Here is a 68,496-nt window from a genome sequence, read left to right as displayed (position 1 = left end):
TTAAGTTTGAAACAATATACAACTTTTAAATTATAAGCAGAAATGCTGTTGCGGTGAATCTGTAGGTAATTAAATGCTTGATAAGTCAGGGGATATGGGGAGAAGGCAGGAACGGGGTACTGATTTTGGATGATCAGCCATGATCACATTGAATGGCGGTGCTGGCTCGAAGGGCTGAATAGCCTATTCTTGCACCTATTGTCTTTGACTATATTTCAGCCAAGAATTCTCAGCCACATAAGGCAGCGGAGGCCAATTCACTGGACGTTTTCAAGAGAGAGTTAGATTGACCTCTTAGGGCTAAAGGAATAAAGGGAATAAAGCAGAAATGGGGTACTGATTTTAGATGATCAGCCATGATCATGCAACTGTAGAGACCATATTATTGTACGCGTGTGAGGCATGGAATCTCACTCGAGCACTGTCCAAGTGTTCTCATGTGATTGCTGCCTGCCTTTCTCAGTGGTAGAAAGAAGTCTTGGGTTTCCCATGTATTGTCGATGAAAGGTCGGTGGGGGCGCTGGGAGTCGGCTGCCCTGTCAGCAGCGTGTCCATTATTTCACCTTTCTTTGTTTTATTTAGTGTGTCCAAATGTCTGTTTTAGTGTCTCTTGGTATGTCTTGTGTGGGGGGTGGTGGGGAGGGGAAAGGGGGGAACCGCTTTCGGTCACCTCCTCGAAGGAGAGGCGACTTTTCCATGTCGCCTCCCTCGCGGCCTAACACCATTGATTGGAATGGCCTTTCCCGGAGTCGGGGCGGAGCTTCAGCAGCAAGTGGGCAAACCCTTGCCGGGAGACGCCAGAGAGCAGTGCTCTGATCGCTGGCCCGTGGACTGTTACATCCTGCAGCCTCAGTCTGCGGAGCTTCTAGCCGCAGGCGTGCCGTGGATGTTCCATCCGGAGCCTGGGAACGCCATAGTAGAGCTTCGACCGCCGGCCTATGGCCTATAACAACCTGAAGCCACGGTCTCCAGTAAGAAAGCGCCTATTCGGGACCTCCAAGCCGCAAGTGTGTTTGACCATCCCGACGTCGGAGTTTGAACCATTCCGACAAGAGGGCCTGTGCATTGGGCCATCCGTAGCAGCGACTACGGAGGGTTTATGGCCCCGACCACGGGTGAAACTTTTAAATTTCTTCCCTGTACGGGGGACCCGACCTTTATTCTGTCAGGTCTCTGTTGTCGTTGGGGCCTAGCACCGTGGAGTGGCCTCCAACCAGAACGACCTGGGGGCTCCAGTCGCGGAGCCTGCAGACTCACCATCGTGGAGCTGGCCGGCTTCGGAGCGTGGAGAGCTGTGGTGGCGTGCGGCTGCGACCCGACTCCGGAGCTTCGGAAACTCCAGCCGCAGGCCCGGTGGATGGTGACATCGGGAGCTCGCGGGTCCCTGGAGGGAGACCGTTTTTCAGAGCTCCCGCAACGGCAACTTCTCCCGCCCGAGTTGCGGGGTTGAAAACGACACGGAGCGGGACCTTACATCACCTGGCGCGGCTTTAACGGCCGCAGGACTTGCCAGCACCTGCCGGGGGCTCCAACATCAAGACCCGGAGCGGGCCCTTACATCGACCTGCGTGGCCTTCATGGTACTTGCCATCGCCCGCCGGGGGCTTTAACATTGGGAGAAGAATGGAAAACAGGGGAGAGGCAATGACTTTGCCTTCCATCACAGTGAGGAGGGGATTCACTGTGATGAATGTTTGTGTAAATTGTGTGTCTTGGGTTTTTCTATGGAGCAAAGGAAATAGGTAACTTTTCGGGCCAAAACCCTTCTTCAGCCTGATAGGGGGTGGCGGGGAGAAGGAAGGAAAAGGGAGGAGGAGGAGCCCGAGGGCTAGGAGATGGGAGGAGACAGCCCGAGGGCTGAGGAAGGGGAAGAGACAGCAAGTGCTAACAAAATTGGGAGAATTCAATGTTCGTGCCCGCAGGATGCAGACGCCCCAAGTGGAATATGAGGTGCTGTTCCTCCAATTTCCGGTGTTGCTCACTTTGGCAATGGAGGAGACCCAGGACAGAGAGGTCGGATTGGGAATGGGAGGGGGAGTTGAAGTGCTGAGCCACCGGGAGGTCAGGTAGGTTCTTGCGGACCGAGCGGAGGTGTTCGGCGAAATGATCGCCCAACCTCCGCTTAGTCTCACCAGCTGACATCTAGAGCAGCGGATGCAGTAGATGAGTTTGGAGGAGATACAGGTGAACCTCTGTTGCACCTGGAACGACTCCTTGGGTCCTTGAATGGAGTTGAGGGGGGGAGGTAAAGGGACAGGTGTTGCATTTCTTGCAGTTGCAACGGAAAGTGCCCGGGGAGGGGGTGGTACGGGAGGGAAGGGAAGAATTGACAAGGGAGTTGCGGTGGGAGCAGTCTTTGCAGAAGGCAGACATGGGGGGAGATGGGAAGATGTGGCGAGTGGTGGGGTCACGTTACAGGTGGCGAAACTGACGGAGGATTACTTGTTGTATGTGACGGCTGGTGGGGTGAAAGGTGAGGACTAGGGGGACTCTGCCAGGTGCGACAGAGGTTCACCTGTATCTCCTCCAACCTCATCTACTGCATCTGCTGCTCTAGATGTCAGCTGATCTATATCGGTGAGACCAAGCGGAGGTTGGGCGATCGTTTCGCCGAACACCTCCGCTCGGTCCGCAATAACCTACCTGACCTCCCGGTGGCTCAGCACTTCAACTCCCCCTCCCATTCCCAATCCGACCTCTCTGTCCTGGGTCTCCTCCATTGCCAAAGTGAGCAACACCGGAAATTGGAGGAACAGCACCTCATATTCAGCTTGGGGAGTCTGCATCCTGGGGGCATGAACATTGAATTCTCCCAATTTTGTTAGTCCTTGTTGTCTCCTCCCCTTCCTCAGCCCTCTGGCTCCTCCTCCTCCTTTTACCTTCCTTCTCCCCGCCACCCCATATCAGTCTGAAGAAGGGTTTCGGCCCGAAACGTAGATGCTGCTACATCCGCTGAGTTTCTCCAGCATTTTTGTCTACCTTGGATTTTCCAGCATCTGCAGTTCATTCTGTTTTGTATGTCTAGACTCCATATGTGGTCTTACCCACTTGTCTTCAATATATATATAAAATGTCTTGGGATTTTCCCTAATCCTACTCGCTAAGTGGCCTTTTAGGATTATAAAGGCAGCAGGAAACTCAAACAGGAAATCAGAAGGGTCAAAATAGCGGTGAAATATCACTGGCAAATTGGATTAAAGAAAATGTCGTGGCTTTTTATATGCAAATTAAAAACGAGGGTAGCTAGGGTGTGTACGTTGGACCACTCAATAATAAAGGAGGGATTTTATGCATGGAGCCAGCGGATGTAGATGAGGTACTAAACGAATAGTTTACATTTCTATCCAACAAGTAGAATAACTTGGAGGACAGTGACATCAGTGTGGGTGGGGTATACCAATATGCTAGATCAGTTTGACATTATGGAGGAGGTGGTATTAGTCTCTTGAAAAGCATTAAAGACTTTCATATGAAGAAAGACTGGACAGACTCGGCTTGTACTCGCTAGAATTTAGAAGATTGAGGGGGGATCTTATAGAAACTTACAACATTCTTTGGACAGGACAGGCTAGATGCAGGAAGATTGTTCCCGATGTTGAGGAAGTCCAGGACAAGGGGTCACAGCTTAAGGATAAGGGGGAAATCCTTTAAAACCGAGATGAGAAGAATTTTTTTCACACAGAGAGTGGTGAATCTGTGAAACTCTCTGCCACAGAAGGTAGTTGAGGCCAGTTGATTGGCTATATTTAAGAGGGAGTTAGATGTGGCCCTTGTGGGTAAAGGGATCAGGGGGTATGGAGAGAAGACAGGTACAGAATACTGAGTTGGATGATCAGCCATGATCATATTGAATGGCGGTGCAGGCTCGAAGGGCCGAATGGCCTACTCCTGCACCTATTTTCTATGTTTCTATGTTTCTCTAAATCCCCAGAGCTTGATGTGATCCATCTCAGGTTACTATGAGAGGCAAGAGTGAAGATTGACAAAGATTTTTGTATCCTTTCGAGCCACAGGCAAATTCGTTGATGATTGGCCAGTCGCCAATAATGTTCCTTTGTTTATGAAGCGAAGTAGAGATAATCCAAGGAATGAGCCTCACATCACCGCTAACGTTTGCAATATATATATAAATGTCTTGGGTTGCAAATGTGTAAATGTAAATGGGTTGGGTGGTAAGTTTGCAGACACTACCAACATTGGTTGAGTTATGTACAGTGAGGAAGCCTGTCAAAGATCCTGTGTGGTCAGATCAGTTACAGATATTGACAGAGGAATGGCCGATAGAGTTTCATCCGAGTAAGTGTGAGGTGTTGCACTTTGGGAGGTCGAATGAGGAAAATACTGTCATATTGTACATCATTCTATCAGGACACACACTGAAAGCAAAATCTGTCTATTATTGTCTGCATCGCTTAATCGAGCAGTTACCATCATAAACTAAAACACAAACAGAAGAACTTGGGTCAGATGTATCTAGTTTTTGCAGAGACACTGTGGAAGAAATTAATTTAGAGGGAAATTAAAGGAAAAGGAAAAGTGGAGACGTTGAGGTTTGCGTCTCCACTGAGATATTATGCAATAAAGTCAAGAGACTTGATTGCATAATATCATGGAGAGATGGCCGCAGTTAACTGCTCACCAGTTCTCTGACTGCAGCAGATTTAGCCGACAGTTATACTGTGCAGTAAACATTTTTTTTGGTGTTAGATCCAATTATCCTGTTATTACTATCTACTACATGATACCAATTATTTCATTAGTCATAACATACTTTTTATTTGTTAATCTTATTCAACAATGGATGGTTAATACAATTCAAATATAATACAAGGGCATCTTGACATTATTCTATCTCATCTTTCAAGCAGACCGTGCCACTGCCCCCTCTCAGAGCCAATCATAAGCCCCCCATTTACTGCAACATTTCTACGCTACTCGTGGTAGGGGGCGGGAGTGGCCTACCCAGCTTGACATTCCATCCACTATTGTAATCCAGCATCCTGTAACATTCCACTGAGAAACAGGCTTCCCTATCTCTGTCGCATTCCCAGACAAGAGGTAATGCATCTGATTCTTATTTTGCCGCTCACGATCCTCTTCTGCACCTGGTCGGCGGGAGATGCCAATTGCTACATTCGCACACCCTTTTGTTACTATGTTTCTTGTTTAATTCCGATCAAAATTAAGTAAGAAAGGATAAGAAAGGATTTTTTTCTTCTACAGTAACAAAGATAGTTGGGAAATAAAGCTCCTAACCTTCAATTCCGTTCTTAATGATGCAGTATGAATATATGCAACGATCGGCAAAAAAAATGGTTAGACATTAGCTTTTCTCCAAATTATGATTCAAATGTTATTCCAAATTTATCATTCACATGAATCATATGAATGGGAAGAGATTCAATTTAACATTAAACAGTAACAAACGAGTTCTCAAAATGTTTGAGAAAAGACAGTAAGTTGACATATATTTTCAGATAATCACAGTGAAAAGCTAAATCAAATGGCACACTGACAGTTTTAAAGCATGAAACTCTTGTATAAGTTGGCAAGAATGTTTTGCTGCTTTTTTTGCACTGATTAGTATATGACAGAGTTAATAATATAACTCAGCCATTTTGATGATGTTGAGAGCCTTCTTGACATAAACTTTCAAACACCTGAAGGAAACATTCTGTATGAAATGTATGAAATGTTTAAAGGAGTGCACTTGAAATGTAAATCTGGAGCTGCAGTTCAGTTGTTACATAAACCCATTCCTGGCCTGGGTGACACGAGATATGACTGGAATCCTGCCAATGGTGCATTTTGAGAATGCGTTGGCCATTTCCAATGCCTGTACAATAAAAGTTAAAACATATCTCCATGAGTGAATATGTTTATGCTAGTGCTGAGATATAGAACCAAAAAAGGCAGAACATATCACTTTTTACCCTTTAGGTATGAAGCCTTTATTTAGATTAAAGATACTGATATTTATTTTCTTAGTTTTGTGGAAAGCTTTTTCCAGGTTATGTAAGAAAGAAAGATACATATGAATGTTGTCTCTAGTGGCGTAATAGCTATCCTTTAGTATTAGTTTAGTTTAGAGATCCAGCGTGGAAACAGGCCCTTCGGCCCATCGAGTCTGCACTGACCAGCGACCCCCACACATTAACACTATCCTACACACACGAGGGACAATTTTACATTTACCAAGCCAATGAACCTGCAAACCTGTGCGTCTTTGGAGTGTGGGAGGAAACCAGAGATCCCAGAGAAAACCCACGCAGGTCATGGGGAGACTATACAAACGCCATACAGACAGCATCCGTAGTCGGGATCGAACCCGGGTCTCCTGTGCCGCAAGCGCTGTAAGGCAGCAACTCTACCGCTGCGCCACCGTGACCGCCCACTGGTTTATTAATTAATTTATTGTTCATTTATGGATATTAAACTTACGTTCTCCCCGTGACCGTGTGGGTTTTCTTCGAAATCTTCGGGTTTCCTTCCACTAACGAAGCATGTTGTAATTAGACTACTAGATTAGAGTTCTCCACCCTTCCCCTGTGCCCCACCTGGTCTAACACCTATTTATCCCCTCCTCCACCCATTCCACCTACATCCCTTTCTCTAGCTTCACAATTTGTCAACTCTTCAATCCTTTGGGCTCACATCCTCTGTCTTTTCATCTCTGGCCATTGTCCAACTATATGCCTATCAAAAAACTCTTCTCACCTGTACCAACCTATTACCTGCCAGACCCCCCCTCTCTTCTAGTTTTCCTGCCCCCTCCTTTCTTCCAGCTTTCATCCTCCCCATCCCTTTATCAATCTGAAGAGCCCCGACACAAAACATCACCTATTCATGTTCTCCAGAGATACTGCCTTATCCGGCAAGTTACTCCAGCACTTAGAGTCTTCTTTTTTAAACCAGCATCACGTTCCTTGTTTCTGCTAGATATATAATTAGATTCACTAATCCTGTAGATTTTGTCTGAAGTCTTGAGTCATATTTGGCAAAAAGTGCATAATTTTCATTAATAAGTGTGTTTCTTTAAACAGCCACTTGTGTGGAGTTTGTATTATGTGTTGGGAGAAGTTAAGCCAGCAATCAGAATGATAGATACAACATCAGGACAAGGCACACACTTCATTCCTCCCTTTTGGTAGAAGATGAAAAAAAAAATCTACCTATGGTAATCAAAGAACAGTGTGAGATGTAGTTTATTACTAAAAATCAAGAAGCTAGAGATTATATTATCTGGAATTCTAAACGCTTCAAAGTAGGCAATAGCCAGCCAGATGTGGCAGAAAGGTTTGTCTGTCTGAGAGCCAGAACAAGCAGAAATGGAGAATGTGCAGAAGCAATCAGAAGAACAGCAATGACAGGTCTCATCAAGATAATGAATGATAAAATGTTACTGTGATATCTAAAATAACAATGGTATGAAGGCTGGGTTTCCCAGTAGTGTTGTACTGATGCTAAAGCTGTTCTTTATGAAAGAGTGAGAGGAAGGGGATTTGAAAAGTAGCGCTGGAAAAGGCTGCCCAAAGTGCCATCTGCAGGAAGAGTCTAGGCCAGATGAGACCTATTTGTTCTCTTGAGGTTATTATGCTCAAACAGTAACTGATATATGTTGGACATGATATATGTTGGACATGACAACTCATGTCTCACTATACTGGGTAGCAGGGGACCAGGTGACCAGGGGTCAAATGAGATGGAGGAACTGAGTGAAATCCAGGTTAGCCGGGAAGTGGTGTTGGGTAAATTGAATGGATTAAAGGCCGATAAATCCCCAGGGCCAGATAGGCTGCATCCCAGGGTACTTAAGGAAGTAGCCCCAGAAATAGTGGATTCATTAGTGATAATTTTTCAAAACTCTTTAGATTCTGGAGTAGTTCCTGAGGATTGGAGGGTAGCTAATGTAACCCCACTTTTTTAAAAAGGGAGGGAGAGAGAAAACGGGGAATTACAGACCAGTTAGTCTAACGTCGGTAGTGGGGAAACTGCTAGAATCAGTTATTAAAGATGGGATAGCAGCACATTTGGAAAGTGGTGAAATCATTGGACAAATTCAGCATGTGTTTATGAAAGGTGAATCATGTCTGACGAATATAATAGAATTTTTCGAGGATGTAACTAGGAGAGTGGATAAGGGAGAACCAATGGATGTGTTATATCTGGACTTTCAGAAGGCTTTCGACAAGGTCCCACATAAGAGATTCGAATACAAACTTAAAGCACACAGTATTGGGGGTTCAGTATTGATGTGGATAGAGAACTGCCTGGCAGACAGGAAGCAAAGAGTAGGAGTAAACGGGTCTTTTTCACAATGGCAGGCAGTGACTAGTGGGGTACCGCAAGGCTCAATGCTGGGACCCCAGCTATTTACAGTATATATTCATGATTTGGACGAGGAAATTGAATGCAACATCTCCAAATTTGCGGATGACACGAAGCTGGGGGGCAGTGTTAGCTGTGAGGAGGATGCTAGGAGGCTGCAAGGTGACTTGGAAAGGCTGGGTGAGTGGGCAAATGCATGGCAGATGCAGTATAATGTGGATAAATGTGAGGTTATCCACTTTGGTGGCAAAAACAGGAAAGTAGACTATTATCTGAATGGTGGCCGATTAGGAAAGGGGGAGATGCAACGAGACCTGGGTATCATGGTACACCAGTCATTGAAAGTAGGCATGCAGGTGCAGCAGGCAGTGAAGAAGGCGAATGGTATGTTAGCATTCATAGCAAAAGGATTTGAGTATAGGAGCAGGAACGTCTACTGCAGTTGTACAGGGTCTTGGTGAGACCACAGAGAGAAAACGGGGAATTAGTTGAGGCCAGTTCATTGGCTATATTTAAGAGGGAGTTATATATGGCCCTTGTGGCTAAAGGTATCAGGGGGTATGGAGAGAAGGCAGGTACGGGATACTGAGTTGGATGATCAGCCATGATCATATTGAATGGCGGTGCAGGCTCGAAGGGCCGAATGGCCTACTCCTGCACCTATGTTTCTATGTTTTTCTATGTTTTCTATGTATACAATAAGACCAGTGAGAGAACTGGGAAGGGGCGGGGATGGAGAGAGAAAGCAAGTCAATGTTCATACCGCTGAGGTGTAAACTATCCAAGCGAAATATGAGGTGCTGTTCCTCCAATTTACGCTGGGCCTCACTCTGACAGTGAAGGCAGCCGAGGATAGAAAGGTCAGATTGGGAATAGGAGGGGGAGCTGCTGAGCCACCAGGAGATGAGGTAAGTTAAGACGGACTGAGTGGAGGTGTTCAGGGAAATGATCGCCGAGCCTGCGCTTAATTTTGCCAATGTAGAGAAGTTGCCACCTGGAACAGCGGATAGAGTGGATAAGGTTGGAGGAGGTACAGGTGAACCTCTACCTCACCTGAAAAGACTGTTTGGTTCCTTGGATGGAGTAAAGGGACATAGAAACATAGAAATTAGGTGCAGGAGTAGGCCATTAGGCCCTTCGAGCCTGCAACGCCATTCAATATGATCATGGCTGATCATCCAACTCAGTATCCCGTACCTGCCTTCTCTCCATACCCCCTGATCCCCTTAGCCACAAGGGCCACATCTAACTCCCTCTTAAATATAGTCAATGAACTGGCCTCAACTACCCTCTGGGACAGGTGTTGGATCTCCTGCAGTTGCAGGGAAAGTACCTGGGGAAGGGGTGGTTTGGGTGGGAAGGGACGAGTTGACCAGGGAGTTCCGGAGGGAACGATCTCTGCGGCAAGTAAAAAGGGGTGGAAATGGGAAGATGTGGCCAGTAGTGGGATCCCGTTGGAGGTGGCGAAAATGTTGGAGGAGTGAAAGTACAGTGGTTTTTATTTGTTTTAGTTTAATGTTTTATAATTATATTTCAATAATTATTCTAAGAATTATTTCTATTTCATGCCTTCATTTTTACATAACAAATTTGTCATTTCAATTTTTAATCATTGTGTAAATATTAATAGGTTACATTACTGTGTACGAACTTACCAAAATGCTTCACAATGTTAACAGGAGACAAACATTACCCCAACTTTCCATTCAGCATTTAGAAGAGCGGTCCCGAGCTACAAAGGACACATTTATTGTCACACACATCAATTAGTGTAGTGAAATTTGAGTTGCCTCTACCTGCATCCACCTCATTGGAGATCCTCAGACTATCTTCAATAAGACCTTTCCGGACTTTATCTTGCACTAAACATTATTCCCTTTATCCTGTATCTGTACACTGCGGGCAGTTTGATTGTAAACATGTATAGTCTTTCCGCTGATTGTATAACATGCAACAAAAATGTTTTTCGTTGTACGTCATCTGTACACGGGACAATAAACTAAACTAAACATTCTGTCAAAGACTTTGGTGATTCTGGGCCTGGGTGATGGCTTGTGGTGGGGTGCAGTAGGGTCCATCATTGAGGCTGGATTGCCATTCAGATCTCATCAACCAACTCAAGGGTATCTACTCTGGAGTCGCACGAGCTTCATTGGCTCGTCTCCAGCTGGTTCAAAATGCTGCCGCTCGCCTCTTAACCGGAACTCGAAAGAGGGAGCACCTTACGCCAATTTTGGCCTCCCTTCACTGGCTCCCAGTGCACTTTCGAGTTCATTTTAAAATTATTTTATTTGTTTTTAAATCGTTGAATGGGCTCGCCCCGCCTTACCTCTCTAAGCTGCTCCACCCATACACTCCTGCCCGGTGCCTCAGGTCAGCTGATCAGCTGCTCCTTGAGGTACCAAGGTCTAAGCGGAAGCTCAGAGGGGATAGAGCCTTTTCTGTTGCTGCTCCGGCACTCTGGAACACCTTGCCGTTGCACATCAGACAGGCCCCCTCACTGTCCATCTTCAAAATCCACCCTAAAAACTCATTTTTATTCTCTGGCTTTCGACACTGGCTAAGACATTGCTCCTGTTTTTAGTGCTTTTAATGTCTTTTAATTTTTACTGTTTTATAGTCCTTTGTTTTACGGTTTTTAATGGTTTGTAATAACTTCTTGTCCATGAGTTCTCATGTACAGCACTTTGTGGTAACTGCAGTTGTTTAAAGTGCTTTATAAATAAAGTTATTATTATTATTATTATTATTATTATTATTATTATTATTATTATTATTATTATATTATTAAGATTATTATTATTACTAACAAGACTCCAGAATTAATGGGAAGGAAAGTTTGAGAAGAGATAAGAGAGTAAGGTCAGGGCCAATAGTGTGAGAGGGGAGTGAGATATGAAGGTAAGCTAGCCAAGAATATAAAGGAGGATAGTAAAAGCTTCTTTATGTATGTGAAGAGGAGAAAACTAGTTAAGACAAATGTGGGTCCCTTGAAGACAGAAACAGATGAAATTATTATGGGGAACAAGGAAATGGCAGATGAGTTGAACAGGTACTTTGGATCTGTCTTCACTAAGGAAGACACAAACAATCGCCATGATATAGTAGTGGCCAGAGGATCTGGGGTGACGGAGGAACTGAAGGAAATTCACATTAGGCAGGAAATGGTTGGGTAGACTGATGGGACTGAAGGCTGATGAATCCCAAGGGACTGATGGGAATGAAGGCTGATAAATCCCCAGGACCTGATTCCAGGGTACATAAGGCAGTGGCTCTAGAAATCGTGGACGCATTGGCGATCATTTTACAATGATCTATAGATTCAGGATCAGTTCCTGTGGATTGGAGGATAGCTGATGTTATCCCACTTTTTTAAGAAAGGTGGGGTAGAGAAAACAAGGAATTATAGACCAGTTAGTCTGACATCGGTGGGTTGGAGTCAATTATTAAAGATGAAATAGCAGCACATTTGGATAGTAGTAACAGGATCGGTCCAAGTCAGCATGGATTTACAAAGGGAATAGGGTACTGACGGATAGAAAATTGGTTGGCAGACAGGAAACAAAGAGTAGGAATTAACAGGTCCTTTGCAGAATAGCAAGCAGCTACATGAAACCACAGAATAGTTGCTGACCTAAGTTATAGAAAGATTAACGACCTTAAACTACCGAATGGTCTTTATGAGAAGTAACACAAAAAAAAGCTGGAGAAACTCAGCGGGTGCAGCAGCATCTATGGAGCGAAGGAAATAGGCAACGTTTCGGGCCGAAACCCTTCTTCAGACTGATCGGGGGTGGGGGGGGGCGGGGACAAGAAAGGAAAAAGGAGGAGGAGCCCGAAGGCCAGGGGATGAGAGGAGACAGCAGGGGGACTGAGGAAGGGGAGGAGATAGCAACGACTAACAAAATTGGGAGAATTCGATGTTCATGCCCCCAGGATGCAAGACTCCCCAAGCGGAATATGAGGTGCTGTTCCTGAAGTAAGGTTGGGAGTGGAGGGCACGTATATTCTCTCACTTCAACTTCTCATAAAATAAAGATCAAACTTCAAACGGTAAGTTCTCGTTTAATCTTTCTATTTTATTTCAAAGTCACGTGAGTGACTACGTGAAGACTTCAAAGCTCTGTGGTTTCACGCAGTAAACCAATCTGTGTGTGAAACACTTAAACAGATAAACCATTAATGGTAGAAAAAACATGGGTTATTAATACCATGATGCTAACTTGCATACAGTACATGGCCATTATTCTTAACTGGACCATAGTCCCAATAGACTGTTGAGTTAGACAATAACTCATGCAACATTGTGCAGAATTTTATCTGCAAGTACCCAGACATATTCAACCAGATTTTATAATTTATTAACACACACAATGTAAGCCTCTTGCTGTAAGATGAAAGGGAAAAATATCCATTCTATTGGCTGCTAATGAGCCATCAGCAATAACTTGAGACTATTGAATAACACAAAATAAACTATCTTTCATCTCATAGGTACTAGCAAACTTAGTGCACTTGTATACCTAATGACACCCCCGATCTCTGCTCTGGTGGGTATGCTGTCAACTTCAAATGTACGCAATCCTGCCCATTTTGCTTATGAGATCATTCCCATAACAAGCTACCCTAATGTCAATTATGACCTAGAGACCAAGCCAGAGATTAAGTAAAGACTGTGTTCTTTGTGCTGAGATTAGTTGCTGAAAGCATAATCATCTTAAAAATACTGCTCCCATTAGGAATATAGTAGAAGAATATTTGATTAATAATTTACTGATATACATCGCACTCTACAATGAGTGTAGGCTATTAGAGTGGTCAAATAAAAGGGACCAGTTGTGCAGATCGGTGCTCTGTCGGTATCATCATTATACTTACTAGACAGGTTGCACCTCCTAGTGACTCCGAGTCCATACTCCCTTCTGGGGCCCCAACGGAGTATTTCAGGGAGGGACTGGAGCGCCTCTGGCCCCAATATGACTCGGATGAGCCGGCATCATAATCGGAGTCACCTCTTCCCGATAGTCCGCTAGACAGAGTGGGAGAAATACTGCAACCCTGCACTAGGTATAGCTCCGCAGGTGTCTGATGGACACAGCTGAAAAAAGACTTCCCAAGCCTGGAGCTCCTTTCTCGAGCCTCATTGGAATTCCTCCGAACAGCCACCCACTCCAGTGGAGTCCCATACTGTGTCGAAAAGTCAAGTCAAAGTTTTCTACACCATATGGTGTATGATAATAAATTTCCTATCTGCTGCGATAGTCACAAACGTGACCGAACAGCAACTGCTATTAAAAACTGCCAGCTCTATATTTAACTACCTTAACCAGTTCTTCAGATTTTGACTATTAAAGAGCTTGTGTAATATATCCAAAGCCCCTACGAATAGAGCACACACTATATGCTGATACCAGCGTATGCTGTTTCAGCAGCATTTCTATGTTTTAAAATTTATAGGCACTATGGCAAACTATAATGCTGATACCAGCGTATGCTGCCTCAGCAGCATTTCTATGTTTAAAAATTTATATAGGCTCTATGGCAGCCATTCGCTTCCCTGGCCGCGGCTAACACCGTTAGCAATGATACGAAGCGTTGCCGCGGCTATATTAATACACCGTCTGCAACTATTTTTAGCAGCGAGTTCCCAAGCCGTACCAGCAGCCCCAACTCCTAATGGAGTTCCACGGTGGCTAAAATCCGGCCAGCAATAATGAAACCGAGCTCCTATGGAGGTTCCACGGCGGCCTCTGAAATCGGCCACCTGCTCCCGTATGGAGTTCCAATGGCGGCAGCTGCCAAGAGCTGCCGCCTCCATGAGCTACTCTGGGAACGCTGTCACAGCAGCCCGCTGAAAGTAAAATTTGCTTACCTGCAAGAGCAGTTGTGAACTGCTCCGACCCGCCGCATTGCGTTCTTGCATATTGACGTGCATGCGGACTGACGGGCTCTTCACGTAGTCACTCACTTGACTTCGAAATAAAATTCAGGTTGTAACTGTCCAATTGAAATGAAATGATTCAACTTATTGTCATTGTCAGTGTACAGTACAGAGACAACGAAATGCATTTGTGTGCATATTCTGTGTATTTCAGAAGAAATGGAATCAGTGAAACCTGTCTTCCTGGTAAGCACAAATGTACCATTTCTGTTGCCCATGGGAGATGGAGGCACAGTTTGTTGCAGTTGGTATTTCAGTAAATACTGTGAAATCCATTATAGCTCCATTAAATCATCGGTAAGATTATAAGCATTCTTTGAAGAATGCTGAAAATAAAAAATGGCGGTGATGGAATTGGTCTTCCCCTTTTTCCAAAACCTTCATTACTAACAGTACTTGACATCTTGTTTCAATAGAAAATTGAGTTGACAGCAAGGAATACAGAGCCATTTTTTTTCTGTCATCATATTTTTTGGCACCATCTGTTATTTCACTAAGTTGTTTAGTAATGGCCCAACGATATCAGAAATGTAATGTTTTAATTCACTTGCTTCTATGCTCTATTGACAAAGGAATTGGTCCAAAATCCATCAACCTAGTAGCTAATCTGAGAGAAATCTTGCATAAATGTATCCATGCAATGATGCAACTGGACGATTTTGTTTTCTTTCTATCATATCTGATTAGATAGGAGAGATTTAGCCCATTGAGACACAAATAATGGAGAGCTGCCTACAATCTAACAAATCAAATCAAATCAAATCAAATACGTTTATTGTCAATGCACAACAGCTGTACAACAAAATTTCATTGCATCTCCTTCAGTGGTATACATAGAAGAAACGGGATAAAAGATTTAAAAGAACAAAAACACAAACAACCATTGACTCGTATACCGGCAAGATCAGTAAATGAAATTAATAAATAGATAATAGAAATGTTAAAAAATATTGCACATTATATTGCACCATGAATTGAGTTGTGTTGCCCGCAGTATTGTCTATCTGAGTTTAGTTATTTTATGGCACATGGGTAGAAACTGTTAATTAGTCTACAAGTGCGGGCAGAGATGTCTATCACCTCCCAGAGGGCAGCAGAGTGAAAAGGTGGTTGGCAGGGTGGGATGAGTCCTGTTTGATGTTTGTGGCCCGGCGTAAGCATCGGGCCCTGTAAATGTCATCCAGGGAGGGTCGATCTCACTTCTATACTATGACTCGTCCCCATCAGTGATACGTCCCACAACAGTGGTGTCGTTGGCGAACTTGATGATGGAGTTCGCACTGTGTCCGGTTACGCAGTCATGAAGTAAAATAACAAAAGAGAACTTTTCCGGAAGTGACGGCGCTGCTTTGCAGCTGCGGCTCGCCTGCAGTCCGTTTGTCTTTTCTTTTTTTTTGTTTTCTTTTGTCAGGTTGTTGCAGTTTATTTTGGTTTATTTAGTTGTGTATGTAGGGGGTGGGTGTGGTATGTTTTTTGACTTTTCCTTCGGGGGGGGGGGGGGGGGGGGGGGGGGGGGGGGGGGGTGTAAAGAAGTGTCCTCAACAAACACATTGTCTTAACTGTAGTTTTATTAACTGTTCACATCATTACTATTCTAGCTGTACGTGGTCTGTCACCGGAGCTAGAGAGAGAGACACCAGGGAGGGAGCATGCAATTATACACCTAATAAGGGGAGTGGTTAAGGGTGGTGAGGTCACTATGTTAAAGGCACATGCACTAGCCATCTACATCCTTCCTCTTCGAACAAAGCAATATAATAGTGACTGGGCGACCACGTCTCATGCGCTACAAGCAGGCATACAATGATTACAGAGCTAAACGAAATCCCCATATCGGACAGGCGGCTTGACCAGCCTGCCAGACCGGGTGCGATGCTCGCCACCTCCTCCCCCTGCAGGAACAAGAGCGGCCGGGGCCGGGGCAGGCGAGCGAACTGGGGAAACAGGGGGAGAAGCGGCAGGCGAAGACAGCGGAGCGGGCAAGGACACTGCCGCCGGCGGGGTAGAGGGAGAACGAGGGCTGGGAGGCGGAGACGGCGGCTTAATCAACGGTGAAGGGAGGGAACGAGGCAAACGCGGAACGGCAGGAGCTGAATCGGAAAGTGGAGGGGAGAAGGGAGCAGCAGGCGGTGGTGGGGGCTCGTTAACGAGCAGCAGATGCTGGCGGGAGCGGCGGTAGATGACGCCGTCGTGGTCAACCAAGTAAGACCGTGGTGAGCCGGCATCGCCGACCACCGTGGCGAGTTTGGAGTGGCCAGAGGCAGTCTGCATCCGGACGATCTGGCCGGGAAACAGACGTGGCGGGGGCGGCAGGAGTGGTCGTGGGAGCGCTTCTGCAAGTCGTGCTTAGCGTCAATACGCTCCTGGACAGTAGCGGGCGGGAGAACAGAGGGAGCAAGGGCTTGTTGGGCAACAGGGAGGGGGGGGCGAGTTCTGCGAGCCAGCAGGCGCTGTGCCGGCGAACCCAGGGCAGGGTCGCGGGAGATGTTGTGGAGATTGAGGAGGGCCAGGTGGAAGTCCGACTTGGACAGCCGACAGTGCTCCAGCAAACCCTTAGCACTGCGGACAGCACGTTCCGCCAGGCCGTTGCTTTGCGGGTACTCAGGGCTGCTGGTAAAATGTTTGAAGTTCCATTGAGAAGCGAAACGCTGGAACTCGGCGCTGGTGAACTGGCTGCCGTTGTCAGATTGGAGGCGAGCAGGGGAGCCAAAAGTGGCAAAGTGGCGACGCAGCCTCCCGATGACAGCCGAGGAGGAGAGAGAGTGGAGTTGGTCGACCTCAAACCAGTTAGAATAAGAGTCAACGAGGACCAGGAAGTGTTTCCCACGCCACTCGAAAATGTCAGTAGCGACCGCCGTCCAGGGGAGATCAGGGGCAGGTTGTTGCAGCAGCGGCTGACGTTGTTGATGTGGGGCCAGGCTGTTGCAAGAAGGGCAAGCAGAGACCCACTCCCGGATGTCGTTGGCCATGCTGGGCCAGTAGAACTGGCCTTGGGCGCTGGACAGAGTGGCCTCGGCCCCAGGATGACCGTTGTGGGCAGACTTAAAATAGGCAACCCTCAGAGCTTCGGGCACCACGACCTTGTGCCCCTTAACTACCACGCCGTCGTGCAGGACGAGCTCATCGCGGACCAGGAAATATGGGACTACACTGGCCGGCAAGGAGGAACGGCGTTCAGGCCAACCCTGGATGATGATGTCGGACAGTAGCTGCAGGGCAGGATCCTTGGCAGTGTGGGAAATGAGGGACTGCATCTGCTTTGAAGGCACAAAGTTGACATTAAGTACCATTAGGTCCGACGACTCGTAGGGGTGGCGGGCAGAGGAAGGCAGAGGGGCGCGGGACAGTGTGTCGGCAACGAACATGTCTTGGCCTTTGCGGTATACGATGGTAAAGGTAAACCGTTGCAGCTGCAACATCATACGCTGCAGCCTGGAGGAAGCAGCGTGGATCGGTTTGTTAAGAATGGTTACTAGCGGCTGGTGATCGGTCTCAATCGTGAAGGTGTTGCCCAGAATGTAGTCTTTGAACCTCGAGCAAGCAAACACCACAGCAAGGAGTTCTTTTTCAATTTGAGCGTAGCGCTGCTCGGCAGGGGTCATGGTGCAGGACGCATAGGACACAGGCAGCTGCCGGCCGTCGTGGAGCTGCAGGCAAGCGGCACCTAGACCAAACTTGGAAGCGTCGCAGGTGAGAACGATGGGGTGCTGTAGGTCGAAAAACTTGAGGGTGGGGGTGCTGATCAGCCGGGACTTCAGGACGTCAAAGGCGCGTTGGTGTTGCGGGAACCAGGCCCAGGCAGTGTCCTTTTTGATGAGCTCCCTCAGGGGCGCACTCAGCTCACTGAGGTCAGGGATAAACTTTCCCAGGTAATTCACCATGCCCAGGAAACGCTGCAGAGCGGGCACATCGGTAGGAGGGGACATTCCAGAGACGGCAGCTGTTTTTTCCGGGTCGGGCTTCAGCCCCGAGGCGGTAAAGACGTGGCCCACGTAAGTGACTTCTTTAACGCGGAATCGGCATTTCTTCGGGTTGAGTTTCAGATTGATGTCCCGGGCACGATCCAGGACTTTGCGGAGGTTTTGGTCGTGTTCAGCCACGTTCTTGCCATAGACCAGGATGTCGTCAACGATGATGGCACACGGCAGACCGGCGAACAGCTGCTCCATGGTCCGCTGGAACACCTCGCTGGCAGAGTTAATGCCGAATGGCATACGCAAAAATCGAAACCTTCCGAAAGGCGTGCTGAAAGTCGTCAGGTAGGAAGAACGTTCATCTAACGGTATCTGCCAGAAAGAGCTCTTGGCATCGAGGACCGAAAAAACAGTGGCCGGGCCAACCTGTGCGGCGACGTCCTCTACTGTGCGCATCGGGTAGTGCGGGCGCTTGATGGCCAGGTTCAGGTCCTTAGGGTTGATACAAATGCGAATCTCAGATTTGTCCTTCTTCGCCGCCACCACCATGGTGGAGACCCACCGGGTGGGCTCGCTCACCTCTTTCAGGATGCCCTTGGAGACCATGTTCAGTAACGCAGACTTCACCTTGTCCTTCATGGCGAAGGAGACGCGGTGTGGCGGGCGGATCACACCGGCAGAATACACAAACGACTCGGACCGTTCCAGGGCGTCGGGACCGGCCAAGTTGAGGAGCAGAGATGCTCGCGTCTCAGCAGTGGCAGCAGGGTGGGCGATAGTAACATAATGCTGAAAATCACGTCGGAAGACATCCCAGCGATGGGTAATGCCCTCGTCAAAGACAAGCGCGTCGGGCTTGCGGCACGAGTTGGCCATGGCACGAGTGAAGGAATCAGGGTAAGGGTACTGGGGCAGAAAAATAAAAGAAAACCAGCAAACAGGAGGCGCGGAGTCACAGCTGTGACACCATGTAAAGAAGTCTCAACAACACATTGTCTTAACTGTAGTTTTATTAACTGTTCACATCATTACTATTCTAGCTGTACGTGGTCTGTCACTGGAGCTAGAGAGAGAGACACCAGGGAGGGAGCATGCAATTATACACCTAATAAGGGGAGTGGTTAAGGGTGGTGAGGTCACTATGTTAAAGGCACATGCACTAGCCATCTACAGGGGGGATGCGACCTTTCCTGCCGTATCCCCTGTCTCCGTGTCCATCTGTGCTGAGGTCTATCGCGGAGCTGGCAGCATCCAACTGCGACCGACCTCGAGGCTGCGGAGGCAGAGCCAGGACTTACCAACGCGAGGCTGGCCGACTTCGGGGCTGTGGTTGCGGGGTGACCCAACTTCCGACACAACTTTGGAGGCTCGGCCGCGGGCCAGTGGACGGCATCGTCAGGAGCTCACAGCTCACAGGTCACAGGTGGTGACCTGTTTTTCCGGAGCTCCCGCAACTACAGCTGTGTCCGCTGGACTGGAGGGTGGCAGCTTCGACAGCTTCGACCGCCCCGGGCCGTGGAGTTTGAACCGGCCCGTTTGCGGAGCACGGATTCAGCCGCGGGACTTGCACAGCATCACCCGGCGGGGTCACAACATCGGAGGCCTGGATTGCCTCAGCGCAGAGGGAGAGCAAGGAGGGAAGAGACAATGACTTTGGGACTTTAAACTGTGTTGAGTGTTTGTTATTTATTCTATGTTATGACTGCAGGCTAAACCATTTTGTTGCACTGAAAAGTGCAATGACAATAAATTGAATCAAATCCAATCCAATCCAATAAGTATAGAGTGAGTACAGCAGGGGGCTGAGCATTCAGCCTCGAGGTGCTCCCGTGCTGATTGTTATCGAGGATGACACATTTCCACCAATACGGACAGACTGTGGTCTGCAATGTTTCTCTGCAAAACAATTCAAGTTTGTCCAACCTTTCTTTCTCGCTAATATCCAGCAATCCAGGCAACATGACATCATCGGGTGGCGCCGAGATGGCAGCCTCGCCAGCTCCTGTGTGTTATTTCGACTTTTTTTGTTATTTTTAGTGCCTAAAACGTATGTTTTAATGTTTCTTGGTGTGATTTTATGTGGGGGGTGGGGGGAAGAAATAGGAGGAAACTGTTTTCAGTCACTTACCTCGATGGAGATGTGATCTTTCTTAGTGTCATGTCTTTGTGTCACTGGACTGGTGCAGCCTTTACTGGAGACCGGCCTGGAGCTTCTAGCCGCAAGCGCGGCGCGGACTTACGGTCGCGGAGCGGGCGATCCTTTGCCGAGGATCGCCGTGGAAGTGCTCCAGCCACGGGGCTTGTGGACTTTAACTTGGTGAAGCCGCGGTCTCCAAAAAGAAAAGGCCGAATCGGGAGCTCCATGCCGCGGAGTGTTTCCGTTCTGTCCTGACCCCGGAGTCTCCATCATCCCGACGAGAGGGCTTTAACATCGGGCCGTCGGCAGAGGCAGTGCTGAGGGTTCAAGGCCCCGATCACCGTGGGTGAACAAAGGAGGAAGATGACTGAACTTTATTGCCTTCTATCACAGTGAGGAATGTTGATTCCACTGTGGTGGATGTTTATGTTAAAATTATTCTGCATTGTGTTCTTTTTTTGACTTGTATGGCTGTATGGTAACTCAAATATCACTGTACCTTAATTGGTGCATGGGACAATATATGTGAACTTGAACTTGATTTGGGTGAACGTTATCTGCACCCTCTCCAAAGGCTCCACATCCTTTCTGTAATGGGGTGACCAGAACTACACACAATAGCCCAATGAAGTGATACCAAAGTCCTATAAAGCTGCAACGTGATATTCTGAGTCTTTTACTCAATGCCCTCATCGACGAAGGAAAACATCTGCTAAAAATGATGGATACATAGATTTTACAAAGGAAGCCATTCAGCCCATTTTACTGACCCTGCACCCATGATCTTAAGGATAAGGGGGAAATCCTTTAAAACCGAGATGAGAAGAACTTTTTTCACACAGAGAGTGGTGAATCTCTGGAACTCTCTGCCACAGAGGGTAGTTGAGGCCAGTTCATTGGCTATATTTAAGAGGGAGTTAGATGTAGCCCTTGTGGCTAAGGGGATCAGGGGGTATGGAGAGAAGGCAGGTACGGGATACTGAGTTGGATGATCAGCCATGATCATATTGAATGGCGGTGCAGGCTCGAAGGGCCGAATGGCCTACTCCTGCACCTAATTTCTATGTTTCTATGTCTATGTTTCTATGAAAGATGTGTCTCTAATGCTATTTGAACCAGTTACATTTTTGCTTTATTTAAAATAAATATTCTCTATTATCTTTCCTAAATTCACCACGCATTTGATACCGATTTTAAATTTATGTTTAGTTTCGTTTCTAGTCTAGTTTCTCACTCATCGACAAATGGGACCTATTTTTGTTGATTTATCTCATTAAAACCCCTCATAAATATTACAGATGTGAAGTTATTTAAGCTTGTATTTGGAGAACCAGAGGTCACGTGTAATCGAACAGTAACTGAAATAACATGAATTATTCTTCCACAGAGAGTAACAATCACAAAAAAATACTTGGTGCTGTATCAATGATCGTTTGTGAACAAGGAGTTGGTTAAAATCTGGTCAAGATTTGGTTTAAAAATACTAGGACATGCAAACTGAACAGTGTCATAACAAAACCAACACTAAATACCCATGTCCTAAATTTTTGGAATTTGTAAAATTGTAAATTGTAAAAGGTGGTAATGAATCAATTGAACCATACAGAAAAATACCAAATGTAGGCACTGCAACAACTCATCAACTGGTGTGACATCAATAACCTTCAACTCAATGTCAATAAAAAACAAAAGAAATAACTGTGGACTTCAGGAAGAAACAGACAGCACACACCCCACTCACCATCAATGGCAGTGCAGTGGAGTCTGTGAAAAGCACCAAGTTCCTGGGAGTGCACATCACAGATGATCAGACATGGTCCACCAACACCATCTCCCTAGTCAAGAAAGCACAGCAACGCCTCCACTTCCTTCGACGGTGGGGAGAGCCGACCTCCGGCCTTCTGTCCTCACCACTTTTTACAGGGGTGCCATTGAGAGCATTCTTACCAGCAGTCTCTCAGTCTGGTATGGCAGTTGCTCTGCTGCTGACCAGAAGGCCCTACAGAGAATGGTGAGGACAGCGGAGAAGATCACTAGATCACCCCAACCAGCAATCCAGGACTTATATCCATCTCGCTGTCGCAAGAGAGCAACCAATATCATCAAAGACACCACCCACCCAGCATACAAACTGTTCACCCTCCTACCATCCGGCAAGCGCTACCACAGCATGCGGAGCAAAACCACCAGATTCAAAAACAGCTTTTTACTCTCAGGCCATCAGACTACTCAACACACTCAAGAAAATTCCATGAACATTACACAAACTAAGACCAATTGACTGTCAAATAACTTTAACTCAATGTCTGCAGTATGCCATTTGCATTTTTCTATATTGCACCTTTTATTATTGCACCTTAATAACATATATCAAAATTTTACTACACTCTGAATATTTTATATAATGTATATGTCCTGTCTATCTTTATTGGTATATCTGTCTGTGTTATAAATATTACTTGCACATTTGGAGCATGGGGAAACGCAATTTAAATCCTCTGTGTAACTACTTGTTGCATTATTTGAATTGACAATAAAGTTTACTTTACTTTACATTTAGTGTCCGACTCTCCCTTACCTCTCTATTCCCAGGATCATGGACAAAGGCAGGGCAGAAGATGCCATTTGGCCCATCGAGCTCCCAATTTTTATCCAAGGTGTTGCACGACACCTTGTTGACAAATGATGTTGAATCCATTTATATTGGCTCTAGATCCAGCAATGCTCATCCTTGTCAAATCCCTCCACTTGCCTCCCCTTATCCTTGTCATCGTCAACAGCCTAGGCCCTAGGATACGGGGTTACACCTGCAGTAATGTATATAAGTTGCAGTAAGGCTCCCAGTCTGTAGAGCAGTCCTCTTTTCCCTCTCAACATTTTCCTTGATCTGCATCTCTCTTGATCTCTTACACTTTTTTTTATCTCTGCAATTCCCTCTGCATTGATGCCCTGTCTGAAGAAGGGCCTCAACCCAAAATGTCACAGAGAGCATCCAGAGAACCTGCCTCAGAGGGTGGTGGAGGCAGGCTCTCTGGATGATTTCAAGAGAGAGCTAGATAGGGCTCTAAAAAATAGCGGAGTCAGGGGATATGGGGAGAAGGCAGGAACTGATTGGGGATGATCAGCCATGATCACATTGAATGGCGATGCTGGCTCGAAGGGCCGAATGGCCTACTCCTGCACCTATTGTCTATTGTCACCCATTCCTTCTATCCAGAGATGCTGCCTGTCCCGCTGAGTTACTCCAGCATTTTGAGGATATCCCAGTCTGAAGAGTCTAGTTGAACTATTAATTTTGATTGCTGTGAGTCGAAGACATTCAGCATAACTGACTTTAAAAAATGTATGAAATATGTATAACCTGTTGCAGATGCAGGTGCATCCACTCACAAACTGGAGGCTCAATATGCCAGTTTGATAAATGGTTTTGGGCTTGTTATTTACTTTTGTTAGGAATTTACATGTTATTGAGAGCTAATTTAAAGCTCTTAATTTCTGCATAGAGCAAACATAATTTTAAATATAAATTATCTTAATAAATCTTGCTCTATCCTTTTAACAGCTGAATCAAAGGTGAAAGGGTTTGAGAATTGGTGAAACACAAAATGCAGGAGTAACTCAGCAGGTCATGCACCATCCCTGGAGAACATGGACAGGTGGCAGGTGAGAATAGGTGACCTCAGCAGATTTTAGCTGCACACTGGAGATTTTTGAAAAAAAGTAACGTGCAAAGAATAAGCAAAGTAAATACCCAGATAAGCCACACTTGAAATTGGTGAGAACAATGCTGGCAGATGATGAAAATCATACTTCCAGTTTTAGTATCTGTTGAACGTACTAAGATTTTGGAATGTTTCTGAACACCTCTGCCATTCAGAAGCATTTGCATACTGTGAAAATTGTAATAAACGATCAAAAAGAATTACAAGTGAATATATATTTTATTTTATTTTTTTTAAATCTCCTCTAAACACTCCTAAATAAATTTAAAGTAATGTGTCTTGGTGTAAGATCTCATTTGATTAGGTGGCCTCAAGGATCCTTCATCAGTACTATGAGAGTTAATATTCCTACAGGATTCACGAACAGACTTCCAGATTCTGGGGAATTTCAGCAATTTCATGCTTGCCCATGGTCCAGCAGACAGACAAGTGACAGACTTTTCAGCTGGAAACCATCAGCAAGTGCTGGCCATCCAAGTTTGAATACAGAGGCACTGAAGTCCCCTGTTTGCTCAGATTTACACGAGCAAAGGCCATGGTTCAGAGCAAAATTACCTGCATGTCACATTACCCATTTCCATTGTCTCTCCATTTTCCCCATCTGCTCAAGTTGCTTTCTCTTTGGGAATACAGATTGTTTTTAGTTTTTGTTTTTACATTATGAGTAATTGACATTATATTCCCCAGTGATATGATTAAACCATATCCATAAATTAGTTTTGCAACTATTTTATTCTCTACTTTCTAAGATCCAAGTTAGGATTTTAGGATCTAAGATCTAGTTAAGCCTTAGCAACTTTCCATAACGTAAGTGTGCACTTCCAAAATACTGCGGATGTTGTGACTTAGAAATAAAGACAATCCTGGATGCGTTTGGCAATTCAGGCAATATATGTATAGAAGGAAAGAAGAAAACTCAAGTATGAAAAGGTGGAAAGTAGGATATTGTTAAGTTTAAATTAAGTTGTCCAGACCTTTGGAAAAATACATAGATAAAAAGATTAGAAAGTTGTGGCTTTGGGTCAGTCATAGAATCATACAGCATGGAAGCAGGCTCTTCCACCCAGTGTGCATATGCTGATCAACATGCCCCAGTTACACTAGTTCCCCCCACCTGCATTTGGCCCATATCCCTCTAAACCTTTCCTATCCATGTACCTGATTATACTATATTGTCAATGTACCTAGGTTCAGTGAAAATCTTTGTTTTTGCATTCACAGTACACAAGAGTAGCCCTAAAGGCACCAACAATGGCAACAAGTACTCTAAGTAATGTTAGTCCCTTCTTTGTTCCCTCCCACTGGGTCATTTTGTTCTCGGTGCTCCCCCTCCCCCCCCCTCCCCCCCCCCCCCCCCCCCCCTCCCCCCCCCCCCCACCAGTTTCCCCCCCCCCCCCCCCCCCCCCACCTGGGTTCTCTTTTGTTCTCGATGGCCCCCAACACCGAGTCCGCCTTTATTCTTGGAGTCACGGCTTATCCACCTCGGCCCAACCTCGACTGACATCAGCCCACCTTCCAGGGACTCTGACCTTGACGTGACCACAGGGACTCTGACCGTCTGTCCAAAATGTTGTTTAAATGTTGTTATACGTGCCTCTACTACCTCCTCAGGCAGCTTGTTCCATATACCCATCTTCTCCTGTATGAAAAATGATTTCCATCAGATTCCTATTAAATATCCCCCCCCTCTTAGGTTAAACTTATGTCCACTAGTTATTGATTCCCCTAGGCAGGGTAAAAAAAGTCTGTGCATTCACCAAATCTATTTCCCCCATGATGTTATACACCTCTATAAAATCACTCCTCATCCTCCTGCACACCAAGGAATATAGTCCTAGCCTGCCCAACCTCTCCCTATAGCTCAGATCAAGTTCTGGCAACATCTTCGTAAATCTTCTTTGCGTTTTTTCCAGCTTAACATCCATCCTTTAGCAGGGTGGCCAAAACTGAGCACATTACAGCAAATGTGGCCTCACCAACAAATTGTACACTGTAACATAACATCCCAAATGTTTTACTCAAATACTGATTGGTGAAGGCCAATGTACGAAGAGCCTTATTGACCAACCTTTCTACCTGTGATGCCACTTGCAAGGAACTATGTACCTGCACAGCTACATCCCTCTGCTTGACAACACTCCCCAAGACTTAAGTCATAGAACATGGAAACAGGCCCTTTGGCCCAACATACCAAGCCAAACAAGATGCCCCAGTTTCCTTCACCTGAAAACTGTCACATACATAATTGTAACTATTTATTTATTTTTATTTATTTATTTTATTTATTCCGAACAAGTAAAGACATTAAAGACATTAATAGTAACAAAATCGAAATTATCAAACAATTGGACATTACAATCAATATTTACAAGCAATGAAAAGAACAAAAAGCAAATTTCCAATGTCCAACTCTGTGTCTGTACAAGCTCGAAAAGGAGTGAGAAGAATAATAACTTATTAAATCTCACCCCTTTTCCCCAACACTTCTACCATATTTAAAAATCAATTAATTAATAATAATAACACTACCCCAGGCAATTTCCCATAATACCTACAGACATATATATACATACAACTATTATACACATACAAACTTCATATATGAAGTAACCAAACATAAGTAAACAATTGTAAAGCAATAGATAAACATAACCCCCACTTGTCAACTATTGAAACTATATTTAAATACCTGCTATTATTTTGGCCCGTAAGAATATAAAACAGTGATATATTTTGAGTTCAGGTGAATTCAACCAAGATATTCATCTTGGGGATTCTCTGGCATGTCTGCTTATCTCTGTAATACTAAAACTCTTTGTCTTGTTTGTGGCTGTGTGTTTGTCAATATCGGGTTAATTCCTATTTTCTTCCAAAAGCTAGACCACTGCCATCCCATTTTCACACATTCAACTCACATGTTTCCCGTCGATGCGATAAACATCTTCCCGTCGCATTCCCACATGAAGTTTTTAATCGTTTAGTTTTTCAGAAAACAAAACCCGATTGACATCACAATGCACTCGCAAGGCAGGACAGGGCACTCTGGGAGGGAGGAGCATTCCAGCGCGGTGGCTGCCGGCGCCCGACATCTGTGCCGCGGGCCCAGGCAGGTGCCGAGCCTGCTGCTCGAGCTGGAGTGAGAGCTGAACCCGGGGCTTGGGATGGGGCCGTGACCGGGGCTGAGAAGAAGCCGCCGCTGGAACCAAGGACGAGCCCGGAGATGAAGTCGGGGCCTGGACTGCAGCCCAGGCGGCGGCCGAGCTGGAGTCTACAGCCAGGGCCGGGCCCAGTACGAGAACCAGGTCCTGGCGCTGCTCTGCGACCTGGATAGGCCATGGGGCACGGAATGGGAGGAGAGGAGGATGAGGGAAATGAGATGGGAAATGGGGTGGGGGTAGAGGTAGAGGGGATGGGGGGGGGGGGGGGGAGGGTCGGGGGGGGGGGGAGGATGGAGATGGGGAGGGGTGGAGGAGGGAGATGCCACCTCCCTATCTACCCCCCCCCCCCCTCACTCTCTGCCCCCTCCCTCTCTACCACGCCTCCCTCTCTACTATCCCTCCCTCTCTCGGGATTGAAGAGGGAGGGTGAAGAGGAGAAGGGAGTGCTGGGGGATGAGGAGAAATGAGCCGTGCCTGCGCAGTTGGGAGCTATGCGTGATTGGTGCAATATTGTGTTGGGGGAACGGGTGAGTGGTGGAATCTTGCTGGGGGAGCAGACCCAACAGGTCTGCACTTTGTCTGGTGCTTAATAAATCCCTTTCCATCGACTCGTCTTTGATTTAATCAAAGGCTTACACAGATAATATGTGGATTAAAATTCCTGCGCATATTTTCTGATCTGATATAGTTTGGTTCTACTGAAATGCTGTGATATACAATCTATGGAATACTAAATAAGGAAATATCAAACTGAAAGCAAAATATGGTGTTGGCCAAAAGGTTGAGTTAGGCCCTGAACTTTGTTCCTGATTGATCTACTGTTTGTACATTTCTGTGTTGATTTGGGGAGCTGTTATTCAAGCTGGCACAACTTATTTGGGTGACTTAAAATCAGAAGGTACTGGAAGTGTTCAGGTTGCATCTGGCAGCAACTATGAAACAGAGTAAATCAATTTACACCATGTCCCGATCTCCTGCTCTTTATTTTCACAGAAGGGAAGGAAACTCCCTGCAGTTTAGATGCACTCCTGTCTGTTTTACATAGCCCTCAGCAAAAATGGAAAGATAAGGTTCAAATGGGAAACATGAATGTAGTAGCCATTTAGCTTAACTGATAGGTATCAAAGGTATTTTATTAGTCACATTCACATACACCGAGGTGTAATGAAGTGAAATGCTTTTTGCCATTTTGCAGCACACAAAAAAAGAATACAGACATAACACCAATGAGTCTTAAACACAAAGAACATCCCCCCACAATGGCTCCCACCATGAGGGAAGGCACAAAGTCCAGTCCCCAACCCCAGTTCACCCATAGTCGGGCCTATTGAGGCCTCTACAGTTGCCTCTACGGAGGCCCGATGTTCCTGGCCGTTCTCGCCGGGTGGTGGTGCTCCGGCGTCGGGAGAGTCCTCACAGCGGCCTGGGAACCCTGGAACGGCCGCCCCCGTACTGGAGGCCGCGGCTTCCGAAGCCGATAAGGCCGCGCCGGTTGGAGCTCCACAACTGGCGATCTCGTCGCGAGATCCCAGGCTCCCGGTGTAAAGTCAACGCCGCTGCCCGCAGCTGGCCGCTCCTCAATGTTGTTCCCGGTGGCCTCAGCTCACCGGAGCTCCCGCGCGGTGACCCACGCAAGGCATCGCCCGCTCCGCGATAGCGCCGAAAGCCGTGGTACTCGGCGGTCCGCGACAGGAAACGCCGCTCCAGGCCCGCTGGTAGGCCGCGAGGACGGGTCGAAGCTGCAGCCCGGAGAAAAGCTGCCTCTCCGACCAGGTAGGGACCCTGAAAGGTAGTTTCCCCCCCCTCCTCCCCCCCCCCCCCCCCCCCATGTGGGGTATCGCTGGTCGGCACGGACCTGGTGGGCCAAAGGGCCTGTTTCCGCGCTGTATCTCTAAACAAAACTCAAGCTATATTGAGCTCAGCACTTGTTATAGATTCCCAAGCTGTTGCAACTGGATTAAAAAATCACTCCTAGATTGGATATTCAATAGATCTGTTATTTCTTAATCTAACTTATTTCCATGTTATTCCATATAACCATATAACCATATAACATTTACAGCACGGAAACAGGCCATCTCGGCCCTACAAGTCCGTGCCGAACAATTTTTTTTTCCCCTTAGTCCCACCTGCCTGCACTCGTACCATAACCCTCCATTCCCTTCTCATCCATATGCCTATCCAATTTATTTTTAAATGATACCAATGAACCTGCCTCCACCACTTCCACTGGGAGCTCATTCCACACCGCCACCCCTCTCTGCGTAAAGAAGTTCCCCCTCATATTACCCCTAAACTTCTGTCCCTTAATTCTGAAGTCATGTCCTCTTGTTTGAATCTTCCCTATTCTCAAAGGGAAAAGCTTGTCCACATCAACTCTGTCTATCCCTCTCATCATTTTAAAGACCTCTATCAGGTCCCCCCTTAACCTTCTGCGCTCCAGAGAATAAAGACCTAACTTATTCAACCAATCTCTGTAACTTAGTTGTTGAAACCCAGGCAACATTCTAGTAAATCTCCTCTGTACTCTCTCTATTTTGTTGACATCCTTCCTCTAATTTGGCGACCAAAATTGTACCCCATACTCCAGATTTGGTCTCACCAATGCCTTGTACAATTTTAACATTACACCCCAGCTTCTATACTCAATGCTCTGATTTATAAAGGCTAGCATACCAAAAGCTTTCTTTACCACCCTATCTATATGAGATTCCACCTTCAAGGAACTATGCACGGTTATACCCTGATCCCTCTGTTCAACTGTATTCTTCAATTCCCTACCATTTACCATGTACGTCCTATTTCGATTTGTCCTGCCAAGGTGTAGCACCTCACATTTATCAGCATTAAACTCCATCTGCCATCTTTCAGCCCATTTTTCCAAATGGCCTAAATCACTCTGTAGACTTTGGAAATCCTTTTCATTATCCACAACACCCCCTATCTTGGTATCATCTGCATAGTTACTAATCCAATTTACCACACCTTCATCCAGATCATTGATGTACATGACAAACAACAAAGGACCCAACACAGATCCCTGAGGCACCCCACTAGTCACCTGCCTCCAACCCGATAAACAGCCATCCACCATTACCCTCTGGCTTCTACCATTCAGCCACTGTTGAATCCATCTTGCTATTCCTGCATTTATACCCAACAGTTGAACCTTCTTAACCAACCTTCCATGAGGAACCTTGTCAAAGGCCTTACTAAAGTCCATATAGACAACATCCACTGCTTTACCCTCGTCAATTTCCCTAGTAACCTCTTCAAAAAATACAAGAAGATTAGTCAAACATGACCTTCCAGGCACAAATCCATGTTGACTGTTCCTAATCAGACCCTGTTTATCTAGATGCTTATATATATTGTCTCTAAGTATCTTTTCCATTAATTTGCCCACCACTGAAGTCAAACTAACAGGTCTATAATTGCTAGGTTTACTCTTAGAACCCTTTTTAAACAATGGAACAACATGCGCAGTACGCCAATCCTCGGGGACTATTCCCGTTTCTAATGACATTTGAAATATTTCTGTCATAGCCCCGGCTATTTCTACACTAACTTCCCTCAATGTCCTAGGGAATATCCTGTCAGGACCTGGAGACTTATCCACTTTTATATTTTTCAAAAGTGTCAGTACTTCTTTTACTTTGAACCTCATAGTATCCATAGCTACTCTACTAGTTTCCATTACCTCACATAATTCAATATCCTTCTCCTTGGTGAATACCGAAGAAAAAAAATTGTTCAATATCTCCCCCATCTCTTTTGGCTCTGCAGATAGCTGTCCACTCTGTCTCTCCAATGGACCAATTTTATCCCTCGTTATCCTTTTGCTATTAATTCCTTAAATACGTTCCGTTCTCTATCTGTTTTCATACATAAAACACCTCTAATCCATCATTGTAAGGCAAGAAGCCCACTGTTAATAATAATCTATTGTTCACATTTTTTTGATTCTTTCTGTATTTTAAAATAATTACCACACTGTAATCATAAAAAAACTTGATGATAATATGGTTCAGCAATGGCAAGGAATCAAATCATAATTTAATATCCTCATAGAAAGAAAATCTGCTCTGTTCACTTATTCTGGACTACACGAGAGACCAGACTCGCCAATGTGGCGGATTCTTAACGATTTCCCTCAAGTGGTCTCCACACTTCTCAGTTCGCAGGAGCACTGGAAGTAGATTATAAAGGCTGATTGCCAGCACGTTCCATAGTCTGTAAAACAATCCAACTTTATTAAAATAGACAATAGGTGCAGGCCATTCGGCTCTTCGAGCCAGCACTGCCATTCAATGTGATCATGGCTGATCATCCCAATCAGTACCTCGTTCCTGCCTTCTCCCCATATCCCCTCACTCCTCCATCTTTAAGAGCCCTATATAGCTCAATGAGAAATTTTCATAAAAATAATAAATGTATAATAAATGTGTTAATTGGCAGCACGACACTGTTGCAGCCTGTCTTGTCTTTTTTTCTTGTAGTTAAATGTAGTTGTTCGTGTTTTTTTTATACTGTTTGTAACTGTGTATATGTGGGGGGGGAGGGGACTTTAAAAATCTCTTCCTTGCACGGGAGACCCGACCTTCTCTCTGTCGGGTCTCCGTTCTTGTTGGGGCCTAGCAACGTGGAGCGGCTTCCAACCGGAACGACCTGGGGGCTCCAGTCGCGGAGCCTGCGGACTTGCCATTGTGGGGCTGGCACTCTTCAGAGCGTGGAGAGCGGTGGTGACTCGCTGCTGCAGCCCGACTCCAGAGCTCGGAGGCACCAGCTGCAGCCGCAGGTCCGGTGGACTATCGGGATAGCGGGAGCTCGCGGGTGCCGGGTGGGAGACCGCTTTCCGGAGCTCCCGCAACACATTTTCTCCAGCCCGTGTCGAGGGGTTGGAATGACCCGGAGTGGGGCCGGACATCTCCTGGCGCGGCTTTAATGGCCGCGGGACATTCGAACGCCTGCCGGGGGCTCCAACATTGTGACATTTAGACCTAGAGCGGGGCCGTACATTGCCCGGCGCACCCTAAAATGGTCGTGGGACTTACCATCGCCCGCCTGGGGTATTAACAACGAGGAGGTTCACTGTGATGGATGTTTGTGTGAATTGGTTGTGTGTCTAGTAGGAATCGTTTTTGTTTGTATGGCTGTAGAAACAGAGTTTTGTTTGAGTCTCACTGAGGTTCAAATGACAATAAATATTGTATTGTATAGTATACAGCCGTGTTTTAAATAGTTTTATGCATGAAGCAGGGGCACTTGGCAAATGATTAGTAAATTAAATGAGGCTAGATTATTTGTAAATTGGATGTCTAAAGCAAATTCCTTAAAACATACGTTAATTTGATATTTGTACAAGGTGTTAGTGGTGAGGCTTCTTATGTGGGATCAGCTTTGGTCATAATATATCCTATTTAGGGGATTAATATAAATAATTAGCAATTCAGGATATATGTTGTGCAGATGCTTTGTTAATGGGGATAATCATGTTATCTCTATTAAGATTTCATTATCAAATCTCCATAGGAACATCCCACTGTGCAGCAGAGTATAGTATAATGTATAGTATAATTGGTGTAATGTGCTCAGATGGCATCTCCAGAAAACACAGATAGGTGACATTTCAGGTCAGGACCCTTCTTCAGATGCTGCCTGACCCACTTTGTGTCCTTTTGTGTAAACCAGTAGCATGTTTCTATACTCTGTATATTAATTATTTGGATGCGCTCTGTGAGAAAGGAAGGCTATGATGACTAACCCTCAAATAGGCACATCTGTCAAATACTAAAACAAAATGTTATGGATCAACTAGGTCCTATTGCCAATTAAAATTATAATAATTAATCTTTTGTTTCGCCTAATATGATTAAAGGGGAACAGATGCTGCCGTATCTGTATGATTACAAAAGAAGAACAAATGCTGCAACACAGGAGAAGGAAGAGGAAGTAACAAAGTCATTAGAGGTGCAGTTGGGAAGATTGATGTGGATTGATTTGGCCCCTGCAAAAGCATGGCAGATAAATCCCAGAGTATTTCATTTGCATTGTCATCATCTGGTTTCCACAACTGTGTGCTCTAAAGATTCTCAACATTTATTACATGCTATTTAGCATAAAATACACATAACTCTCACTTGACTGGTTATGTTTACCACGCTCCAGGAGCAGAATTGGGCTATTCGGACCAGCGAGTCTACACCGCCACTCAATCATGGCTGATCTCTGCCTCCTAATCCAATTTTCCTGCCTTCTCCCCATAACCCTTGACACCCGTTCTAATCAAGAATTTATCTATCTCTGCCTTAAAAATATCCAGATTTGGCCTCCACAGCCCTCTGTGGCAATGAGTTCCACAGATTAACTACCCTGTGACTAAAGTTCCTCCTCACCTTTCTAAAAGAGCGCCCTTTAATTCTGAGGCTCTGACCTATTGTGCTGGACTCTCCCAACAGTGAAACATCCTTTCCACATCCACTCTATCTATGCCTTTCATTATTCTGGAGGTTTCAATGAGGTCCCCCCTCAACCTTCTAAACTTCAGTGAGTCGAGGCCCAATGATATGCTAACCCCCTCATTCCTGGAATCATCCTTGTAACCCTCCTCTGGACCCACTCCAGAGCCAGCACATCCTTCCTCAGATATGGGGCCCAAATTTGCTCATGGTACTCCAAAAGCGGCCTGACCAATGCCTTATAGTGTACTGTTTCTGTGTCTTTTTTTCTTTTTCTCTTTTTTCTCTTTTTTTGATTTGTATGGATTTATTACATTGATCTGTTCAATTAATTTAATCAATCTCTGTAAAGCACTTTGGTTCAAATACTGGTTTTGTTGAAAAGTGCTATATAAATAAATATTATTATTATTATTATTATGGAGCCTCAGCATTACATCTCTGTTTTTGTATTCCAGTCCTCTTGATATAAATGCTGGCATTAAATTTGTCTTCCTCACTACCGATTCGACCTGCAGAGGACCCGGCGTGGGGGGACCGCCGCGAGGGAGGTTGGGAGAGAATAATGGACAATGGGGGGGGGGGGGGGGGGGGGGGGGGGGGGGGGGGAAACAAAGGACAACAATGGGGCGGTGTGGGGGGGGAACCGATATAGGGGCAGGGGGACAAAAGGAGGAGCCGGTGTGCTTTGTAACTTTGCCAACGTCGTAAGTGGCCACTATTTATATACATTGGGTATACAAGCAAAGAATTTCACTGTGCGTAGCCACATGTGACAATAAAGTATTACATTCCAAATTAACTTTTTGGGAGTCCTGCACCAGCACTCCCAAGTCTCTTTGCATCTCTGATTTCTGGATTCTCTCTCCATTTAGAAAATAATCTGTGTTATGTTTCAATTCCAACTTTTGTCATATTGAATGAGTCATGGTGTCTAATATAAGTTGACATCCAACAAACATAAAGTGCTGGAGTAACTCAGCGGGACAGGTAGCATCTCTGGAGTACATGGATAGGTGATGTTTCAGATCAGGACCCTTCTTCATTGACATCCAGCAGGATCCTCGGCTCTAAGCGGAGTGTTTTCCCAATCCCAGTCCCAATAAGGACTTTTCTTGGACTTAGAAGATGGCATCAGAGGGTGGCAACACTCTGTGTGTGATTCTAGATGAGGATCTACTGTTCTCATGTATAGTATGATTTGGCTAGGTAGCATGCAAAATAAACATTTCATTATGTCTGTACACATGACAATTAATAAACTGATTAACCAATCATGCTTGTCCGAGAAGACATAGGCCGGTTTGATGAGGAATCACAAATTTTACAAGTAGAGGCAGATATTGTACCTTTCTGAAAAATACATACCTAAAACACAAAGTTAGAGGCAGAATAGATACTACAGAAACGTTATCTAATTATATTATGATGACCTTCAACTCATTCCTCTTAGTAATGGGACATAAGACATATGTTTTTTATTGTTCAATACTAGTGTTCCCCAACTTTATTATAAAGACTATAAAAGGCTTCAAATATTAGACAAAATGATAATATATCTTCTATTAGCCAAATTTAAACAGCAGTGAGCTAATGAAATAATTTATTTCGATTTTGCTGATCCAGTACATCAAAATATTGAGATTTGATTTTTTATCAAATAAACATTGCACTAAGAATTCAGTATAAAACAAATGATTTTCAATGAGCGATTCATAGCTTAAAACTGAAAATAATATGATGCTTATTAAGCTTATGTACTCTCTCTGTTACTTTCACAACTGAATATCTTTATATTGCAATGCACTGTGTAATTTTAATAGAGCACTGAAATTTGAATATAGAATCAGTCCGAATTATTTTTCAGAATCTATTTTCACTTGATTCCTGTAGATAACTAGGATTATTAAACTTTTATAAGGCTCTTCTAACCCCAAATATTTTCGGGATCAGCACTCCATTTAATGGTTTGCATGTTTTCTCGCCGTTGCTTGGTGTAAACATTGGCTTCTCCCTTTTGTAAACGTCTTCTGGAGGCACACTTTTGCTGCTTGGTGAGCTGTTGTTTTATTTTTCGTTTGATCACATCCTAAAACACACAAAAGCTCAATAAATACAAACCAGAATAAGTGGCATTCATATTATAGTTAGAAATGTTACCTACATTGATATGTGATATAAAAATATTTCAAATGAAATAAACAATGCAATGTTCATTATAAACTAAACGTTGCATTACTCTACCCAACATATTTTTGCCCAGTCACAATTAACAGTTAATTCCCAAGAGTGAGTATTTGAATACAAACTTACTGATGGGATCGTTGAAGTACTCCAAAAGCTGCCTGTAGAACTCACACTGGTGGTTCTCTGTCTGTGATCATGGGAATCCAGCAATTCATCCCTGAAGAAAGGGGAAATCTTCATCGTCAAAAGTAGAACAGTGTAACTGCATTTCATGACACACAAATAAATCTATAAATGTGGAATTTGTTTTAAAAAATGTTAAACTCAATGTGGTTGAAACGTGTTCTGGATTACTTGCGGTGTCAATGAAACTGCAATGCCCCACTAGTATGTAATGTTTAATGCAACAGAGCAGTGACAAATTCTATTGCGATGTCAGACAGGAACTGCAGTTTGCTCAAACATTCAATATTTCATTTTTGCACTTCTAATGATGGTAAATGTCACTTGCTCCTCCTGAAATTCCCTTTAGATTTCTTGCGCCACAATATTTGCTGGTAATCAACTTCATACACCATACTTTAGATAGGCAAATATACCAAACAGTAAAAAAAGCCTCAGAAATATTGTGAACATTTTAGTAATCATCTCCAAGACCTCTCATGTCAAGCCAGCTAGTCCATTTGGTCCATGCTGCTCCTAACAGAGCAATCCTGTCAGATTCACTCCCTCGCTCCTTTTATCATATACATGATAATATTCTCAATCACATTTCAGCTTCTTGTATATCCTCAAATAATAGTGCTTCTATTTTTCTCCTCGAACAGATAGATATTTTTAAATCAAGATATACTGACATTCATCATTTGCCCTCAGTTTCCATTTGAATTTAGGAGATTGAGGGGGGATCTTATAGAAACGTACAAAATTCTTAAGGGGTTGGACAGGCTAGATGCAGGAAGATTGTTCCCGATGTTGGGGAAGTCCAGGACACAGGGTCACAGCTTAAGGATAGAAGGGAAATCCTTTAGGACCGAGATGAGAAAAACATTTTTCACACAGAGAGTGGTGAATCTCTGGAACTCTCTGCCACAGAAGGTAGCCGAGGCCAGTTCATTGGCTATATTTAAGAGGGAGTTAGATGTGGCCCTTGTGGTTAAAGGGATCAGGGGGTATGGCGAGAAGGCAGTCATGGGATACTGAGTTGGATGATCAGCCATGATCATATTGAACGGCGGTGCAGGCTCGAAGGGCCAAATGGCCTACTCCTGCACCTATTTTCTATGTCTATGTTTCTATGATACTGAATCTAATTTTTTTGAAGAAAATACTCCTCTAATTTAAAAATCATTGCATATCGAGATCACAAGATTCCACTTTGAACATCAGTACTCACAATAAGGTGGTACACATGTGGGCAGGGTAGAGCAAACAGAAAATATATGTTGTAATCATGTAATTAGTAACTCCTGCTACATGCATCAACATTAAGAATACGATTGTGTTCACAGAACATCCTTTACAAGCACAGAGATAAATGTAAAATCCATTGTGTGTGTAAAAAATTGAATGGCAGAAATAATTACAGAAAACTACAATTTCAAAACAAATGTTATAATATCACTAGTTTCTTTGCCCTTCAAAGTATTTGCAATTTCAGTCTTTCAGACTATCTGACGACTTCAGTAATGCAATGATTTGCTAAATGGTCTGCATTCACTTATAAGACCGAAGTCAAAAGAACAATTCAGAATCAACTGCACGAACAATTCATAAGAGAATCATGGTGTTATTACAACATAAGTGGTCATTACATGACCATCGAGTCTATGCTGCTCTTTCCAACAACCCCATCAATATCATTCCCCAATTCTTTCTTCATTGCTCAAATTTATTTGTCATTTGGAATAGGAGTAGAATTAGGCCATTTGGCCCATCAAGTCTACTCCGTCATTCAATCAATGCTGATCTATCTTTCCCTCCTAACCCTATTCTCCTGCCTTCTCCCCATAACCTCTGATACCTGTACTTATCAAATTTACTCACAAATGCCTATCCAAATTCTCATCGTAAGCACTAATTAATTGTATTCTACAACCCATTATAAACACGTTTCTAATTATATTCCAAAGTAAAAAAAAGTCTCTTCATATTCCTTTCATAAATGAGTTTAAATCTGTGCCTATTGATTCTTGAAACTTCCTTTGGAAAAGTTTCCCTTAATTTCATTTAGACATTCTAATCAAGAACTTGCAGCCTCTATCAAAACTCCTCACAATATATTTTCCTTCAAGGACATCAATTTCTCAATTCCAACTTACAGCTGAAATTCTTCACCTCTGGAGCTATTCTAGTAAATCCTTTAATTACCAGCTTTAGCACCTTCAGTTTTCCTAAAGTTTGATGACCATAATTGAATCAGTACTCCAACTGTGGAATGTTTATTATTTGGGTTCAGAGTTTTCTACTCTGTTTCTGCTGATGAATCCCGGGATTCTACAGGCTTTGCCAACCACTCTCTCAAGATGTCTTTTAACTTTCAAGATCTGCACAATGTACATCCAGATCCATTTTCTCTTTAAATCCTTCAAAACTATGACAATTAGTCTATAATGTGAAAGTGTATCAATTAACACTCCTCTGGTTCTTCCACTTATCTGTCCATTCAACTAACCTATGTCTTCTTGCAGGCTATTGCTACCGGCCTCATAGTTTACTATAGTGCCAAACTTGGGAGTCATTCATAAATTTTGAACATTTCAAAATGCACACCCACATTCAAGTCATGAATATAAATAAGCACATCCCTGCATTGACACTGAGAAACACTGTTCATCATTATGCAATCTGGAAAGCAGACAATTACTCCCTTTAAACCCATTTCTTATTCCTGCTGAAAATGACAATTTAAATACTTCTAAACTGAATTTGTGTGTGGGATGTCATCTTATGCCTTCTTAAAATGTACACTGATGATATCCACTGCTGTGGTTTGATCATCCTTCTATAATACCTCATTAAAAAACCTATATAGAAAGTTAATGCCAATTAGATATTGCTAAATTACTACCTGAAAGGTTTAAATTCCTTGTTTTGAGTGGATAGATCAATTAAGTCAGGGCATTCTTCCTTATCCTTTAGAACATCATCACTCTGGTCTGTTTGATGTTCTGTTTCAGTCACACATCCAAGATCATGTGTTTTACCATCTCCAGGAAGTTCAACACCACCAGCCACTTCAGCACATTGTTTTTCCTCTCCCTCGACATTTATTTTCAGTGTGACCAGATTAATACTTTCAATGTCATTATTGTCAGTATCATCACTAGAGGTAGAACCTTCAGAATGTGTTTCATTGTTGGCAAGCAAATCCTTGCTTTCAGGTGTTTTGTTTACATATTTAACTTCTTCATCCAGATTATTTTCTGAAAGTTCATTCTCAGAATCTTCTTCTTCAGAGATTGAAGCATCTAGCAGTGCGGCATTTTCTTGGAGCTCTTTAGTGTATCCACTAACTTCTATCTCCACATCCAATGAAGCCTCCTTCCTAAACATGACGGAGAAGAATCCTGTTAACGTAAAATATGTTTACAATGCAATATTACATCTGTTTTCCATTACAAGATAACGCAGCACCATGGAGTTGTGTGGAGGGCAGAATGGTGAAAGAAAAAGAAAGGAGTGGAATACAAAACAACAATGCCGCCTCAACTGAAGTATTATGTTCACTTCTGGTCACCTTATCATAAGGACGTGAAGGTTTTAGAGAGGGTCAAGAGAAAATTACAAGAACAGTTCCTGGGATGACGGACCAGCTACAATGACAGATTAGAGAGATTGGATCAGTTTTCTTTAAAGAAATGGTAAAGGAGAGATATAACTATATAAAATGATATGCATGCCCAGAGCAGATCATGAAAGGGTGTTCCTCGCCCTCTCCATCTCCCCCCCCTCCCCCCACTTTACCTCCCTCTCCCTAACCATCCCCCCCCCACATCTACCCCATCCCGCTCCCTCTCTACCCCCTTCCCCCATTTTACCTCCCTCTTTCTAACCCCCTCCCTCTCTCTACCCCTCCCTCTCCACACTCTCCCTCTCCCACCCTCACCTCCCTCTCTACCCCACTCACCCTCTCTACCCCCCTCCCCCTCCCTATCCTCCTCCCTCTACCTCCCCTCTCTACCCCCTCACCCTCTCCCTCTCCACCCCCTCCCCCTCTAGCCGCGCCTGTGCAGTTGGTGGATATGCGTGTGGATAGGGCGGGGGATGGGGGAAAAAGAGCGAATGAAAGCATTACTTGAAATTAAAGAACCAACACTCAAATCCTGCGTTGTAAGTTTGTCAAGCGAAATAAAAGGTGCTGCTCCTCCAATTTGCATTTGGCCTCACACTGACAGTGGAGCAGGCCCGGGACAAAAAGGTCAGTTTTGGAATGGGAAGGGGAGTTAATTCATTGACCTGCTCCATTATAATACATTTGACATCAGCACTACATTTGTAAAGTTCCCAGAACCTGACTGCTGTTAGACAAAGCTCCCAGGTTTAATATATTTAGATGAATAGTCTGCAGACTTCAATTTGGATTTGTGTCATGATTATAAATCAAGAAATGGAAAATCAGTTTGAAAAGAACCATAGACCAGGTTCCAGAATGTGAATGGAAGGAAGAAGATGGGGAACTGATCTCTTATACTACAAACCTTTAATACAAATATTAAATATAATATTAATATACTATCAGGGGGGGGGGGGGGGGGGGGGGGGGGGGTGTTAGTGCGGACGGGACCCAATGGGTCACACGGTCTAGTAATTAATTAAAAATCATTTCTGATGAAGTAGTGCTGGAAATTGGAAAAAATAGTAACAAATTCAGAATTATGCTATTCTGGATGGAGGTAAAATTTAGTGGTTTCAATGTACGCATTGAGCATGATACAATGGAACACTATCAGCAAAGGACAACCTGTAGCTAAAAGAGGAGGTCAAAGATATATTCCAGTAAACTGTATTGAAACTGCCGTAGGAATGGAGAATTGACATATGGAGGCATTCCCTAATCAATGGCTAGAAGATGAGAATGGAATCAGGAACATCACTCCCACTCAGCTGAGCAACAAACGAGGTTGACAAATTGAGACGGATGAAGGAGAAAAGTTCATTTCAATGTCATTTATGACTCAGACAGTTTTATCATTTCGAACAAGTTAGCCACATCATTCTACGATTAAATTGAATAACAGAAGTATGATCCACAGCTGCTGCTTAACCCAGTTAAAGGACAAATTTGGGAGATATAACAAAGAAAAATATCCAATGCAATAATTGTATGGAAAATGTAATCACCGAATAAACAGGAAGACTCCTAGTATTATTAGACCAATGGTTGGTGGGGGTGTGGAAAAGGTAGAGAATAAAGTCCTTTCCACTAAAATCCTTTTGTAGAGGATAGAATGGAGACAATTTATGATATCCCAGTGGGGATTAAATAGCTATACCCATCTATCTATGTTTACACAATTGGCTGTGCAACAATATCAGTAGTAGGGTGATACAAAACCTTTCAAAAATAAAATGCAAAGAAAAAGTTTGGGAAGCATCCTTAAGGATAGCATGGGCTGGATTAGGCCTCAGGCCTACTGGATCACCAAGTTGCTAACCGCTATGACTCCCCTTCCTGAGTGTCCTCCATTGCCGGAGCGAGGCAAACTGGAGGAATAGAACATCATATTCTGCTTGGATAGCTCACAACCTAAATTGTATGAACATTGAATTCATCAATTTTAGATAACCAACCTACAAACAACACACCTCCCCTCTCTTCCCTCTAGGTGTAGATTCTCACCCATTTCTCCCCTCTCCCTCTATTTCTTGCTCTGGCTTCACAATTTTCAACTTCTCTGCTTCTCAATTTTTTTGCCTTTCCATCTCTGCCCTTTGTCCAGCCATCTGCCTATCAACCTCCCTCCCCCTTCAGCAGTATCCATCTATCACTCGCTAGGCTTTGTCCTGCTCCTCCTTTCTTCCAACTCTCTCTCCCCCACCCCCCACACTAAATCTTGTCTGAAGGGTCATGACCCGAAACATCACCTAACCATGTTCACCAGAGACGCCACCTGACCCGCTGAGCTCCTCCAGCACTTTTTTTGCTAATCATATTGTAGTTTACTGAAATATTGATATGTTGAAAAGATATATTCTTTTTTATCATGCCAACTGCTCTATATTGAAGTCCCTTAACCCTGTCAGTTTCTGCTTCACGATCTTATTCACTTCAAATAATTTAATAGACTGCATTGTTGTCGAGCAGAAAGGATCATCCTTTGAACAAACATGGTAATGATCAATAATTTACAAATGAAGAACATTACATATCTATATTAAATATGATTTGTACAAATAATGCTAACCTGATGTCATTAAACGTTGGATAAAGCTCACTTTCGTAGTTATAACGCCTGATGAAAAAATCACGGATACACTTCACATCTCTGTTAAAATACCTGGTAGAATAAAGAGTCAGATGTTTATTCATTGAAACATTTTTAACTGATGCAAAGCTGATCTTAAAGCCATATTTTCTCAAAATCTCTTCAAAGATTTTCTTCATAGCAGGAGGAATATCCAAGTTTACAAGATCCAGATTAGTTGGAAAGATGGGCCAAGGAATGGCAAATAAAATGTTACTTTGACAAGTTGAGATGCTGCATTTTGGGATGTCAAACCAGAGAAGGATCTATAAATTAATGGTAGAACTCTAGAGAGCATTTCAGAACAGAAAGATCCGAGGATAGAAGTGCATGGATCCATGAAGAGTATTCAGAAAAGTTGGCACATTATGATGCAGCTGTGTAAGTCGTTGGTGGGGCCACACTTTAGAACTGTGGGAAGTTCTTGTTGCCCATTTGTAAGAAGAATGTCATTAAACATGGAAACATAGAAAATAGGTGCAGGAGTAGGCCATTCGGCCCTTCGAGCCAGCACCGCCATTCAATATGACCATGGCTGATCATCCAAAATCAGTACCCCGTTCCTGCTTTCTCCCCATATCCCTCGATTCCGTTAGCCTTAAGAACTATATCTAACTCTCACTTGAAAACATCCAGTGAATGGGCCTGCACTGCCTTCTGTGGCAGAGAATTCCACAGATCATTCACAACTCTCTGGGTGAAAACATTTTTCCTCTTCTCAGTCCTAAATGGCCTACCCCTTATTCTTAAACTGTGCCCCCTGGTTCTGGACTCCACCAACATTGGGAACATTTATCCTGCATCTAGCCTGTTCAATCCCTTACAGGTTTTATATGTTTCTATAAGATCCCCTCTCATCCTTCCAAATGCCACTGAATACAAGCACAGTCGATCCATTCTTTCATATGTCAATCTAGCCATCCCGGGAATTAACCTGGTGAACCTATGTTGCACTCCCTCAATAGCAATATTCCTCAAATTAGGAGACCAAAACTGCACACAATACTCCAGGTGTGGTCTCACCAGGGCTCTGTGCAACTGCAGTAGGACCTCCTCCTTGCTCTTATACTCAAATCCTCTTGCTATGAAGCCCAACATGCCATTAGCTTTCTTCACTGCCTGCTGTCAGTGACTGATGTACAAGGACAACCAAGTCTCATTGCACCTCCCCTTTTCCTACTCTGATGCCATTCAGGTAATAATCTGCCTTCTTGTTCTTGCCATCAAAGTAGATAACCTCACATTTATCCACATTATACTGCATCTGGCCACACCCTATCCAAGTCACCCTGCATACTCCTCGCAGCTCACCCTGCCACCCAGCTTTGTATCATCTGATAACTTGGAGATGTTACATTTATTTCCTTTGTCCAAATCGTTAATATATATTGTAAATAACTGGAGTCCCAGTATTAAGCCTTGCGGCACCCCACTAGTCACTGCCTACCATTCTGACAAGGACCTGTAAATTCATATTCTTTGCTTCCTGTCTGCCAACCAGTTTTCTATCCATATCAATAGCCTACCCCCAATACCATGTGCTCTAATTTTGCACACTAATCTTTTGTGTGGGACCTTGTCAAAGGCTTTTTGAAAGTCCAGATACACTACATCCACTGGCTCTCCTTATCCATTCTACTTGTTACATCCTCATAAAATTCCAGAAAATTAGTCAATCATGATTTCCCCTTCATAAATCCATGCTGACTTTGATAATCCTGTCACTGCTTTCCAAATGCATAGTTGGAAAGAGACGCAGAAGAGATTCATCAGGATGTTACCTGAGCCAGTGGGTTTGAGTTATGGGGAGAGGATGGATAGGCTGAGTTTTTTCAATGGCGTGTAGAAGGCTGAGGGGCGACTTCATTGAGGTGTACAAGATCATGAAGAGCATGGTTAAACTGCACACTCATGGGTCTTTTTCTCAGGATTGTGGATTCTAAAACTAGAGGGCACAGGCTTAGGTGAGAAGGGAGATATTTAAGAGTGATCACAGAGGCAACTTTTTCACTCAATGGATACTTCATATCTGGATCGAGTTGGCAGAGGAAGCTATATAGGCAGATGTTCAAGACATATGGATAGGAAGGGGTTAGAGGGCTGGGGTCAAATGCAGGCAAATGGGACGAGCCCAATATGTCAACTTGGATAGCAAGGAGAAGGTGGAGTAAAAGAGCCTAACTCTATGACCCTATAGTTATGCATTTTTCACATATATAATTTCCCTTCTGAGAAAATGATAAAAAAATATTTCTTACAGACACCAAGATATAACGCATGCTTAATTTAATGAAAAAATTGCTCCCGAGTATTACTTTGATGAAGTGCCTCGATAAGATTACAGAAACAACTGCAAATATATGAATGACCAAAAAATGCAGGTTAGAATATTGTTGTATCTTATTCCAGTGAATCATCACAATTTAAGTGGATAAAACATTCCAGCTCCATAAAGGGAAAACAAATACCTATTTTTAGTTTTGTATTTACCATTCAGCATTTATATGAGATGTAGATACCATTTGTGGAAAATCAATCATTGTGACACGATCGTCATCATTCATCATCAAATTGAATTCATTGAAGTCACCGTGAATTAAACCATGATTAGCAAGCTTCACAATAAGTTCCATTAACTCATTATATGTTTCGCCAGGATTATTAAGTCGATGAACTTGGCACCTGAGGAAAAATACAACAAATTGCGATTTTTAAATGCCGAAATACTTATTCACCATAGTTCATTTTGGAAGTTTCACTTTTGCAGATCAAAATGCCTTGTTTTAGTAACAAATAGGGACCAGCTCCAATCATGACCATTTTATTCTTTGTTCTCTCAATAGTTGTTTGAAACATATTTAACATGTTACTGTAATAAAAACATCAGAACTTTATGCATGTGCCATGTAAGGCATTGATAATGAATTGATTTTTTTGTGATTATTGAAATTTGCCTTTTACCTCGATTTTATTAGGACTTGAAGCACATGTAGACCATTTGGCTCGTTGCACTGGCTCCACAATCAGTAGGTTCATGGCTGATCTTTTCTTTCAGCATATTCTTGATATATCTACATTATCACCCCAGGTTTCTTAATTTGCAAAAATCTATCAATCTGTCTTGAATTTATTCAAGATCTGAATCTTTAAAACCCTTTTGTTAAGAATCACCACAATTCCCTGCCCCACTTTGGTGAAGGAACTTGTTGTTTAAGTCCTGAAAAAAACTAACTGTGATCCCTAATCCTAGAACCCTAACCAAGAGAAACGTCAATGCTATACTTAATGTTGCATTTAACCACTTCAAATACCTAACCTATCCTGGTTGTTTCAGAAGGTCATTAGCATTAAATGTTAACTCTCGTTCATTTCCTTACAGATAATGCCATAGCTGCTGAATATTTCTAGTGTTTTTTTAATATTTCAGATTTCTAGCATCTGTAGTATTTCTTTTATATCCCTGCAGCTATCCTGTGAAGCATGTTAGAATTGTATGCTTCAGTAAGATTACCATCCATTCTTCTAAACGTCAGTAAGTACAGCCCAGTCTGGGTAATCTCTCTTCATGGAACAATTCCCCATGCACCCACCTGGCAAAGCTTTATAGTGTTCCCGCAATTGTAAGTATATTCTTTCTTTGGCACGGAGTCCAGATTCAACATTATCATGGAAAACTTTTTTTAAACCAAAGTTCCCAAATTCTCCCACAATAAGGGCTGAAGAAAGGTTCTGACATGAAACGTCAGCTGACTATTTCCCCCCACAGATACAGCTTGTTTTGCTGAGTTCCTCTTGCAGTTTGTTTTTGGGTTTTTTTACCGTCCCACTTATTTGTTGTGCCTACCTATCAAATTTCAACAATGACTATATCAGGACATTTGGGTCCTCCTGAACACCAACATTTTAATTGCCTTACTATTTAAATAATGTTTTTTTAATTGCTAATAAACTGAGTAACTTCAAATGCATTTCACATGATATACATCATTTCCTCACTACTCACATAGATTGTCTATGTAACTTTAAAACGTCCCTGCATCCTACACTGCCCTATGTTTTTCAGAGGGTGGTACATAAATGGAACATGCTGTCAAAGGAAGCAGCAGAGGCTGATATAATGACAACATTTGAAAATCACTTGGACAAGGATAGGAAAGGTTTGGAGGAATGTGGGCAAGTCACAGGCAAGTAGGACTAGGCCCCATCACCTTGGGCTTGCCATTCCTGCCATCGAGAAAATATAGGAGCCTGAAAACTGTATCGTCCAGGTTCAGGAACAACTTCTTCCCAACAACCATTAGGCTATCGAACACTACAAACTCCAACTAAACTCGAACTATGAATTTCTCGGGTTGTATTAGGAATATTGGGAATGGTTTTGTCATTGCACTATGATTTTTATTTATTTATCTTTTTTTTGTTTATTATATTATCTATTACGTACTGTGTTTATAAACCTGCTGTGCTGCAAGCACAATTTTTTTTTACAATTCGTTTCACAATCAAAATCAATTTAGATGAGGGGACTAAGGTCTCCACACCAATTTCTGGGCAATTAAGCAGTGGACACTTTCAGTGCAAAACAGAACTTGCATTCCTACTCTGAGTTTTGTCTGTTATTCAGTCTGAATCCATGGCAGTATATTACTGCCAAAGGCTATGGATGTAGGTCTTGGGATCCCAGAGATTTACTGGCATTCCCATTAATTTCACTGATCTTTCTAATGACATCTTCTTTCAGCTCCTTATTGGTGCAGGCAGGTAATTCACTGTAGGTAGCCTTCACGTCAATAAAAAACAGACCTTCTTATCCTGCAACTTCCTATGGATTCCATGGGGTTTTATTTTTCTAATATCAAAATTAAACCTCGTATATATATGAAAAAAAAGCATGGCTAAAATCCAAGACGATTAATCAACCTATCCCTTTCTCTGACCCAAGCAGTATTTCTGTTATTATAGCTGTAGCTAGAGAGGTTTGGAATATCTCCTAGCTATTGGTAGTTAATGCCTCTACTATTCCCTCCCTCATTTCTTTTAACACACGCGAATACATTTGTTTTTAGCATAGAAGGTAGACAAAAATGCTGGAGCAACTCAGCGGGTGAGGCAGCATCTATGGAGAGAAGAAATAGGCGATGTTTCGGGTCGAGACCCTTCTTCAGACTGAAGGGACCCTTCTTCAGACATGTTTTTAGCATGATGTTACCCAATTTAAAAGATGTTATTTACATTCTCTTTTTATATTCGCCTGATCCAATATTTCACAATTCTCTTCAATTACAATGAAGGTACAATCCCCCATTTTCAGAACACATACGTAAAGTATTCAATAAAAATATTATCTACCTTTTGTCCATATAGATTACCTTTTAAGTCTCTAATAGACCCTATCCTCTTCATCCATGTATTTACGCTGATCAACGAAATATTTAAAAATTACCGTAACTCCACATAAATCTGAGACTGACTTTTAGATTTTAGCTACATAGATTACTTACTTGAATCAAGTTTTTGAATAACATTACATGGTGTACCAACTAGTATTTTGAAAAGAGCATGAAAAATAATTGTTAACAATGAACACGAGTCTGACCTTGGAGATTAGAAAGCAAGGTTAAGATTACGCGGTAAAGTTTGAAAATCAGGTATTAAGCATCTGAAAACAATTCTTGCACTTACGAGTATGCTGCCAGGACTTGAGGGCCTGAGCTATAGGGAGAGGGGCTAAGCAAGCAGGGACTCAAGAGCTCAGGAGGGTGAGGGGTTATATTATAGATGTGTCCAAAATCATGAGAACAATACATCGGAGAGTCTCTTGCCCAGAGTAGGGGAATCGAGAACCAGAGGACATGGGTTTAAGGGGTTGGGAAAAATATTTAATGGGAACCTGAGGGGTAAATTTTTCAGGTAAAGGGTGGTAGGTGTATGGAATGAGCTGCAGGAGGAGGTGGAGAGGTGGGGACTACCACAACATTTAAGAAACATTTAGACAGGTACATGGATAGGACAGGTTAAGAGGGATATGGGCCAAATGCAGGCAGGTGAGACGAATGTAGATGGGGCATGTTGGCCTATTTGGGCAAATTGGGCTGAAGAGCCTTTTTCCACACTGTAAAACTCTTTGACAAAGCTAAGTATGTTCTTTAAAAAAAAAAAATTATACTCACAGGGGATAACCATTTAAGAGCTCCATGATTATTGCGTGCCTATTGAAATCCACTGGCTTCGGAACAGGGAATCCTCGATCATGTAATGCCTTGACATAAATATATCAACATATCAGAGTAAGACATATCTTTTTTTACACCCCGGCATAATCCGTATAACTCCAATAATCAAATAACAAATTGATTGGAAATGCAGATGGTTCAGCATCTGGTTTAGAATATCATTCATCTTGTTTCCTGCTCTCCCTATAAATTCGAAAGGCCTCAATTTTCCATGTTCATTTTAAACTTGCCAGATTAATGGGAAATTTTATTATACTACCATGTATCATACAAAAGGCGAATTAAACGTATTGTGGTATTAATAGGAATAATGTCCACTCATCAGGAAAATCTGCTGCTCAAGTATCAAAGTCCCAAGAGTGTCAGTCTGAAGAAGGGTTTCGGCCCGAAACGTCGCCTATTTCCTTCGCTCCATAGATGCTGCTGCACCCGCTGAGTTTCTCTAGCAATTTTGTGTACCTCAGATTACCAGGTTTACTGTGGCTAGATATTCATGAAAAATAACCAAATAACCAAAAATAACCAACCACCAAGCAAGTGAGCTTTTTAGTGAGATATACTTAAATCATCTATTTCAGGATGATTGCTGAAGGCAGGATGGTTAATGTTGGCTACATGGACTACATACAGCATTCAATAAGGTCTCGCTCACATGACAGGCTGACACAAAAGGTTAAAGCACATAGGATCAATAAAGATTTTGAAGGTTAGATTCAAAATCGGTTTGGCTATAGAAGACAGAGAGTAGGAATGGAGACAGGTTATACTGATTGAAGGCCTGCGACCAGTGGAGTTCTGCAGGATTCAATGCTGGGACCACTATTGTTTATACCATATAGAAACGATTTGTAGGTTGAGCGATTAGCAAGTTTGCAGATGACATGAGAATTGGCAGAGTTGGGAATGATGAAGAAGTTTGTGAAATGCCACAACAGAACATAGATCGGTTTGAAACCTAAGTGGATAAATAGCAGATGGAGTTTAATCTAGACAAATAGGAAGTGTTGCACTTTGGAGCTCCAATATATGAGGAAAGTAAAATGTAAAACTCAGGACCTATAGGAGTAGTGATGTGGAGAGGGATCTGAAAGTAGCATCACAAACAGACAGGGTGGTTAACAAATGGTATATAGTGCACATGCCTGTATTGGTAGGGCTATGGAGTATAAAAGTTGGAAAGACATGTTGCAGCTGTATAAAACCCTTGGAGTATTGCGTGCATTCTGGACATCCCTCCCTTACAAGAAGGGTGCTGAGGCTTTGGAGAGGGTGCAAAAGAGATTTGCTGGGATATTGCGTGGAATAGAGAGCTGCAAGGAGAGATCGCAAAACTTTAATTATTTTTGCTGGGTTTGCAGAGACAAAGGAGTGATTTGATATAAAATATGTAATATTATGAGAGACATGGCTAGGATAGGTAGTCTTTTTCCAGGGGTGGAAATCTCAAATATTAGGGTACAAAGTGTGAGGGGTAGCATTTAAAGGAGATTGGAGACAAAGTTTTTACATAGAGAGTGTTAGATTCCTGAAATGGACAGAAGAGGAAATGCAGCTATCATTTCTGCTTCCACCAACTGTACCATATTCATCAGGTTGTTAGAATATGACATATTCTAAATTCCTGAACCAGTCTAGATAACATAATGACAGGGAGAGGGAAACGGAGACATTAATTTAGTCAACTGCCATTAAGATACATTAAGACAGATGATACACTTATGTCAATGAAATAAACTGATTCTTCTTGCATTGGTGGCATGGGATTTACATTCAGCTCAGAGATAGAGGGAAATGGGATTATTGACATGAATCATGATTATTGACATGCATCAATTCTACCTGCCTAGATTATGCACTCAAATCTCTGGAGTGGATCTTAATTCTGCAAGATTCTGAGTCACCAGCAAAACTGCTGTCACTGAACAGGCTTACATCTAGAATGCAAGGCCTTCCACATAAAAACTTTAAACAAGGACATATGAATGTGAAACAACAATTCAACTGATCAACTTAATAATGCTAATGTGAAATAAATAATTTTGATTTCTATTTTGGGAATTAAAGTTGCATGGGTAAAAGCAACGAACAATTATACATGTAAAATAATGACAACATGAATCTAGTGACATAAAACTATATAAATTACCCTTAGTGTGTAGGTGAATGGTAGAGTTTGGGGGTAGTCGAGGGGATATGGGGTGTATAAAGTGTGATCAGTGTACAATTAATGTAAATAGATGATTAATGATTAAGGCACATTCAGTGATGTATGATTCTTTATTTGTGGATGCAACATTTAAAAAAGATTTCAAATAAATAATTTGGGAAAAACATTTATTAAAAATCCTAGCAACACTGGAAGATATTAAATAAAATAAATAAACTGTATTTTGAACAAACCACATTACATGTACAAGTATGCTAGTATTTTGGATAAAATACACTTTACTTTAATGGAATAAGGCAAATTATTTACACATTAGTAGGACATTTTAAAAAATAGGTCAGTCTTTAAAAAGATCAACTACCTTCATATACGCATATTCCTTCATTGCTGCAAGGCGGGAAAGATAAAGCCAGGACATTTTTTGTCTATGTTTGTGGTAGTCACGTTTATTCTTCAAATTCCGAAATGATGTGCGACCCAATCTATGGAGCTTTAAAGCAAGCTGCTGCTCTTCTTCATTTGCAACTATATAAATATCTGTAATAAATCAATGTTACATAAATTATGTTACTGGTGCATCTTCTTCAAACCATGTTTAAAATTTCTGAGCATCAAAATAGTGTGTTTGTAGTACTCATGGGAACTACATAAATTGGCCATGACTCCAAACGGTATTTCTACCATTTACTATGAGAGCAGCATGTGAAAAAGGAACTTTATTGGACCCTAGCGTAATCTGACAATAAATTAATCTGAATCTGACTACATTGTTACATTATAGGTAATGTTAAATCCAGCCACAGGAGAGTCTCTCCTCAGAGGTCTTGAACTTCTGCAAACCAGATGACGGTACATATTCCAAAATTATACCGAGAACTCCATCATTGGTTAAAAAAGTTTAATTTATGATGTTTTTATTAGATTTAACTGCACAAAAATTGAGGGGGATGTCGGAGGGTAAGGTGTAAGGGAAAACCAAGTTACAATGAGGCTGGTTTGCAGGGCAGAAACAAGATACATAATCATGCATGGACAAAAACTAAAATATTGTACATCGCTATGCATGCTAGGTTTCATCCTCCTTTTGGGGTACCTGACACACATAGAACCTGGAAGGAAATTAATGTACAGGTACACCTTCGATTTTCTGGCACCCGTTTCCAGAGCCTTTCCAGATTGTCAATTTTGCCAGACCTACAGAGGTCATGTAATAATAATTCAACAATACACCTCTGACCCACTAATTATACCCCTCCCATGTCTCTAAAGCACATTGGACGGCTGGAAACTTAAATAAAGAATGAACAATTAACAGAGTAAATAATTAACCATTTCAAGATGGGAGCACTCGTCCCAAAACAGCATGCATCAAACGCAATGCTCTTGTAATTTTGACCGGATTAATGGAGGTGCCAAATCATCAGTTGTTGGAAATCTGTGGTGGACGTGTACTTTGTTCAATTCAGGCTGAACTCACTGTTTCTGTTTTATTTTTTGTTCAAATCATTCTGTGGCACACAAAACAAGATCCAATTTCTAGGCAAGCTGTTGCAGAAGGATGGATGGATGGATAAATAGACAAATTGATAAAGCATCCTAAAGTTGTTTCCAAAATATTGTAAGATAGTTATGGACATTAATAGCTTGCAAATAAAACAAAATGAATCCTTAATTATAAATCAAGATAATGACTTATCACGCAAGATAAGCATCAAACTCCATAAATCTATCGTGAATTTGGTAGTGCTGGACTAGATTTTCAGGGTGGAAGATTGCAACCTTCACGTGGTCTGCCCCGTTTCGACTAATGCAATCAACTTGGCGTGCACAAACGGAAGATCAAATAGAACAAGTTGTCCAACAACTTTAGACTGTGCACTCCACACGAAAGAAGAAGACTAGATTTTCCAGCCTTTTGGATGTCATTCCTACTCCCACCCAAATACTTTTATTTCACTTGTTCTACATTTTACATAGCATTATTCTATCTGGTCTCCAGCTGCAAACCTACCCACTTTTTTGACTCCATTACTCCAGACCCTAACTCAGGCTCCAGTCTCACGCCCAGCTCGGGGTGCATCAGGATTCTGGGCTTCGGCTGCTTACGTCAACTCTACTACAAATGAGCAGGCCATTTGGGGTTTCTGAACAACTGAATGCCAGATTATCAGAACTTTAATGGAGTTATTTTCTTACCTGATTCTTTGCCAACACCCATTTGGTTCCCAACCGAATTAAGAACATTTCGAGCAGAGAGTGTTTTCAGGGCCAGGTAATCATATCCAGTATTTGTCAAGCGATAACCCTGTACCACTAAAGAAAGAGTCTGAGATTAATTAAAAAGGACAAGGGACAGACAGAATGTAGAAGGGACTGGTTTATCTATTTCTTGTTCTATCCTTCCACTGGTATACAAGAGGAAATTTGAGCTATTGGTCATTTGAATGTTCCAACACATTCAATATTGACTACCTACCCTGTTCTAATGAAACTTAATGCCAAGTCTACATAATATCTTTTCTTTTAGGTTCTTTATTGCATTTCATCCCAACCAGAAAGCCCAACAACCGTATTTTCCAATGAATAGCAGTTGCCAGATTTTGAGAATTTTTACAACAAAACCTCTAATTTTGCATTGGCAGAAAGGTCAGTCATATTAGAGAATTAGTCACACAGGGGCACTTTACTCTATACTCAACTGATAACAGCTAAACAAAAAACAAAATATTGCAAGATAAAATGGGAAACATTTTGTTTGTGCATCCATTCATCAATATGGATTATCCAAAACCGTACCAGACATTATAAACCGAATCAGAAATAAAAATAATTTAATTAAGTCAAAAGCAATACTACATGAAAATGGAAAATGTCAACACTGAGTGTTTTGGAAAATATCAATGTGATGATTATAGTAGATTGCAAGTCAAGTGATTACTTCTGTTACTTACTTTTTGTTCGCTCATAAGCTAATAGTTTATGTTTTACCAGTTCACGCAGGATCTTGTTGCATCCACCATGTTTAAGGTTTGAAATTGAAGCAATAAGACTGGGTGGAACAATTTCATGATTTTTCATTCCCATTTCAACCTGTATATTAAAAAGAAAAGCAAGATGAAAAATATAATTTTAAAATGCTGTGATTAAAATTAAAAAATAATTTAATGTATTATTGAATAGAAATAATTAAGAGCAAGGTGACAATTAATCCCACCCATCATGAGACCTACACATTGAAGGGGAACAAGGGAAAGAAACAGGACAAATTTGTTAGCTAGTAATCTCCCAACTCTGAAAGAAATTAAACAAATCCTGCCATATTATCACAAAGTTGCAGCAATCTTATATCCAACATTTATGTGTAGGAAGAAACTACAGATGCTGGCTTCACACAAAATGTCGGAGTAACTTAGCGGGTCAGGCAGCATCTCTGGAGAAATGGAATAGGTGACGTTTCGGGTCGAAACCCTTCTTCAAACCGTCAGGGGAGAGGGGAATCTGGATATATCAAAAGGCACATTACAGATCAGAGCCAGCATCTGCTTTTATTACTTGTTATGGTCTCAAGAACTTAAACCAGCTTTATTCTTAAGCTTTGCAGAGAATTTATAAGGGTCTTTCCTAATTATTCCCAAAAGTTAAGCTCCCACTAGAAGTGGAGACCAATAGCAAATATTTCACTCCAAGTATAGCCATAATATGGCCTAGAGAAATTCAAACAGTATTACTTGAATTATCTATTTATGTATTTTTAATTTTTTTATTTTTCTTTGGCTCATCACATTGCTTGTTAACTTTCAAAATTCCAGTTCTTTGTCTCTTTTCAGTTCTGCAGCCTTTGTAGGGATTACACATGGTGCAGTAAAATATCAAATAATCCAGAAAACAATTGCTCAAAAATCCCAATGATTCAGCATCTGTCTCAAACGTTTGTTTGGAGTGTGACCCAGAGGTCTGGACTACATACTGATACTTGTCCAGGGTTGGAAACACTGCAACATGGATAGAAAGAGCTGAGGTCGAGTGCTTATTTGTTTCAGTTTGACTTGACGACCGGAAACATGCAAGTGGAAACTGTCTCGGTTCTCTTTCTGTTCCCGTTAAACTCATTATGTTTCATATAATGAAAATTTATACCTGAAAATGTAATAAAAAAGTGAAATAAACATTCTGTTGTGATGTTAACAATAGTGTGGATATTAGCAGATGAAACCAAAATTAGTGGGATAGTGAGGATGGTATCCTAGATTAGAACAGGATCAGATGAACTGGGAAAGTGGATAGAAAAAGGTCATGGGAATTTGACTTTGGCAAGTGTAAAATTATGCATGTTGGGAAGGTAAACCAGGGCTGGATGTACACAGTGAATAGCAAGGCTCTGTGGGGCGTGGTAGAATAGAGATCCAGGGGGCAAGTGATTTAGTTCCCTGAAAATGATAAACTAAATTTAAATTTATTACACTGTCTAGTCCAGTGCTTCTTAAATGGGTGAATGGTTCACCCAAGGGTGAATGAAATTATTTTGGGGTGAATGAAACTAGAGGGGTAAATTAATTAATTTATTCAGATTTTTTTTTCTCTATATACTTTAAAAAGGCATTGCCATTAAAGTGGTTAGTAAGCTCCTATTGGTTTTAATGGCAGTGGAACTGGAAATTTGGTATGTTTTTTTCTCTCTACCTATGGTTTTCTAATTTCAAAGTTGTATTTACAAGATACAAGATACATTTAATTGTTATTTGGACCCCTTGAGGTCCAAACGAAATGCCGTTTCTGCAGCCATACATTACAAACAAATAGACCCAAGACACAACATAATTTACATAAACATCCATCACATTGCTGTGATGGAAGGCCAAATAAACTTATCTCTCCACTGCACTCTTCCCCCCCCCCCCCCCCCCGATGTCAGAGTCAAAGTCAAAGCCCCCGGCTGGCGATGGCGATTGTCCCGCGGCCATTAAAGCCACGCCGGGTGGTGCGAGGGTCGCACACCGGGTTCTTGATGTTAGAGCCCCCGGTGTGTGCTCGCAGAGTCCCGCGGCCATTCCAAGCCGCGCGGGGCAGTGATGTAGGCCCCGCTCCAGGAGCTCTTCAACCCCGCAACTCGGGCGGAGGAAGTCGCCGTTGCGAGAGCCCTGAAAAGCAGTCTCCCTCCAGGGACCCGTGGGCTCCCGGTGCCGCCGTCCACAGACCTGCCGTTGAAGCCTCCGACTCTCCGGTCGGGCCGCAGCAGCAGCAGCAGCGCTCCTCCACCGCTCCACCCGCTCCGGACTCGGCCAGCCCCGCAACGGCGACGGTGAGTCGTCGGCACCAGAGTCCCCGGTCTCTTCCTGTTGGAGGCCGCTCCTCGTTGCAGCCCCAACGATAATGGAAACCCGACGAGGAAAGGTCGGGTCTCCCGTGCAGGGAGAGATTTAAAAAGTTTACCCCACCCCCCCACACACACACCCCAACAAAAAATAACAAAAACTACATAAAAACATAGACAGAAAATAATAAAACGCGGACAGACTGCAGAGGCCGCTCCTGACGAGAGTCGCGCCGCCCACTGGATTTATTGTTCCTTTGTTAAAAGCTAAGATTATTTTGTTGTTTTTATTGCTTTATGCTTTGGTGAGTGAGCGTGATCGTGCTTGTCTGTGGTCAGTGTTGGGTCCGGGTCTGTTGAGTTGCTGCTGGGCCGTCCGCGTCCACTCTCTGGTGTCCGGGGGCGGCTGGAGGTGTCGGGCCGGGCTTGCAGCCAGCGCGGAGACAAGGCTGAGTTGCTGCAGCACTTTGTGTGTATGGCTGATGCACCGTTGGCAGCTGGCGGTTCCTGGCCTGTCGGGAAGCGGGGTTGGGTTGGAGTTGCCGCTTCTTCTCTGCGCTGGCTGTGACCGACGACACCAGCGCCAGAGTTGAACGATGTGTGTCCCGGGTGCTTGCCAAGCCAGGCAAAATGACACAGCTTTTAGGTTGACCGGCAGGACTTTAGGTGGCCATTTGCACCCGGGCAACCAGTAATTTCGAGCCCTGAATGCGTTGCAGCAACTCAGTATTCACCCCGCGGTGGCTGCAAACTCGGCCCGACACCTCTGGCTTCCCCAGACAAGGACGAGACACCCAGGAGGGGATAGGGACAGCCCAGCTGCATCTCAACAGACCCGGCATAAAACAATAAAAACAACAAAAAAATCTTAGCTTTTAACAAGGGAAAAATAAATACATTATAAATAAAAAATGTCATAGTTTGAAGCAGTATCTTCTTACCTAGAAGAGTCAAAGCTGGAAAAATCAGAAGAAATGAAGGTCCACTGCTTCACTGCTTTCCAGCAATGTTATGCATAGTGACCTTTAACCTGGGCATACGCAGTCGGAATACTGAACTCGCTTATTGGGTAGAAGCAAATCGGACAATACCCTTACTAATGGTAGTGCTGTTCAGAAGCCTGATAATAGAGGGAGCCTAAGTCTGGTGGTGCATAAGCGTCTGTACCTTCTGCCAGAGTGAACGGGAGAAAGAAGAATGACTGGGTGATTTTGTTGGCTGCTTTTCCGAGACATCATGAAATGTAGATGGAGTGAAGGATGACAAGTCTCGTCTGTGTGAATAACTGGGATACATCCACAACTCTGCAAGTTCTTGGGCAGGATAGGATTTGTGTACATCTGGAAACTGAGGTAGACAAAATTGCTCGAGAAACGGGTGAGGCAGCATCTATGGATCGAAGGAATAGGTGACGGTTCGGGTTGAGACCCTTCTTCAGACTGATGAGGGGGTGGGGGGGAAGAAGGGAGAAGAAAGGAGAGCTGGGAAGGGGAGGGGAAGGAGGGAGAACGCAAGGACTACCTGAAATTGGAGAAGTCAATGTTCATACGGCTGGAGTGTAAACTACCCAAGCAGATTTATGAGGTGCTGCTCCTCCAATTTGCGGTGGGGCTCACTCTGGCCATGGAGGAGGCCCAGGACAGAAAGGTCGGATTCGGAATGGAAGAGGGAGTTGAAATGCTAAGCCACTGGGAGATCAGGTTGGTTAGTGCGAACTGAGTGGAGATGTTGGGCGAAGCGATCGCAAGCCTGCGCTAGGTCTCACCGATGTTGAGCAGTTGACACCTAGAGCAGCGGATTCAATAGATGAGGTTGGAGGAGGTGAAGGTGAATCTCTGCCTCACCTGGAAAGACTGCTTAGGTCCTTGGATCGAGTCAAGGGGTGAGGTAAAGCGACAAGTGTAGCATTTCCTGAGATTGCAAGGGAAAGTACCGGGGAGGAGGTGGTCTGGGTGGGAAGGGACGGATTGACCAGGGAGTTATAGAGGGAGCGGTCTCTGTGGAAAGGGGAGGAGATGGGAAGATGATGTCAGTGGTGGATCCTGTTGGAGGTGGCAAAGATGTCTGAGGATTATCTGTTGTATGTGACGGCTGGTAGGGTGGAAGGTGAGGACAAGAGGGGTCTCTGCCCTTGTTGCGAGTGGGGGGATGGGGAGTGTGAGCGGAGTTACGGGATATAGAAGAGACCCTGGTGAGAGCCTCATCTATAGTCGAAGTGGGGAACCCCTTGTTCCCTTCTTCTTCTTGCGTATGGCGTGCACAGCCTAAAGTTGTAGCACAACTTGTTCTATTTAATTGTGCACACCGGGCTGATTGCATTCGTTGAAACAGGGCAGACCACGTTGCAATCTTCCACCCCCCCTGTTCCCTAAAGAATGAGGACATTTCCGATGCCCTGGTTTGGAAACCTCATCTTGGGTGCATATGCGGCGTAGACGGAGGATTTGGGAGTAAGGGATAGAGTCCTTACGGGAAGCAGGATGGGAAAAAGTGTAGTCCAGATAGCCATGGGAGTCAGTGGGTTTGTAGTAGATGTTGGTCAGTAGTCTGTTACCTGCGATGGAGATAGTGAGGTCTAGAAACGGTGGGGAGATGTCGGAAATGGTCCAGGTGAATTTGAGTGCCGGATGGAAGTTAGTGGTGAAATGGATGAAGTCAGTGAGTTCTGCATGGGTGCAGGGGGTAGCACCAATGCAGTCATCAATGAAGAGGAGGTAGAGTTCAGGGATAGGGCCACGAACGAGGATTGTTTGACGTACCCTACAAACAGGCAGGCAGAGTTGGGGCCCATGCGCTTGCCCATAGCTATGCCTTGGATTTGGAGGAAATGGGAGGAGTCAAAGGAAAAGTTGTTGAGGGTAAGGACCAGCTCCGCTAGGTGGAGTAGAATCGGTAGATGGGGATTGGTTGGTTTTGCGGTCGAGGAAGAAACGGAGGGCTTTAAGACCCTCCTGGTGGGGGATGTAGGTATAGACTGACTGGACATCCATGGTGAAGATGAGGGAATGGGGGCCTGGAAAACGAAAGTCAAGGAGACGAAAAGCGTGTTAGTTGTCTGGAAACGGAGGAGTAATCAGGGATAGTCAGCATGGCTTTGTGCAGGGGAAATCCTGTCTCACATGTTTACTAGTTATAAGAGTAGAATTAGCCCATTCGGCCCATCGAGTCTACTCCGTCATTCAATCATGGCTGATCTCTGCTTCCCACTCCCATTTTCCTGCCTTCTCCCCATAACCCTTGACACCCGTTCTAATCAAGAATTTGTCTATCTCTTTGTCTCCCTAATTGGATCCAATGATACCATGGTAATTGAAGGCGTAGCATAGTAATTGATGGATGCTCAACTGGAACTCTGTGTACCTCAGATATTTCTGGACTTTTGTTGTTTGTGATATATTAATGAGTTGGATGTTAATGTAGGGAGGAATGATTAGAAAGTATTCAGATGACACAAAGATTGCTGGTGTTGTGGATAACAAGGAGTTGTTTAAGACGGCAACAGGATATAGATCAGATGAAAATTTGGGCAGAGTTGATCAATGGAATTTAAACAAGAACTACCCCTTTGTGAGAAGCCAAATAGGGGTAGAACACATACAGTAGACTTGAAGGGCCCCAATCTACAATGCCACCTGTCCATTGTTCTCGACAGATGCTGCTTGATCTGGCAAGGTCTTCCAACAGTTTATTTATTGCTCGACAATAAACGTTGGCCGAAGGAATTTTGAAGAAGTTTGGGTTTCAGATCTAGCATTCTCTGAAAGTGACAACACCAGTAGAAAGGGCGGTGAAGAAGGCATGTGGCATACTTGGCTTCGGAGGTCAAGGCACACAATTATAAAAGTTGGGACATTACATTGCAACTTTAGAAAAACAAGGATCAGCCCACACTTGGAGAATTGTGTGCTGTCCTGGCTACACACTATAAAAAGGATGTGGTTGTGCTGGACATGATGCAAAGGGATTTCATCAGGATGCTGCCTAACTTGGTGGACTTTAATTGGTGTTTAGACTATCTCCAGGTTGTTTTCCTTGGAGAAAGGTGGCTGAAGGGGTAACATGATAGGTCACAATTTACATAAAAAGGGAGAGCTAAAATAGCTGTACTGGCAGTTGTCTTTCAGTTCTTGCATAACATGCGATAATGAAGCCACTGAAATTTACCAATATTTTGTACTCCATGTCACTGGATCCTGACCCAGATCTGTCAAGGACCCCCGTGTGGTGCTGTCTGTGCACCAGTCTCCCCACGTTAAACATAGACACGCACAGGCGGCCTCCATGAGAGGACAGACATACCGTTTCGAGTGACCGCCGAGGATCTGCTCATTACAGCGGCAAAGAGCCGAGAGCGATGGGGGGGGGAAGATGCCAGACAGGCCTCGATCACTCAGCACGACAAGAGGTTACCGAGAGAGAGAGAGACCAGATTGAGACTTACCCCGATCAGCACCCGGAAATCATCTCTGCTCAGATACCTGAGCAGCACCACATTGAGTTTGCCCATGGCGCCGGCGGCCCTGGAGCGGTGATCCGTGGAGCGGTGATCCGTGGAGCGGTGATCCGTGGAGCGGTGATCCGTGGAGCGGTGATCCCTGGAGCAGAGGCCGTGGAGCAGAGGCCGTGGAGCGGTGATCCGTGGAGCGGTGATCCGTGGAGCGGTGATCCGTGGAGCGGTGATCCCTGGAGCAGAGGCCGTGGAGCTGAGATCCGTGGAGCGGAGGCCGAGGCCGTGGAGCGAGCGGGGATCCCCGGTCCGCAGCCCCGCGAGTCCCAACCGCCGCCGCACGCGCCTAGGTCCGGGCCGCCGCACAACTGCGCACGCGTCACCCGCGCCGACAGCAACGCCGTACAACTGCGCACGCGCCAACCCGCTCCCGGGTCCTCACCTCACTGACAAGCAAAGACCCTAGAGGAGCAAGATAGACCACTCCTCCGAAATCCAATAGGCTGACATGCAGTTTTTAAGAGGGAACTGCAGATGCTGGAGAATCGAAGGTTACACAAAAAAGCTGGAGAAACTCAGCGGGTGCAGCAGCATCTATGGAGCGAAGGATGCCCATCCTTCGCTCCATAGATGCTGCTGCACCCGCTGAGTTTCTCCAGCTTTTTTGTGTAACCCAGGCTGACATGTACTGTATTGTATTCAAATTTATTGTCATTGTCTCAATTTGAGACAACGAAATGAATTTCCCTTACAGGCAGTATCATAAAATCATAAAAAAGAATGAATAAATAATAAATAAATAATAAAACATATTAAAAATAAAATTGAAATAAAAAAAAAAAAAAAAAAAAAATGAAAAACGTGCTAACAAGGATCCTATCAAAGATATAAGATCTTTGGATCCTACAGCGAGCAGAGGCAAAGATTATGAGCTAAGGTACACAAAATCAAAGATCTTTGCACAAAATTGCTGGAGAAACTCAGCGGGTGCAGCAGCATAGATATAGCGAGCTCTCGCTTTTGGATCTTTGCTCAATGACGCTTGAGAATTCAAGTTTTAGTTAGTTAATTTCAACTCAGTTATAACGTCCGTCAGTTTCCAAAGATGTGTGTGTGTGCGTGTAGAACAGTGCATTGAATCAGACTTTTTGTCTTTAAAAAACAAATGACGATGCAACGTGTGACTGCAGTTTGGGTCAAAGATGCTATAGCGGAGCATCGCTCCCTGGTTTAGCGCAGGCGCAGCTTTGTGCTGTGACGGTTGGGCCGAGAGCGCCGCCCGGCGGTGGGGGGCGGAATAGCAGCCTCCGCCTGCAGCCCCGCACACAGCGACCTCTGCTGGAGACCACCCGCCGGTACACACTGCACCTTATTATTATCACCAGGAACACAGTCCAGTGGGGGAGAGGATGGAACGTTTCAGGTCGTTAATTTCATGCAGAATCCTAGATAACCAGTCTGAAGAAGGGTCTCGACTTGAAACCTCACACATTCCTTCTCTCCAGAGATGTTGCCTGTCCCCCTGAGTTACTCCAGCATTTTGTGTCAATCTTCGATTAAAAACAACATCTGCAGTTCTTTCTTTCCTACACATCCTAGATAATCCGATAGCATTCCCAGAATTTCATGTTTGATTTCCACAATTCAGGATTTTACTAGTACGACTCTTTAACTAAATCACAAAGGAGATCCTGTATTTCCATGATAAACTACCCTTTCTGGTTCTGGCTGTGGTTTTTACATAGAAACATAGAAATTAGGTGCAGGAGTAGGCCATTCGGCACTTCGAGCCTGCACCGCTATTCAATATGATCATGGCTGATCATCCAACTCAGTATCCCGTACCTGCCTTCTCTCCATACCCCTGATCCCCTTAGCCACAAGGGCCACATCTAACTCCCTCTTAAATATAGCCAATGAACTGGCCTCAACTATCCTCTGTGGCAGAGAGTTCCAGAGATTCACCACTCTCTGTGTGAAAAAAGTTCTTCTCATCTCGGTTTTAAAGGATTTCCCCCTTATCCTTAAGCTGTGACCCCTTGTCCTGGACTTCCCTAACATCGGGAACAATATTCCTGCTGCATCTAGCCTGTCCAACCCCTTAAGAATTTTGTAAGTTTCTATAAGATCCCTTCTCAATCTCCTAAATTCTAGTGTGTATAAACCAAGTCTATCCAGTCTTTCTTCATAAGACAGTCCTGACATCCCAGGAATCAGTCTGGTGAACCATCTCTGCACTCCCTCTATGGCAATAATGGCCTTCCTCAGATTTGGAGACCAAAACTGTACGCAATACTCCAGGTGTCGTCTTCTTTTATAACATGGTTGATCACATTATAGAGTCATAGAGTGATACAGTGTGGAAACAGGCCCTTCGGCACACTTGTCCACACCGGCCAACAATGTCCCAGCTCCACTAGTCCCACCTGCCTGCGGTTGGTTCATATCCCTCCAAACCTTTATCCATGTAGACACAAAATGCTGGAGTAACTCAGCGGGACAGGCAGCATCTCTGGAGAGAAGGGATGGGTGATGTTTCGGTTTGCGACCTTTCTTCAGACCTTTCTTCTATCCATTCGGACCCTTCTTCTAACCATGTACCTGTCTAACTATCCACAAATGCATTTGTCATTTATCCTTTCCAAATATTTTGAACTGCGGCACGGTGGCGCAGTGGTGGAGTTGTTGCCTTGCAGCGTCAGGGATACGGGTTTGATCCTGATGACGTGTGCTGTATGTGTGGAGTTTGCCCGTACTCCCTGAGACCGCGTGGGTCTTCTCCAGGTGCCCGGGTTTCCTCGCACATTCTGAGGACTTGCAGAATTTTGGGTTGATTGGCTTCTGTGGAGGATGGAACTGGTGTGAAGGTGAACGCTGGTCGGTGTGGACACAGTAGGCCGATGGGCCTGTTTCCATACTGTATCTCTAAAGGAAAAATGAAAACTAAAACCGACTTTTACCTTCAAAGACCTTTAAACTATTTCATCACTGTGAACCACTGCCTCGTGTTACTGTGTTGATGTAATGGCCAGCTTCAGAGCTGTTCAGAAGACTGATTACGTTCGGCAAAATCATGAATCCATTTTGGTGGCAAAAACAGGAAAGCAGACTATTATCTCAATGGTGGCCGACTAGGAAAAGGGGAGATGCAGCGAGACCAGGGTGTCATGGTACACCAGTCATTGAAAGTAGACATGCAGGTGCAGCAGGCAGTGAAGAAAGCGAATGGTATGTTAGCTTTCAAAGCAAAAGGATTTGAGTATAGGAGCAGGGAGGTTCTACTGCAGTTGTACAGGGTCTTGGTGAGACCACACCTGGAGTATTGCGTACAGTTTTGGTCTCCAAATCTGAGGAAGGACATTATTGCCATAGAGGGAGTGCAGAGAAGGTTCACCATACTGATTCCTGGGATGTCAGGACTGTCTTGTCCTGAAGAAAGACTGGATAGACTTGGTTTATACTCTCTAGAATTTAGGAGATTGAGATGGGATCTTATAGAAACTTACAAAATTCTTAAGGGGTTGGACAGGCTAGATGCAGGAAGATTGCTCCCAATGTTGGGGAAGTCCAGGACAAGGGGTCACAGCTTAAGGATAAGGGGGAAATCCTTTAAAACCGAGATGAGAAGAACTTTTTTCACACAGAGTGTGGTGAATCTCTGGAACTCTCTGCCGCAGAGGGTAGTCGAGGCCAGTTCATTGGCTATATTTAAGAGGGAGTTAGATGTGGCCCTTGTGGCTAAAGGGATCAGAGGGTACGGAGAGAAGGCAGGTACGGGATACTGAGTTGGATGATCAGCCATGATCATATTGAATGGCGGTGCAGGCTCGAAGGGCCGAATGGCCTACTCCTGCACCTAATTTCTATGTTTCTATGTTTCTATGAGTCGCTGGAATTGCGATGATGCCCTGCTCCATTCCCTGTCATTTCCCTGTACAACATCAAGCATTGGCCATTTTCCCACAGCTGTATCTCTCCACAGCTGTATCTGATTCTTCTCCTCTCCACTTTTTACAACACCATTTCCATCTCTGAACTGTGGCGACAGCAAGAGGCCTAGCAGTAGTCTGGGGCTCCCCTGGATTGTGTGCCGCTCCAGACGTGCATGGACTAGACTGGATTTAGGAAATGGCGCCAAAACCTGGCGACTCTTGCATGCCGTCTCAGCGGACTATTTCTGTACACTTTGTATTAATCGGGGATTGTGCTTAGGTATGACAACACTTTACTGAATTACCATGCAAAAAAAGAATTTCACTGTACGTATGTACATGTGACAATAAAAAGCCATTAACCATTTCCTTTTTCATCCATTTAGGTTGAATTGCATTTGGGTGGTTACATTAACTCATCATATGTAACTAATGGATCAACTAATGGATCAACTATAATGGAGTTTCTTCCCTGTAATGCATTATATCCGGTTTGTACTAATATTCATTCCTATCAGATTTTTCATTGACATGTTGTGGCCTCAATTACATCACTTACACGTAACTATTTCCATACATTACATTACATTCCGTTTATACAATTCACTTAACCTAGTGAAAACATCCAAAGGCACTTCATATTCAAGGTCTAGTCTGATATAAAACTAAAACCTGATACAAACTCTACCTGACCACAACAAATCGAAATTCGATCAGAGCACTTACAATTTTTTTTTCTTTACCCACGTTGATTCAACCTTTGCCATAAAAATAACAATCTCAAAAATGCTATTGATCTTTTAAGGACGAAATGCCAAATATTGGTCAAGAACAGAATACTGTACATGCAATAATACCAAGCTTATCTTCTGTACTTGGATAGACTAACAAACTGTCAGCAGAGTGCAGCGTAGTTCAGTTCAAAGCTAACTTTTTACTCAAAAAAAAAATGTTTTAAAGGAATATACATCTGACCCAACTTGATGTACATAGTAGATAGACACAAGAAGCTGGAATAACTCTGGGGAAAAGAAATAGGTGACACTTTGGGCCGAAACTCTTCTTCAGACTGGGAGTAGGGGGCGCCGGAAGAGGGAGATGGCAGCCCTGCCAACAGTCTGTTTGTTTTTTCCCCTCTTTGTTATTTTTAGCGTCTGTTTAAAGTTTGTTTTAATGTTCTTCTGTTTGTTTTATGTGAGGGTGGAGGGGGGGGACTTTTTTTCAGGTTCTTACCTACCCGGCCAAGTGATTGATTTTCGGATCACATTCTCCGGGCTCTGCGGCCTACCATCGCTGGAGCTGGTTTCGCCTTCCATCACAGTGAGGAATGTGGAGAAGTCACTGTGGTGGATGTTTATGTTAAATGTGTTTTTTGAGTCTGTTGCTTTTTAAAAAAATTTATGACTGACCTGGCCAGTGAATTTCACTACACCAATTGGTGTTTGTGACAATAAATGAACTTATGAACTTACGTTGTCGCATGGCGCGAGATACAGATGCATTCGGAAATGCTCCGTCAGGTAAGGTGTTTTTATTGCAGGAACAGTGCAGTGGGTTCGGAGATGCTGACAGGTGCGACCTGTACAGCAACCACCGTTAAAGCTCCAGAAGGGAGCAGGTGGCCCCGCCTGGTCTCGGAGTAACTGGCAGGCGTGACCTGCCCAGTAATCTCCTCCAAGGCTCCGAAATGGAGCAGTCTGTCGAACCGGGCTCGGAGACGCTGGCAGGGGCGATCTGCACAGCAACCTCCATTTAAAGCTCCGAAAGGGAGCAGTTTGTCGAGTGTGGGGCCGAAGAGGTGAACAGGCGCGGCCTACACAAGTAACTGCACTGAAGCTCCGATAAGGAGCAGCTGGTCGACCCGGGCTCGGAGATCTGCATACAAACCTCTGCAGAAGCTCCGAAATGGAGCAGCTTGGCGACCCGGGCTCAGAGACACGGGCAGCATAGGCTGTACAGTAACCTCCGCTAGCTCTGAAAAAGAGCAGGTTGGCGACACGGGCTCAGAGACGCTGGCAGGGTGGCCTGCACAGCAACCTGTGAAAGCTCCGAAAAGGAGCAGCTTGTCGACCTCGGTTCAGGGAAGACCAACTTGGAACTGGCTGTCCAAAACTGCCTCAACATCTAAGATTGAGGTTATCAGGCTGCTCACAAGAGTGAGGATAACTGAGTAAGAGGGGGAGGTGCACTGCACTGATCCAGGCAGTTAAATTCAGATATTTGAGGATATCTCCTGCTCAGAGGCAGGGAGTTTGAGGATTCCCTCAACACATGCAAACTACTTTCAGCTCACGGCTAAAAAAGAGCTGCCAGCACTCTGGACCATAATTTACCATCCTCTTGTGGATAGGTAAACCAGTAAAGGCCAAACTGGCAAGTAGCAGGTCCATGATGTATAAATAAATAAATAAATAAATAGACAAATGAATAAATAGATCAATAAATTAAAAAAGCTCCGAAAGGGAGCAGTTTGGCAACCCAAGTTCGGGGAACGCCAAGGCCAAAACGGCAAAATATGACCAAAGTGTTTTGAGGAGTATTACGTGGTAGACTCTGACGGTGGGGAAGTCGACGGTGAACTCGAATTCCCTCATCAAGTGGATGATTTGCTTCAACTCGTCTAAAAAGGAGCTGCCGGCATTTGTGACTAAATTTGCCATTCCTCGGGGATAGGAGAACCGTTAGAGGAAGAACTGGCAAGTAGCATTGGTTACTTGACTTCTCATCAGCTGAATGAGAAGAACATGCAGGACACTGCTGGAAAGTTCACGTTCAAGTTCAAGTGAGTTTATTGTCATGTGTCCCTGATAGGACAAGGAAATTCTTGCTTTGCTTCAGCACACAAAGTATGCTAGTCCTGGTAACTGCCAGACACTGGAGGTTCCGAAGGTTAATGCCACCATTTGGGGCAATCTGAATGGCAAAACAGTCAAAAGACTTGAAACTCCAGCGAGTTCAGAGATTTCTCACAAGAAGGGTTACGGCCTTTGCAAGGTCGGTGCAGGAGACGCCGTAGCACTTCTGTGTAATGCACAGTTTGAGTTCAATTGTGTTGCAAAGGATAGTATAAGGTCTGAGATCAACCCAATATGTGCTCATTAGTGCAAGGCAAGTAATGTGCAGTCTGCAAGTATCTCTTTGGAGAAGATTTGGGCAAGCAAGTAAAAGACTTGCCAGAGGAATTCAAGGCTGCGTGGTATGGACATCCTTTGTGGGTAAGACTCCTGGCTACCAGCGTGCATATCATCCCAACCAAGCTAGCGTCAGATACCGCTACTGAGGCTGGTTGGAGCACCAGGCCTACACAATTAAAACCAAGCCAAAGGCCTTTTTTATGCGCAGGTTCACAGTGCTCACCATGGAGTCAGCGCACTCCACAAACCCAGTATCGTTCCCCAGCAGGCCACGATGCCAGAGATTAAAGGGACAGAGCAAAATCTAGGGTCAGTTGACTCTAATGAGGCCATTTTGGTGGTGTCAGTCTCGTGGTTTGAAGGATCTTGGTGGCTGGTGGTGATAATCACCTCTTGCCTATTATTTTATTGACAGCCTTGGTGGTTTTTATAGCAAGTTCTTTCTTAGAAACTGCCTTGATCACACCTACAGCCTCCGTCTGTCTTGTCATGGACAGCAAAGCGACTAAGAGGGGGAGGCCGTTGAGGTGTGCGAATATTATTCCATCAGTCGCATGAGATGTGGTGACGATATTCAAGTCGGAGGTAGATTGAGTGTTCAAAAACAGGTGGGAAAGATATCTGATCCTTTCAATTTACAAATCAAAAATGGTTATAGGATTGAGTTTCTGTCAGATCAATTTCCTCCGCGGCAAGAGAAGCCAAGACTCCAGTACATGCGGTCTAAAGAGGAAACTATTGTATCCAAGTTGAAATAGAGAAACTACACAAAAAGGGTGTGATTGAGCAGTCTGCCATGAACAAGAGGGGTATATTTCTAATATCTTCTCAAGGTTGAAGAAATGTGAAGGATACTGAATCATTCTAGGATTTGGCAAGACTTAACACATGCTTGGAATATAAACATTTTAAGATGGACATTTTTAATAGCTGATTACAGAGGATTGCTTTATGGCCTCA

The 68,496-nt window shown here is 43.8% G+C and overlaps 1 protein-coding gene across 1 annotated transcript; it reads right to left on the bottom strand.

Moving 5' to 3' along the window:
• Positions 1-35,244: 35,244 nt before the first annotated feature.
• Positions 35,245-60,696, bottom strand: riok2 (RIO kinase 2 (yeast)). Its single transcript, XM_055633282.1, has 11 exons — positions 60,626-60,696; positions 60,465-60,550; positions 53,664-53,802; positions 52,909-53,025; positions 51,074-51,249; positions 48,483-48,571; positions 44,803-44,994; positions 42,253-42,345; positions 38,916-39,392; positions 35,972-36,062; positions 35,245-35,747 (listed from the first exon to the last, which is right to left on the bottom strand). Exons 2-11 carry the CDS (start codon positions 60,528-60,530, stop codon positions 35,586-35,588), a joined length of 1,602 nt encoding a protein of 533 aa, XP_055489257.1. The 5' UTR covers positions 60,531-60,550; positions 60,626-60,696; the 3' UTR covers positions 35,245-35,585.
• Positions 60,697-68,496: the final 7,800 nt, after the last annotated feature.

The sequence above is a fragment of the Leucoraja erinacea genome, chromosome 3, assembly GCF_028641065.1.
Source record: "Leucoraja erinacea ecotype New England chromosome 3, Leri_hhj_1, whole genome shotgun sequence".
Classification (NCBI taxonomy): domain Eukaryota; kingdom Metazoa; phylum Chordata; class Chondrichthyes; order Rajiformes; family Rajidae; genus Leucoraja; species Leucoraja erinaceus.
Note: the sequence above shows the minus strand (reverse complement) of the source record. Positions and strands in the feature narration are given on the sequence as shown.

Excerpts from the sequence above, each read along its gene's own strand:
- riok2 (XM_055633282.1), bottom strand. The coding sequence starts at position 60,530 with ATGGGCAAACTCAATGTGGTGCTGCTCAGGTATCTGAGCAGAGATGAT. Across the intron at positions 48,572-51,073 it reads AGGAATATGCGTATATGAAG|GCATTACATGATCGAGGATT; the intron begins GTAGTTGATCTT and ends ATTTATGTCAAG. Across the intron at positions 39,393-42,252 it reads CCAACGTTTAATGACATCAG|GAAGGAGGCTTCATTGGATG; the intron begins GTTAGCATTATT and ends CGTCATGTTTAG.